The sequence below is a fragment of the Chenopodium album genome, chromosome 25 (genome assembly GCF_948465745.1).
Source record: "Chenopodium album chromosome 25, dcCheAlbu1.1, whole genome shotgun sequence".
Classification (NCBI taxonomy): Eukaryota; Viridiplantae; Streptophyta; class Magnoliopsida; order Caryophyllales; family Amaranthaceae; genus Chenopodium; species Chenopodium album.
This window is the reverse complement of record NC_137858.1, coordinates 23,664,496-23,736,584: the sequence shown is the minus strand read 5'-3', so window position 1 is coordinate 23,736,584 and position 72,089 is coordinate 23,664,496. Positions and strand designations below refer to the sequence as shown.

The 72,089-nt window shown below is 32.9% G+C and overlaps 2 protein-coding genes across 2 annotated transcripts; both read right to left on the bottom strand.

The window, feature by feature from the left end:
* Positions 1-26,034: 26,034 nt before the first annotated feature.
* On the bottom strand, positions 26,035-50,911 carry LOC145613890 (uncharacterized). The gene is made up of 4 exons (XM_081668929.1): positions 50,784-50,911; positions 33,724-33,891; positions 27,253-27,766; positions 26,035-26,673 (listed from the first exon to the last, which is right to left on the bottom strand). The coding sequence occupies exons 1-4, from the start codon at positions 50,909-50,911 to the stop codon at positions 26,035-26,037; spliced, it is 1,449 nt and encodes a 482-aa protein (XP_081525055.1).
* A 236-nt stretch (positions 50,912-51,147) lies between these two features.
* LOC145613889 (uncharacterized) lies at positions 51,148-61,537 on the bottom strand. The gene is made up of 6 exons (XM_081668928.1): positions 61,221-61,537; positions 55,061-55,408; positions 54,358-54,484; positions 53,634-54,249; positions 53,196-53,282; positions 51,148-52,889 (listed from the first exon to the last, which is right to left on the bottom strand). Exons 1-6 carry the CDS (start codon positions 61,535-61,537, stop codon positions 51,148-51,150), a joined length of 3,237 nt encoding a protein of 1,078 aa, XP_081525054.1.
* Positions 61,538-72,089: the final 10,552 nt, after the last annotated feature.

Sequence of the window (72,089 nt, the reverse complement as noted above, 5' to 3'; positions counted from 1 at the left end):
TCTAGAATCATGTCAAATATACATATTTATAACTACCTAAGCAAATAAATAACAAAGCAAAAGCAAGTTATAAGGTTTTAAGGTCTTGTAGAACCAAAATCAAGCAAATTCAGGTGAAATGGGAAGAAACATTCTCATTTTCTACATGCTCTTCCTAATGAACTTATAAATGCTTGGATCATGTCAAATATATGTATTTATAAATCCGTAAGAAAATAAATCACAAAAGCAAAGCAAGTTATGAGGTTTTAAGGTCTTGTAGAACCAAAATCAAGGAAATTCGGGCAAAATAGTAAGAAGCATTTTCAAATTCTACATGCTCTTTCTAATGAACTTATAATTGTTTGAATCATGTGAAATATATGTATTTATAAATTCATAAGCATAGAAATAACAAAAACAAAGAAATTTATAAGGTTTTTAGGTCTTGTAGAACTGAAATCAAGCAAATCCGGGAAAAATAGTAAGAAGCATTCCCTTTTTCTACATGCTCTTTTTAATAAACTTGAAAAGGCTTGATTCATGTCAAATATATATATATTTATAACTTCCCAACATAATAAATCACAAAAACAAAGCAAGTTATAAGGTTTTAAGGTCTTGTAGAACCAAAATCAAGCAAATTCGGGCAAAATAGTACAAAGCCTTTCCATTTTCTACATTCTCTTTCTAATAGAACTTATAAATTCTTGAATTATATCGAATATATGTATTTATAATTTTCTAACCATATAAATCACAAAAACAAAGCAAGTTATAAGGTTTTAAGGTGTTGTAGAACCAAAATCAAGCAAATTCGGGTAAAATGGGAAAAAACGTACCCATTTTCAAAATGCTCTTTCTAATGAACTTGAAAAGGCTTGATTCATGTCAAATATATGTATTTATAACTTCCTAACAAAATAAATCACAAAAACAAACCAAGTTATAAGGTTTTAAGGTCTTGTAGAACCAAAATCAAGCAAATTTGGGCAAAATAGTAAGAAGCATTTTCATTTTCTACATGCTCTTTCTAATGAACTAAAAAAAACTTGAATAATGTTAAATATATGTATTTATAATTCCTAATCATAGAAATAACAAAAACAAAGCAAGTTATAAGGTTTTAAGGAATGGTATAAATGAAATCAAGCAAATTCGAGCAAAATAGGAAGAAGCTCCCATTTTTTACATGCTCTTTCTAATGAACTTGAAAAGTCTTGATTCATGTCAAATATATGTATTTATAACTTCCTAGAAAAAGAAATCACAAAAACAAAGGATGTTATAACGTTTTAAGGTCTTGTAGAACCAAAATCAACCAAATTCGGCCCAAATGGTAAAAAGCGTTCCCATTTTCTACATGCTCTTTCTAATGAACTTATAAAGGCTTGAATCATGTCAAATATATGTATTTGTAACTGCCTAAGCAAAGAAATCACTAAGAAAAAGCAATTTATAAGGATTTAAGGTCTTGTAGAACCGAAATCAAGCAAATTCGGGAAAAATGAGAAGAAGCGTTCCCATTTTCTACATGCTCTTTCTAATGAACTTGAAAAGGCTTGTTCATTTCAAATATATGTATTTATAACTTCCTATTAAAAGAAATCACAAAAAAAGAATGTTATAAGGTTTTAAGGTCTTGTAGAACCAAAATCAAGCATATTCGGGCAAAATGGTAAGAAGCATTCCCATTTTCTACATGCTCTTTCTAATGAACTTATAAATGCTTGAATCATGTCAAATATATGTATTTATAACTGCCTAAGCATAGAAATCACAAAAAAAAAAGCAAGCTATAAGGTTTTAAGGTCTGGTAGAACCGAAATCAAGCAAATTCGGGCAAAATGAGCAGAAGCATTCCCATTTTCTACATGTTCTTTCTAATGAACTTGAAAAGGCTTGATTCATGTCACATATATGTATTTATCACTTCCTAATAAAATAAATCACAAAAATAAAGCATGTTATAAGGTTTTAAGGTCTTGTAGAGCCAAAATCAAGCAAATTCGGCCAAAATGGGAAGAAGCGTTCCCATTTTCTACATGCTTTTTCTAATGAACTTATAAATGCTTGAATCATGTCAAATATATGTATTTATAACTGCCTAAGCATAGAAATCACAAAAAAAATCAAGTTATAAGGTTTTAAGGTCTTGTAGAACCGAAATCAAGGAAATTGGAGCAAAATGGGAAAAAGCATTGACATTTTCAACATGCTCTTTCTAATGAACATGAAAAGGCTTGAGTCATGTCAAACATATGTATTTATAACTTCATAACAGAATATATCATAAAAGAAAAAGGATGTTATAAGGTTTTAAGGTCTTCTAGAACCAAAATCAAGCATTTTCGGGCAAAATGGTAAGAAGCGTTCCCATTTTCTACATGCTCTTTCTAATGAACTTATAAATGCTTAAGTCATGTCAAATATATTTATTTGTAACTGCCTAAACATAGAAATCACAAAAACAAAGCAAGTTATAAGGTTTTAAGGTCTGGTAGAACCGAAATCAAGCAAATTCAGGCAAAATGAGAAGAAGCGTTCCTATTTTCTACACGCTCTTTCTAATGAACTTGAAAACGCTTGATTCATGTCTAATATATGTATTTATAACTTCCTAAGAAAAGAAATCACAAAAAAAGTATGTTATAAGGTAAGGTTTTAAGGTGTTGTAGAACCAAAATCAAGCAACTTCGGCCAAAATGGGAAGAAGCGTTCCCGTTTTTTACATGCTCCTTCTAATGAAATTATAAAGGCTTCAGTCATCAAATATATGTATTTGTAACTGCCTAAGCAAATAAATAACAAAGAGAAAGCAATTTATAAGGTTTTAAGGTCCGGTAGAACCGAAATCAAGCAAATTCAGGCAAAATGAGAAGAAGCGTTCCTATTTTCTACACGCCCTTTCTAATGAACTTGAAAAGGATTGATTCATGTCAAATATATGTATTTATAACTGCCTATGAAAATAAATCACAAAAACAAAGCATGTACTAAGGTTTTAAGGTCTTGTAGATCCAATATCAAGCAAATTCAGGCGAAATAGTAAGAAGCATTCCCATTTTCTACATGTTCTTTCTAATGAAATTATAAATTCTAGAATCATGTCAAATATACATATTTATAACTACCTAAGCAAATAAATAACAAAGAAAAAGCATGTTATAAGGTTTTAAGGTCTTGTAGAACCAAAATCAAGAAAATTCAGGTGAAATGGGAAGAAACGTTCTCATTTTCTACATGCTCTTCCTAATAAACTTCTAAATGCTTGGATCATGTCAAATATATGTATTTATAAATCCATAAGAAAATAAATCACAAAAGCAAAGCAAGTTATGAGGTTTTAAGGTCTTGTAGAACCAAAATCAAGGAAATTCGGGCAAAATAGTAAGAAGCATTTTAAAATTCTACATGCTCTTTCTAATGAACTTATAATTGTTTGAATCATGTGAAATATATGTATTTATAAATTCATAAGCATAGAAATCACAAAAACAAAGAAAGTTATAAGGTTTTTAGGTCTTGTAGAACTGAAATCAAGCAAATCCGGGCAAAATAGTAAGAAGCATTCCCTTTTTCTACATGCTCTTTTTAATAAACTTGAAAAGGCTTGATTCATGCCAAATATATATATTTATAACTTCCTAACATAATAAATCACAAAAACAAAGCAAGTTATAAGGTTTTAAGGTCTTGTAGAACCAAAATCAAGCAAATTCGGGCAAAATAGTACAAAGCCTTTCCATTTTCTACATTCTCTTTCTAATAGAACTTATAAATTCTTGAATTATATTGAATATATGTATTTATAATTTTCTAAGCATATAAATCACAAAAACAAAGCAAGTTATAAGGTTTTAAGGTGTTGTAGAACCAAAATCAAGCAAATTCGGGTAAAATGGGAAAAAGCGTTCCCATTTTCTACATGCTCTTTCTAATGAACTTGAAAAGGCTTGTTCATTTCAAATATATGTATTTATAACTTCCTAACAAAAGAAATCACAAAAAAAGAATGTTATAAGGTTTTAAGGTCTTGTAGAACCAAAATCAAGCATAATCGGGCAAAATGGTAAGAAGCATTCCCATTTTCTACATGCTCTTTCTAATGAACTTATAAATGCTTGAATCATGTCAAATATATGTATTTATAACTGCCTAAGCATAGAAATAAAAAAAAAAGCAAGCTATAAGGTTTTAAGGTCTGGTAGAACCGAAATCAAGCAAATTCAGGCAAAATGAGCAGAAGCGTTCCCATTTTCTACATGTTCTTTCTAATGAACTTGAAAAGAATTGATTCATGTCACATATATGTATTTATCACTTCCTAAGAAAATAAATCACAAAAATAAAGCATGTTATAAGGTTTTAAGGTCTTGTAGAGCCAAAATCAAGCAAATTCGGCCAAAATGGGAAGAAGCGTTCCCACTTTCTACATGTTCTTTCTAATGAACGTATAAAGGCTTGAATCATGTCAAATATATGTATTTGTAACTGCCTAAGCATAGATATCACTACGAAAAAGCAAGTTATAAGGATTTAAGGTCTAATAAAACTGAAATCAAGCAAATTCGGGCAAAATGGGAATAAGCGTTCCCATTTTCTACATGCTCTTTCTAATGAACTTGAAAAGGCTTGATTAATGTCAAATATATCTATTTATAACATGCTAAGAAAATAAATCACAAAAAAAAAGGATGTTATAAGGTTTTAAGGTCTTGTAGAACCAAAATAGAGCAAATTCGGCCCAAATGGGAAGAAGCGTTCCCATTTTCTACATGCTCTTTCTAATGAACTTATAAAGGCTTGAATCATGTCAAATATATGTATTTGTAACTTCCTAAGCATAGAAATAACTAAGACAAAGCAAGTTATAAGGTTTTAAGGTCTGGTAGAACCGAAATCAAGCAAATTCAGGAAAAATGAGAAGAAGCGTTCCCATTTTCTACATGCTCTTTCTAATGAACTTGAAAAGATTTTATTAATGTCAAATATATCTATTTATAACATTCTAAGAAAAGAAATCACAAAAACATAGCATGTTATAAGGTTTTAAGGTCTTGTAGAGCTAAAATCAAGCAAATTCGGCCAAAATGGGAAGGATGATTCCCATTTTCTACATGCTCTTTCTAATGAACTAAAAAAACTTGAATAATGTTAAATATATGTATTTATACTTCCTAACCGTAGAAATAACAAAAACAAAGCAAGTTATAAGGTTTTAAGGACTGGTAGAACCAAAATCAAGCAAATTCGAGCAAAATAGGAAGAAGCACCCATTTTTTACATGCTCTTTCTAATGAACTTGAAAAGGCTTGATTCATGTCAAATATATGTATTTATAACTTCCTAACAAATGAAATCACAAAAACAAAGGATGTTATAAGGTTTTAAGGTCTTTTAGAACCAAAATCAACCAAATTCGGCCCAAATGGTAAAAAGCGTTCCCATTTTCTACATGCTCTTTCTAATGAACTTGAAAAGGCTTGATTCATGTCAAATATATCTATTTATAACATGGTAAGAAAAGAAATCACAAAAACAAAGCATGTTATAAAGTTTTAAGGTCTTCTAGAACCAAAATCAAGCAAATGCGGCCCAAATGGGAAGAAGCGTTCCCATTTTCTACATGCTCTTTCTAATGAACTTATAAAGGCTTGAATCATGTCAAATATATGTATTAGTAACTACCTAAGCATAGAAATCACTAAGACAAAGCAAGTTATAAGGTTTTAAGGTCTAATAGAACCGAAATCAAGCAAATTCGGGCAAAATGGGAAGAAGCGTTCCCATTTTCTACATGCTCTTTCTAATGAACTTGAAAAGGCTTGATTCATGTCAAATATATGTATTTATAACTTTATAAGAAAATAAATCACAAAAATAAAGCATGTTATAAAGGTTTTAAGGTTTTGTAGAGCCAAAATCAAGCAAATTCGGCCAAAATGGGAACAAGCATTCCCATTTTCTACATGCTCTTTCTAATGAACTTGAAAAGGCTTGAGTCATGTCAAATATATGTATTCATAACTGCCTCACAAAAGAAATCACAAAAACAAAGCAATTGGTTTTAAGGTCTTGTAGAACCAAAATCAAGCAAATTCGGGCAAAATAGTAAGAAGCATTCCCATTTTCTACATGCTCTTTTTAATGAACTTATAAAATAATATATATTTATTTATCGCCTTCGTTTTATTGTAAAAGTGATTGAACGATTATTAATTCCTTCTAATATTTCTTTTGTATAGAACAAGATAACTTGTTTTCGTTTTATTTATTACAACATATTATGTAAATTACTTCAATGACTCTTAATAAATTAGCAACAATTTATAACACAACTTGTTTCTAATGGCAACAAATTAAAATTTGATGTCATTTAAGCAACAAATAGTAAAACAAGTGTCTCCAATAGCAACAACTAGAAATTTTGTTGCCAAACGTTTTGTAAAATGGCATTGCTAAATGACAACAAATAAAAAATCTGTTGTCATCTAGCAATAATAATGAGACGGCTAATTTCTAATAGGAGCAATTCAAAAATTTGTTGCCTCAATTTGTTTCTAAATCGCTACAAATAAAAAATTGGTTGTCAGAATTTGTTGATATATGGAAACAAGACAAAATTTGATGAAATCTAGTAACAACTAGTAAGACAACTTGTTTTCAATAGCAACAAAAAAGAGATATATTGATTCAAATGAAAGTCAAATGCATTCAATAAAGGTTATTGGGTCAAATGAAAGTCAAACACATTCATACAAAGCTTTTTGAATCAAATAAAACTCAAATGCATTCAACAAAGCTAATTGAGTCAAATGAAAGTCAAACACATTCAACAACTCTTTTTGAATCAAATGAAAGTCAAATACATTCAACAAAGCTTTTTGACTCAAATGAAAGTCAAACACATTCGAACAAAGCTTTTTGAGTCAAATGAAAGTCAAATGCATTCAACAAAAGATAATTGAGTCAAATGAAAGTCAAACACATTCAAAAATTGCTTTTTGAATCAAATGAAAGTCAAATGCATCCAACACAGCTTTTTGACTCAAATGAAAGTCAAACACATTCAAACAAAGCTTTTTAAATCAAATGAAAGTCAAATGCATTCAACAAAGCTTTTTGACTCAAATGAAAGTCAAACACATTCGAACAAAGCTTTTTGAGTCAAATGAAAGTCAAATGCATTCAACAAAGCTAATTGAGTCTAAGAAAGTCAAACACATTCAAACAAAACTTTTTGAGAAAATTAAATGTAAAATGCAACAACTAGTAAGACAACTAATTTCTAATAGGAACAATTCAAAAATTTGTTGGCTCAATTTCTTTCCAAATCGCTACAAATAAAAAATTATTTGTCAGAATTTGTTGATATATGGAAACAAGACAAAATTTGATGAAATCTTGTAACAACTAGTAAGACAACTTGTTTTCAATAGCAACAAAAAAGAGATATATTGAATCAAATGAAAGTCAAATGCATTCAATGAAGGTAATTGGGTTAAATGAAAGTCAAACACATTCATACAAAGCTTTTTTAATCAAATAAAACTCAAATGCATTCAACACAGCTAATTGAGTCAAATGAAAGTCAAACACATTCAACAACGATTTTTGAATCAAATGAAAGTCAAATACATTCAATAAAGATTATTGAGTCAAATGAAAATCAAACACATTCAAAAAAACTTTATGAATCAAGTGAAAGTTAAATGCATGCAACAATGCTAATTGAGTCAAAAAAAAGTCAAACTCATTCAAACAAAGCTTTTTGAATCAAATGAAAGTGAAATGCAATTAACAAAGCTAATTGAGTCAAATGAAAGTTAAACACATTCATACAAAGCTAATTGAGTCAAATGAAAGTCAAATGCATTCTACAAAGCTAATTGAGTCAAATAAAGTCAAACACATTCAAAAAAAGCTTTTTAAATCAAATGAAAGTTAAAAGCATTCAACAAAGATAATTGAGTCAAATGAAAGTCAAACATATTCAAATAATGCTTTTTGAATCAAATGAAAGTCAAATGCATTCAACAAAAATAACTGAGTTAAATGAAAGTCAAACACATTCATACAAAGCTTTTTGATTCAAATGAATGTCAAACACATTCAAATAAAGCTTTTTGAATCAAATGAAAGTCAAACGCATTCAACAAAGCTAATTGAGTCAAATGAAAGTTAAACACATTCACTATTTGAGTCAAATGAAATTCAAATGCATTCAACAACGCTTTTTGAATCAAATGAAAGTCAAATACAATCAACAAAAACAATTGAGTCAAATGAAAATCAAACACATTCAAACAAAGCTTTTTGAATCAAATGAAAGTCAAATGCATTCAACAAAGATAATTGAGTCAAATGAAAGTCAAACACATTCAAACAATGATTTTTGAATCAAATAAAGTCAAAAGCATTCAACAAAGCTAATTGAGTCAAATTAAAGTCAAACACATTCAAACAAAGCTTTTTAAATCAAATGAAAATCAAATGCATTCATCAAAGCTAATTGAATCAAATGAAAGCCAAACATTCAAAAAAAGCTTTTTGAATCAAATGAAAGTCAAATGCATTCAACAAAGATAATTGAGTCAAATGAAAGTCAAACACATTCAAAAATTGCTTTTTGAATCAAATGAAAGTCAAATGCATCCAACACAGCTTTTTGACTCAAATGAAAGTCAAACACATTCAAACAAAGCTTTTTAAATCAAATGAAAGTCAAATGCATTCAACAAAGCTTTTTGACTCAAATGAAAGTCAAACACATTCGAACAAAGCTTTTTGAGTCAAATGAAAGTCAAATGCATTCAACAAAGCTAATTGAGTCTAAGAAAGTCAAACACATTCAAACAAAACTTTTTGAGAAAATTAAATGTAAAATGCAACAACTAGTAAGACAACTAATTTCTAATAGGAACAATTCAAAAATTTGTTGGCTCAATTTCTTTCCAAATCGCTACAAATAAAAAATTATTTGTCAGAATTTGTTGATATATGGAAACAAGACAAAATTTGATGAAATCTTGTAACAACTAGTAAGACAACTTGTTTTCAATAGCAACAAAAAAGAGATATATTGAATCAAATGAAAGTCAAATGCATTCAATGAAGGTAATTGGGTTAAATGAAAGTCAAACACATTCATACAAAGCTTTTTTAATCAAATAAAACTCAAATGCATTCAACACAGCTAATTGAGTCAAATGAAAGTCAAACACATTCAACAACGATTTTTGAATCAAATGAAAGTCAAATACATTCAATAAAGATTATTGAGTCAAATGAAAATCAAACACATTCAAAAAAACTTTATGAATCAAGTGAAAGTTAAATGCATGCAACAATGCTAATTGAGTCAAAAAAAAGTCAAACTCATTCAAACAAAGCTTTTTGAATCAAATGAAAGTGAAATGCAATTAACAAAGCTAATTGAGTCAAATGAAAGTTAAACACATTCATACAAAGCTAATTGAGTCAAATGAAAGTCAAATGCATTCTACAAAGCTAATTGAGTCGAATAAAGTCAAACACATTCAAAAAAAGCTTTTTAAATCAAATGAAAGTTAAAAGCATTCAACAAAGATAATTGAGTCAAATGAAAGTCAAACATATTCAAATAATGCTTTTTGAATTAAATGAAAGTCAAATGCATTCAACAAAAATAACTGAGTTAAAAGAAAGTCAAACACATTCATACAAAGCTTTTTGATTCAAATGAATGTCAAACACATTCAAATAAAGCTTTTTGAATCAAATGAAAGTCAAACGCATTCAACAAAGCTAATTGAGTCAAATGAAAGTTAAACACATTCAACAAAGCAAATTGAGTCAAATGAAAGTCAAACACTTTCAAACAAAGCTTTTTGAATCAAATGAAAGTCAAATGCATTCAACAAAGATAATTGAGTCAAATGAAAGTCAAACACATTCAAACAATGATTTTTGAATCAAATAAAGTCAAAAGCATTCAACAAAGCTAATTGAGTCAAATTAAAGTCAAACACATTCAAACAAAGCTTTTTAAATCAAATGAAAATCAAATGCATTCATCAAAGCTAATTGAATCAAATGAAAGCCAAACATTCAAAAAAAGCTTTTTGAATCAAATGAAAGTCAAATGCATTCAACAAAGTTAATTGAGTCAAATGAAAGTCAAACACATTCAAACAATGCTATTTTAATCAAACGAAAGTCAAATGCATTCAACAAAGCTAATTGAGTAAAATGAAAGTCAAACTCATTTAACAAAGCTTTTTGAACCAAATGAAAGTCAAACACATTCAAACAAAGCTTTTAAAATCAAATGAAAGTCAAATGCATTCAGCAAAGCTAATTGAGTAAAATGAAAGTTAAACTCATTCAACAAAGCTTTTTGAACAAAATGAAAGTCAAACACATTCAAACAAAGCTTTTAAAATCAAATGAAAGTCAAATGCATTCAACGAAGCTAACTGAGTCAAATGAAAGTCAAACACATTCATACAAAGTTTTTAAAATAAAATGAAAGTCAAATTCATTCAACAAAGCTAATTGAGTCAAATGAAAGTCAAACACATTCAAATAAAGCTTTTTGAATCAAATGAAAGTAAAATGCATTCAACAAAGCTAATTCAGTCAAATGAAAAATAAACACATTCAAACAACGCTTTATGAATCAAATGAAAGTCAAAAACATTCATACATAGCTTTTTGAATCAAATGAATGTCAAACACAATCAAACAAAGCTTTTTGAACCAAATGAAAGTCAAATGCATTCAACAAAGATAATTGAGTTAAATGAAAGTCAAACACATTCATACAAAGCTTTTTGAATCAAATAAAGTCAAATGCATTCAACAAAGCTAATTGAATCAAATATAAGTCAAACACATTCAAACTAAGCTTTTTGAATCAAATGAAAGTCAAATGCATTCATCATAGGTAATTGAGTCAAATGAAAGTCAAACACATTCAAACAAAGCTTTTTTAATCAAATGAAAGTAAAATACATTCAACAAAGATAATTGAGTCAAATGAAAGTCAAACACATTCTAAAAAAGCTTTTTAAATCAAATGAAAGTCAAATGCATTCAAGAAAGCTAATTGAGTCAAATGAAAGACTAACACATTCAAATTATACTTTTTGAATCAAATGAAAGTCAAATGCATTCATCAAAGATAATTGAGTCAAGTGAAAGTCAAACACATTCATGCAAAGCTTTTTGAATCAAATGAATGTCAAACACATTCAAACAAAGCTTTTTAAAACAAATGAAAATCAAATTTATTCAACAAAGATAATTGAGTCAAATGAAAGTCAAACACATTTAAACAAAGCTTTTAGAATCAAATGAAAGTCAAATGCATTCAACAAAGCTAATTGAGTCAAATGAAAGTCAACCACATTCAAACAAAGCTTTTTGAATTAAATGAAAGTGAAATGCAATTAACAAAGCTAATTGAGTCAAATGAAAGTCAAACACATTCATACAAAGCTAATTGAGTCAAATGAAAGTCAAATGCACTATACAAAGCTAATTGAGTCAAATGAAAGTCAAATTCATTATACAAAGCTAATTCAGTCTAATGAAAGTCAAACATATTCAAAAAAAAGCTTTTAGAATCAAATGAAAGTCAAATGCATTCAACACAGCTAATTGAGTCAAATGAAAGTCAAACACATTCAAACAATGCTTTTTGAATCAAATGAAAGTCAAATGCATACAACAAAGATAATTGAATTAAATGAATGTCAAACACATTCATACAAAGCTTTTTGAATCAAATGAATGTTAAACACATTCAAACAAAGCTTTTTGAACCAAATAAAAGTCAAATGCATTCGAAAAAGATAATTGAGTCAAATGAAAGTCAAATGCATTTAAGAAAGATAATTGAGTCAAATGAAATTTAAACACATTCGTACAAAGCTTTTTGAATCAAATGAAAGTGAAACACATTCAAACAAAGCATTTTGAACCAAATAAAAGTCAAATGCATTCAACAAAGATTATTGAGTCAAATGAAAGTCAAACTCATTCAAACAAAGCTTTTTGACCCAAAAAAAGTCAAATGCATTCAACAAAGCTTTTTGACTCAAATAAAAGTCAATGACATTCAAACAAAGCTTTTTAAATCTAATGAAAGTCAAATGCATTCAACAAGGATAATTAAGTCAAATGAAAGTCAAACACATTCATACAAAGCTTTTTTAATCAAATGAAGTCACATGCATTTAACAATTTTAATAGAGTCAAATGAAATTCAAACACATTCAAATAAAGCTTTTTGAATCAAATGAAAGTCAAATGCATTCATCATAGTTAATTGAGGCAAATGAAAGTCAAACACATTCAAACAATGCTTTTTTAATCAAATGAAAGTCAAATGCATTCAACAAAGCTAATTGAGTCAAATGAAAGTCAAACTCATACAACAAAGCTTTTTGTACCAAATGAAAGTCAAACACTTTCAAACAAAGCTTTTAAAATCAAGTGAAAGTCAAATGCATTCAACGAAGTTAATCGAGTCAAATGAAGGTCAAACACATTCATACAAAGCTTTTTGAATCAGTTGAATGTCCAATGCATTCAACAAAGCTAATTAAGTCAAATGAAATTCAAACTCATTCAACAAAGCTTTTTTAATCAAACAAAAATCAAACCCATTAAAACAAAGATTTTTTAATCAAATGAGAATTAAATGCATTCCACAAAGTTAATTGTGTCAAATCAAAGTCAAACACATTCAAACAATGTTTTTTGAATTAAATGAAAGTCTAATGCATTCAACAAAGATAATAGAGTCAAATGATAGTCAAACACATTCATACTAAGCTTTTTGAATCCAATGAATGTCAAACACATTCAAACAAAGCTTTTTGAACCAAATGAAAGTCAAATGCGTTCAATAAAGATAATTGAGTCAAATGAAAGTTAAACACATTCAAACAAAGCTTTTTGAATCAAGTGAAAGTTAAATGCATGCAACAATGCTAATTGAGTCAATTGAAAGTCAAACACATTCAAACAAAGCTTTTTGAATCAAATGAAAGTCAAATGCATTCAACAAAGATAATTGAGTCAAATGAAAGTCAAACACATTCAAACAAAGCTTTTTGAATCAAGTGAAAGTAAAATGCATTTAACAAAGCTAATTGAGTCAAATGAAAGTCAAACACATTTGATAGGTCGTCGTCAAAACCTACCAAAGAATAAGTCCTATCTTGGTCTCACTAGCTATAGCAAGGGTAAGAAAGGGTTGAACCCAAGAGAGGTGTTGAATCACCCACCGAAATATTACCGCATAAATAAGCTAAATGAAATCGAAATTGGGTTGGTTTTATGTAACAAGTAGTAGTTCAAAATCAACTAAAGCTAGGGGAGATTAACAATATTTAGAGGATTCTAGGGCTCGGGTTATTCCACTCAACTTCATCACAAATTACGATTAGCATGGACAAACAAGGTAAAATAAGGGATATAATAGTGGAAATCATCTAAAGCACCCAACTACTCTCTCAAGCTAGAGGGATTACTTGAATCATGAATACAACCTACTCTCGTGGTTACAAAGCATAAAACAAGTGTTAAAGCATAATAACGATGACATGAACATTCCCTTGACTAGAAATTCCTATTCTCATGGCATTTCAAGTCAATCAAGCACAAGGGAGCTAACTCAAGTTCATCTCTCGATCCTTCGTTGAGAAAGCTTGGATAATAGTTCTAGCAATGGCCATATACAAGAACTAAGCAATTAAACCAATTAAGCTCAACTAATTAACACCCAACAAGTACCGAATTAGCACATGCAACAAGTAATTAGTGACTACATTGAGGGTTTTACCCAAACCCTAGAAAATTATATTACTCACAATCCATGGAAATTAAAGCAATTAAGGATTTCAAACAACTCATGAGGATAATTAAACTAAGAATTAAGCTAATTAACAATCTAAACATACAAGAATCAAGCAAATAATTAACAACAAAGCAAGAAGAAATAGGGGAAAAGAGTGAGAAAAATATTACTAGAAGCTTGAACTTGAATAACAATGGAGGAACTTGTCTTCTACAATGATTGAGATTGAAAATTCCAAACTAATAATTAAAATCTAACTAATGATTTGAGTGTATTTGTGTTTCTACAATTACAAACTAAGAGAAAGCACTAAAAACTTAGATGCCGTACAATAGAGCCAAAAGGGGTATTTATATGACCCTCATCAAATAAAAAGGACGGAGAAAACAAGAGTCTGGTACGGCTACAGGTGCGCACGGACGTGCCAGGGGTGGCACGAACGTGCAACCCAAGTGCCACGAACGTGCCACCCTAGGCACGGCCGTGCAGATTTGGTCAGTAGCATCAAAATGAGCCAAGTGAGATGCACGGCCGTGCAGCTTTTGGCACGGACGTGCTGTCTGACTTGCACGGACGTGCTGAAGCCTTGCATGTCCGTGCCAAATCAGGCAATAGCATCTGCTTCCTGGGACAATCCTGCACGGTCGTGCAGGACATGGCACGGCCGTGCAGGGTCTTCTAAGGCCCTACTCTTCACATTTTCTTCAGTTTTGCTCCATTGTGACGGCTTCTAACCTCGGTCTATCATCCATATGCCTCAAATGATCGTCTTTGGACCTAAAATTTCAACAAAAACACTAACAACCAGTGAAGCAAGGGATAAACAAAAATCGAATGAAAATAGGATAGAAGTGAACCAAAATGCTAATATATCAAGTAAAAAAGGTTCAAAAATCACCCTAAAATCATATAAAATAACAAGTTATCAACATTCAAAGCAGCTTTTTGAATTAAATGAAAGTGAAATGCAATTAACAAAGCAAATTGAGTCAAATGAAAGTTAAACACATTCAAACAAAGCTTTTTGAATCAAATGAAAGTCAAATGCATGCAACAAATCTAATTGAGTCAAATGAAAGTTAAACACATTCAAACAAAGCTTTTTGAATCAAATAAAAGTCAAATGCATTCAACAAAGATAATTGAGTAAAATGAAAGTCAAACACATTCATACAAAGCTTTTTGAATCTAATGAATGTCAAACACATTCAAACAAAGCTTTTTGAAACAAATGAAAGTCAAATGCATTCAACAAAGATAATTGAATCAAATAAAAGTCAAACACATTCAAACAAAGCTTTTTGAATCAAATGAAAGTCAAATGCATTCAACAAAGAAAATTGAGTCAAATGAAAGTCAAACACTTTCATACGAAGCTTTTTGAATCAAATGAATGTCAAACACATTCAAACAAAACTTGTTGAACCAAATGAAAGTCAAATTCATTCAACAACGATAATTGAGTCAAATGAAAGTCAAACATATTCAAACAAAGCTTTTTGAGTCAAATGAAAGTCAAATGCATTCAACAAAGATAATTGAGTTAAATGAAAGTCAAACCCATTTAAACAAAGGTTTTTGAATCAATTGTAAGTCAAATGCATTCAGCAAAGCTTTTTGACTCAATTGAAAGTCAAACACATTCAGACAAAGCTTTTTGAATCAAATGAAAGTCAAATGCATTCAACAAAGTTAATTGAGTCAAATGAAAGTCAAACACATTGATACAAAGCTTTTTGAATCAAATGAATGCATTCAATAAAGATAATTGAGTCAAATGAAAGTGAAACACATTCATACAAAGCTTTTTGAATCATATGAAAGTCAAACGCATTCAACAAAGATAATTAAGTCAAATGAATTTCAAACACATTCAAACAAAGCTTTTTGAATCAAATGAAAGTCAAATGCATTCAACAAAGCTAATTGAATCAAATGAAACTCAAACACATTCTAACAAAGATTTTTGAATCCAATGAAAGAATCATGCATTCAAAAAGGCAAATTGAGTCAAGTGAAAGTCAAACACATTCAAACAAAGCTTTTTGAATTAAATAAAAGTGAAATGCAATTAGCAAAACTAATTAAGTCGAATGAAAGTTAAACACATTCATACAAATCTTTTTAAATCAAAATGAATGTCAAACACATTCAAACAAAGCTTTTTGAACCAAATGAAAGTCAAATGCATTCAACAAAGATAATTGAGTCAAATGAAAGTTAAAAACATTAAAACAAAGCTTTTTGAATCAAATAAAAGTCAAACATTCAAACAAAGCTTTTTGAATCAAATGTAAGTCAAACGTTCAAACAAAGCTTTTTTAAATCAAATGAAAATCAAATGCATTCATCAAAGCTAATTGAGTCAAATGAAAGTCAAACATTCAAACAAAGCTTTTTGAATCAAATGAAAGTCAAATGCATTCAACAAAGCTAATTGAGTCAAATGATAGTCAAACACATTCAAACAAAACTTTTGGAATTAAATGAAAGTGAAATGCATTTAAAAAAGCTAATTAAGTCAAATCAAAGTCAAACACATTCATACAAAGCTAATTAAGTCAAATGAAAGTCAAATGCATTCTGCAAAGCTAATTCAAATGAAATTCAAACACAATCAAACAAAGCTTTTTAACTCAAAGGAAAGTCAAATGCATTCAACAAAGCTAATTGAGTCAAATGAAAATCAAACACATTCATACAATGCTTTTTGAATCAAATGAAAGTCAAATGCATTCAACAAAGATAATTTATTCAAATGTTAGTCAAACACATTCAAACAAAGCGTTTTGAATCAAATGAAACTCAAATGCATTCAACAAAGCTTTTTGACTCAAATGAAAGTCAAACACATTCAACAAAGCTTTTAGAATTAAATGAAAGTAAACACATTCATACAAAGCTGATTGAGTCAAATAAAAGTCAAATGCATTCTAAAAAGCTAATTGATTCAAATGAAAGTCAAACACATTCAAACAATGCTTTTTGAATAAAATGAAAGTCAAATGCATTCAAAAAAACTAATTGAGTCAAATGAAAGTCAAACACGTTCAAACGAAGCTTTTTAAATCAAATGAAAGTCAAATGCATTCAACAAAGCTAATTAAGTCAAATTAAAGTTAAACACATTCAAACGAAGCTTTTTGAATAAAATGAAAGTAAAATGCATTTAACAAAGCTAATTGAGTCAAATGAAAGTCAAACACATTCATACAAAGCTAATTTAGTAAAATGAAAGTCAAACACATTCATATAAAGCTTTTTGAATCAAATGAAAGTCAAATGCATTCGACAAAGATAATTGAGTCAAATTAAAGTCAAACACATTCAAACAAAGCTTTTTGAATTAAATGAAAGTGAAATGCAATTAACATAGCTAATTAAGTCTAATGAAAGTCAAACACATTCATACAAAGTTAATTGATTCAAATGAAAGTCAAACGCTTTCTACAAAGGTAATTGAGCCAAATGAAAGTCAAACATATTCAAACAAAGATTTTTGAATCAAATGAAAGTCAAATGCATTCAACAAAGTTAATTGAGTCAAATGAAAGTCAAACACATTCAAAGAATGCTTTTTTAATCAAATAAAAGTCAAATGCATTAAACAAAGCTAATTGAATCAAATGAAAGTAAAACTCATTCAACAAAGCTTTTTGAATCTAATGAAAGTCAAACACATTCAAGCTAAGCTTTCAACATAAAATGAAAGTGAAATGCATTCAACGAAGCTAATTGAGTCAAATAAAAGTCAAACACATTCATACAAAGCTTTTTGAATCAATTGAAAGTCCAATGCAATCAATAAAGCTTATTGAGTCAAATGAAATTCAAACTCATTCAACAAAGCTTTTTTTTATCAAATGAAAGTCAAACACATTAAAGCAAAGCTTTTTGAACCAAATGAAAGTTAAATTCATTCCATAAAGTTAATTGAATAAAATGAAAGTCAAACACATTCAAATAAAGCTTTTTGAATCAAATAAAAGTCAAATGCATTCAACAAAGCTAATTGAGTCAAATGAAAGTCAAACACATTCAAACAAAGCTTTTTGAATCAAATTAAAGTCAAATGCATTCAACAAAGCTAATTGAGTCAAATGAAAGTCAAACACATTGAAACAATACTTTTTGAATCAAATGAAAGTCAAATGCATTCAACAAAGCTAATTGAGTCAAATGAAAGTCAAACACATTCAAACAAAGCTTTTTAAATCAAGTGATAGTCAAACACAATTAAACAAAGCTTTTTGAATTCAATGAAAGTGAAATGCAATTAACAAAGCTAATTGAGTCAAATGAAAGTCAAACATATTCATACAAAGCTAATGGAGTAAAATGAAAATCAAATGCATTCTACAAAGCTAATTGAGTCAAATGAAAGTCAAACACATTCAAACAAAGCTTTTTGAATCAAATGAAAGTCAAATGCATTCAACAAAGCTAATTGAGTCTAATGGAAGTCAAACACATTCAAACAAAGCATTTTATATCAAATGAAAGTAAAATGCATTCAGCAAAGCTAATTGAGTCAAATGAAAGTCAAACACATTCAAACAATTGTTTTTGAATCAAATGAAAGTCAAATGCATTTTACAAAGATAATCGAATCAAATGAAAGTCAAACACATTCAAACAAAGCTTTTTGAATCAAATGAAAGTCAAATGCATTCAACAAAGCTAATTGAGCCAAATAAAAGTCAAACACATTCAAACAAACCTTGATAAATTGAATGAAAGTGAAATGCAATTAACAAAGCTAATTGAGTCAAATGAAAGTCAAACACATTATACGAAGCTAATAGAGTCAAATGAAAGTCAAATGCATTTTGCAAAGCTAATTGAGTCAAATGAAAGTCAAACACATTCAAATAAAGCTTTTTGAGTCAAATGAAAGTCAAATGCATTTAACAAAACTAATTGAGTCAAATGAAAGCCAAACACATTCAAACAAAGCATTTTGAATCAATTGAAAATCAAATGTATTCAACAAAGATAATTGAGTCAAATGAAAGTCAAACACATTCAAACAAAGCTTTTTGAATCAAATGAAAGTCAAATGTATTAAACAAAGCTAATTGAGTCAAATGAAAGTCAAACACATTCAAACAAAGCTTTTTTAATCAAATGAAAGTAAAATGCATTCAACAAAGCTAATTGAGTCAAATGATAGTCAAACACATTCAAACAAAGCTTTTGGAATTAAATGAAAGTGAAATGCAATTAACAAAGCTAATTGAGTCAAATCAAAGTCAAACACATTCATACAAAGCTAATTAAGTCAAATAAAAGTCAAATGCATTCTGCAAAGCTAATTCAAATGAAATTCAAACACAATCATACAAAGCTTTTTAACTCAAGGGAAAGTCAAATGCATTCAACAAAGCTAATTGAGTCAAATGAAAGTCAAACACATTCAAACGAAGCTTTTTAAATCAAATGAAAGTCAAATGCATTCAACAAAGCTAATTAAGTCAAATTAAAGTTAAACACATTCAAACGAAGCTTTTTGAATCAAATGAAAGTAAAATGCATTTAACAAAGCTAATTGAGTCAAATTAAAGTCAAACACATTCATATAAAGCTAATTTAGTAAAATGTAAGTCAAACATATTTATACAAAGCTTTTTGAATCAAATGAAAGTCAAATGCATTCGACAAAGATAATTGAGTCAAATTAAAGTCAAACACATTCAAACAAAGCTTTTTGAATTAAATGAAAGTGAAATGCAATTAACATAGCTAATTAAGTCTAATGAAAGTCAAACACATTCATACAAAGTTAATTGATTCAAATGAAAGTCAAATGCTTTCTACAAAGCTAATTGAGTCAAATGAAAGTCAAACACATTATACAAAGCTAATAGAGTCAAATGAAAGTCAAATGCATTTTGCAAAGCTAATTGAGTCAAATGAAAGTCAAACACATTCAAAGAAAGCTTTTTGAGTCAAATGAAAGTCAAATGCATTCAACAAAGCTAATTGAGTCAAATGAAAGTCAAACACATTCAAACAAAGCATTTTGAATCAATTGAAAATCAAATGTATTCAACAAAGATAATTGAGTCAAATGAAAGTCAAACACATTCAAACAAAGCTTTTTGAATCAAATGAAAGTCAAATGTATTAAACAAAGCTAATTGGGTCAAATGAAAGTCAAACACATTCAAACAAACCTTTTTTAATCAAATGAAAGTAAAATGCATTCAACAAAGCTAATTGAGTCAAATGATAGTCAAACACATTCAAACAAAGCTTTTGGAATTAAATGAAAGTGAAATGCAATTAACAAAGCTAATTGAGTCAAATCAAAGTCAAACACATTCATACAAAGCTAAAAGTCAAATAAAAGTCAAATGCATTCTGCAAAGCTAATTCAAATGAAATTCAAACACAATCATACAAAGCTTTTTAACTCAAGGGAAAGTCAAATGCATTCAACAAAGCTAATTGAGTCAAATGAAAGTCAAACACATTCAAACGAAGCTTTTTAAATCAAATGAAAGTCAAATGCATTCAACAAAGCTAATTAAGTCAAATTAAAGTTAAACACATTCAAACGAAGCTTTTTGAATCAAATGAAAGTAAAATGCATTTAACAAAGCTAATTGAGTCAAATGAAAGTCAAACACATTCATACAAAGCTAATTTAGTAAAATGAAAGTCAAACACATTTATACAAAGCTTTTTGAATCAAATGAAAGTCAAATGCATTCGACAAAGATAATTGAGTCAAATTAAAGTCAAACACATTCAAACAAAGCTTTTTGAATTAAATGAAAGTGAAATGCAATTAACATAGCTAATTAAGTCTAATGAAAGTCAAACACATTCATACAAAGTTAATTGATTCAAATGAAAGTCAAACGCTTTCTACAAAGCAAATTGAGTCAAATGAAAGTCAAACATATTCAAACAAAGATTTTTGAATCAAATGAAAGTCAAATGCATTCTACAAAGTTAATTGAGTCAAATGAAAGTCAAACACATTCAAACAATGCATTTTTAATCAAATAAAAGTCAAATGCATTCAACAAAGCTAATTTAGTCAAATGAAAGTCAAATCCATTCAACAAAGCTATTTAAATCTAATGAAAGTCAAACACATTCAAACAAAGCATTTAAAATAAAATGAAAGTCAAATGCATTCAACGAAGCTAATTGAGTCAAATGAAAGTCAAACACATTCATACAAAGATTTTTGAATCAATTGAAAGTCCAATGCATTCAATAAACCTTATTGAGTCAAATGAAATTTAAACTCATTCAACAAAGCTTTTTTTATCAAATGAAAGTCAAACACATTAAAACAAAGCTAGTTAAGTCAAATGAAAGTTAAATTCATTTAACAAAGTTAATTGAGTTAAATGGAAGTCAAACACATTCAAATAAATCTTTTTGAATCAAATGAAAATCAAATGCATTCAACAAATTTAATTGAGTCAAATGATAGTCAAACACATTCAAACAAAACTTTTTGTATCAAATATAAGTAGGGAAATTCTCAATGGTAATCATTAACTATTTTTTTTTCTCAATGGTAAAGGGCTCAATTTTTAATTATCTTTGGTAATCAAAAATTAATGTAGTTAATCAAATGGTAACTTATGTTTAAGTGTTGGTTAATTATTTAACCACGGTTAATGACATAAGATGCGGAAAGACGATTTTGCCCCCATTTATATGACTCCAACCAACTGTGTCAAATCACTTAAAGTGAAGGGGTTTGATCGTTCATCTTCATCAATTGGAAAAATCAAACTCTGAGAATTGGAGAGGAATTTTGCGAAGAACTTCAATCAAAAAAACTACTCCTTCATCTCAGCCTATAAGAAGGTCACCAAGAACAATGAAGGGTGTCTCTGCCTCCCAGCCTGCTTAGTTAGCTTGGTTACAAGTCAATTTGTTTTTTGGACAAATCTGGTTATTTTTCTGATGTTTTATGGACATATTTGATAGTTATGATGCAATTTGTCTAGGTAATTTATGTTAGCAAACATGGCAGTAAGTTATGTGAACCAAATCAGACATGTTTATTGGTAGTATTTGAATGCTATGATGTTTTTTTGGATATAATTGCTTATATTGATAAGGTTTTGGTTGCAATTCACTTATGTCTTGTTCAAATTGTTTATCAACCCAATTTACTCATATCCTGTTCTGTTATTGGATGCAAACAAATTCAGAAATTGTAGCAACAATTTTATTGATAATGGTATAAAAGCCTTTCACAGTACATTGATGAACCATAGCATACCAAAACAAAGGAATGCATACATTACTACTTAGAAACAACAAACAATAACACAAAATACAAAATCAGAGCCATTTTGACAACATTTTTCATGAAATTGGCCAAATCCTCGACTTTTGTCTTCAAAGAAGCAGATGAAGCACCTTCGACCTCGAATTCATCACCTGCCCTGACTACATCTTCTTCCTTAACCCACGCAAAATAATTGCAGCCCCTACACTTGAAAAATAGCCTCCGTGGGTTTTTCATGGTTTCAGATACTTTCACCGCCGCGATTTTTGGGGAAGAACAATTGCAAGTAACGACCTTCACCCACTCAAGCATGTCGTCCATGGTGATAGCCTTCATTGATACAGAGGATGAACCCGATTTTGCCATAAGCCTTAGTTTCCAAAACGAAGAACCCTAGAATCTGGAAACATAAGAAATCGAGAGATATTTGGGGATTTTAATAAATTAAGGGTAAATGGGTTAGGGAAATCAGAACAAAAAAATTGGAGGGAAAAAATTAAGGGTAAATAAGTCAAATAAGTGTAATTTAACCATGGTTAACGATTTCATTAACCAACACTTAAACATAAGTTACCATTTGATTAACCACATTAATGTTTGATTACCAAAGATAATTAAAAATTGAGCCCTTTACCATTGAGAAAAAAAAATAGTTAATGATTACCATTGAGAATTTCCCAATTATTTATAACCTAAACTACCCTAATACGAGTATAGGGGTAAGTAAAGGGTCGAACTCAAAAGGACTAAGTGTATCAATCTACGCTAATTAGACTACTAGGAAAGCTTGTGAGATAGAAAGGTTCAACTAAACACTACTAAGAGCAAATAACTAAAACTAGGGAAAGTGGAATCCAATTACATCAATACATTCAATAACATCAAACAATTAGATGAAAATGACCTCGATTAGGAACAATCAACACATTTAACTCACTCTCGCACAATTAAACATGTTAATTATCCTACTAAACTAATTCACTCTCGTGCAACTAGCCTAGCAAAGGTATGGAAGATTTTAGAGCTCTCAACCAACTCACTCTCGCGCAATCGATTAAAAACACAATTAAGAACATAGAATCAATTAGCTAGAAAGATTCTAATCCATAAAAACATCATCCATACATAATAATCAAGAAATAATTTCATACTAATCACCATCAATCATTCAATTCAATTTATTAACATAACCTTCATCCAATTCCCTAGAATAAGACCTAAGCTAACATGATAAACAAAAACATGGAAAACAAGGTAAAATAATAATAAAAGCAAGAATCAAACAACTAAACTAATTAATCTACTCAAATAAACAAATAAATAAGCAAAAACAATAATAAATGAAAGCAATAAAGGTGAGAGAAAGTTAGGAAAACTCATTGAATAATTGAGAAGAAAAATCCACAAATTTGCTTCTTCAAAATCCCAAAAACTCCATGAAAAATCCAAGCTTTCTCTCTCTAAAATACTCCTAAAATAGAGAGAGAAACTCCTAATCTAACCCTAAGAGAGAGAAAAATAAAAGAACTAAACTACTCTAGTCTAATCTAGGGTAGAAAAATGTTAAGTGTTGAAAGTTATGAGGAAATAACCCCAAAAGGGTATTTATAATACAAGCTAAGAAAAATTAAAAGAAAAGAGAAAATAAAATTAAACTAAAACAAATAAAATAACTCGATGAAGTAGACATGTACGTACCTCGTGTAAACAATCCTTTGCGCCACTTTTAATCACTTAAAAGTCTCCTAAGGAATAATCACCTCCTAGAAAAAAACCCATAATCACAAATTAATACATACAAAAATTTTCAGCAATATAATCTACATTAAAAGTCCTTAAAACTTCCTTTAAAACATGTTTTTATGCTTAATTAATCATTAGAAATTGACTAGGAACAAAAGCCCCAAATTAATTAGTCATTAGAACCCTAAAATCCCAATTTCAATAAATTAAAACCCTAGGTTTTATAATTGTAAAATCTGAAAATTATAATAACAATTATAAATCTAAAATTAATAATTTAAACTATCAAAAACATGATTTTGATACTAAAAATATAATCTTTATACTACAAAAATAAAACCCAAAACAAAAGTAATAATTTTGAAGCAAAATATAAGAAAACAAAGGAGGAAGAAGGGGGAAAAGGTGGCTGCTGTGGTAGGCGCCAGCTAGGTGGTCGCCGGCGACCAGGTGGCGGCGGCAGGGAGGCCCGCCGGTGGTGGCAGCAGCCATAAACAGGAGCATCAGCAATGGTAGTTGGGGGAAGCAGTGAGCATGGCTCACGTAGGAAGGAGGAGGAAAAGAAAAGAAAGAAAAAAAAAGAAAAGGAAAAGAAAGGAAGAAAAAAAAAAGAAAAAGGAAAAAGAAAATAAAGGAAAAATAAAATAAATAAAATAAAGAGGAGGAAAATTAAGACTAACCTTTTGTGTGGGGAAAAAATTTGGGGATGTATGGGTATTTATAGGGGAGAGAGTGGTGTAGGGTTAGTTTTAAGATTGGGCCTCCTAAATTTAATGGGCCAATTAGATAAATGAAATTGACTAGCTTTTATTAATATGTATGGCATAAATGTAGAATGGACAATTAAAAATCCTTTTAGAACAAAATCAATTATCAACCCAAAAATAATTTGGAACTTTAAAACTTAAATCCCGAAAAAACACACATAAATATTATAAATGAAATAAAAATTCATTTATAATATATTTATAAATACGGGGGATTACACTTGTTTTTTCCATGAGAAAGAGTATGAAAATGATAGCCATTGATGTGATAGTTATTAAATTTTCGAACTCTTGTTAGTGGTCCAAATGCTAATGAGCGAACAATGTCATTTTTGATGCTCTTTTCCAATACCTATATTAATCAAAGGTTCAAAATGTCATTACGGTCATATACTAACATGCTAAAAACACTAGTTAATCATATATATAATTAGTATTTTATATTAGTTAAGTGACTTACATAATCTTAGAACCAATCAGGATATATGTCTTCATATTTGATCTAAACTTCATCTGAACTTTGGCATCTATGTTCTCTGATCATTTGTTCTTCAAACAAACTGTTAATTATATTAGTATGTAAACATATAGATATGTTACGAGCGACATGTTATGGTACTTTTATAGAAATTTACCTTTCATATTGCTGTAGAGTTTCACAATTACTTAGAACATATCGGTGAGCAACTTTGTAATCTTTTTCAACAAGGTAACAAAATTGACCTTCTGACGAATTATGTCCAAAAGTTGAACAGAACAACTCAGGTAAGTCAGGATTATTGTTCAATTCACTTTTAGCATGTGCACCCAATCCTAAATCCTTCACCTTAAAGTCAACTTCTTCTTCAAAATAAAGGGAGCAAAAATTTGTTACCTCCTCGAGTAGGTAGGCATTACAAATTGAGGCTTCTACTCGCGCTTTATTACCCACTTTCCTCTTTAAATGGTATAAAAACCTATAATAAAAAATGCTAAGTATCTTCAAATTAATTTTTAAAAAAAGAAAGTAAAAGATGAATTTTATATAATTACCTCTCAAAAGGGTACATCCACCTATATTGAACCGGCCCACCAATTTTTGCCTCATATGGCAAATGAATAGGAAGATGCTCCAAACTATTAAAAAAACCAAGCGGAAATATTCTCTCTAATTTGCAAATAATTTCAGGAATATTTTCTTCTAATCGCACCATGTCAGTAATTGTTAAGGTGGTGGCGCAAAGATCTCTAAAAAATTGGCTCAACTCAGTAATAACATTCCACACATTTAAGGGTAACAAGTCTTTAAATACCGCTGGTAGCAATCATTGCATAAAAACATGACAATCATGACTTTTCATACCGAATAGCTTACACTCCTTTAAATCAATGCATCTACCTAAATTAGAAGCATATCCATCAGGAAACTTTAATTTCTTCACCCATTCTCAAATAAGTTTCCTTTTCTCTTTAGGCAACACAAAAGGAGCATTCGGTTTTAAAGTCCGTTTTTCCCCTTTACTATTAACAACATCTTGCGCCTCCAATTTTCGTCGTTTACAATACTTCCCCAAGTCTCTTCTTGCTTTCACATTGTCTTTAGTTTTACCCTTAACATCCATTACAGTGTGAAACACATTATCAAATACATTTTTTTCAATGTGCATGACATCAAGATTGTGGCGTATCAAGAGCTTGCTCCAATATGGAAGCTCCCAAAAGACGCTTTGCTTTGTCCAATGGTAGAACTTTCCATATCCTTCTGCCTCGTTATCATCACCCCTTATTTGCTCAAAAGTTTTTGGAAAAAAAGATACTCGATTCCAAATGTCCTCACCACTCATTCGTGGTGGTGGGGAATCATTCTCAACTCTGTCTTTAAAAAAAGCACTCTTATTTTTTCGAAAATTATGATCAAGGGGTAAAAACTGACAGTGACAATCAAACCAACTTTGTTTTCCACCATTTTTAAGAGTGAAAGCCTTAGTGTTTTCCATACAATATGGGCAAGCTAATCTACCCGACGTGGTCCATCCTGAAAGCATACCATAAGCCGGAAAATCACTAATAGTCCAAAGCAATGCAGCCTTCAATTGAAAATTTTGTTTTTGCGAGATGTCGTAAGTCAGTAACCCAACCTCCCGTAATTGCTTTAACTCTTCAATAAGAGGTTGCAAGTACACATCGAGATTCCCTTTAGGATTCTTCGGACCTGGAATTATCAAACTTAGAAACATAAAAGGTTTCTTCATGCACAATTCAGGTGAAAGATTATAAGGAGTTAAAATGACGGGCCAACAAGAATATTGCCAACCAATAAGAGGTTGCAAAAATCCGTCGGTACAAAGACCTAGTCGGACATTTCTAGGCTCCGCAGCATAAGAAGGGTACTCTTTATCTAGGTGTTTCCACGCCTCTCCATCACTTGGATGAGACATAAGGCCATGAACTCGAGGATTATCTTTATGCCACCTCATCTGCTCCGCAGTAGATCTTGTTGCATATAATCTTTGTAATCTCGGGCCTATAGGAAAGTAAATAAGAGCACTATGAGGAGAATTGTTGCCACTTTCTCTAAGTGTCTTATAACGACTTCCTTTGCAATATAGACATTCTTTGAGATCTTTGTGTTCCTTCCAAAATAACATACATCCATTTGGACTTACATGAATCTTTTGGTGCAAAAGTTCTAGCCCTTCAAACAATTTCTTAGTCTTGTAAAAACTATTTGTCATCTTGTTTTCATCTGGGCACATGTCTTTCATTAAGGAAGCAACACCATCTATAGCTTTATGTGGAATATTATACTCGCACTTGATGTTTGCCATCCTTGCAGCAGCAGACAATACAGACAACTTGCAGCCATCATACAATTGCTCTTCCGCTGCCTTCAACATGTCAAAGAACTTCTTGTAACTAGCATGTGGCTCTTCTTCAATATTTTCTAAACCACCTTCTAGTCCAAAGGCATCTAATACCATGTTTCTATATGGGTTCAATGCATCCTCGGTGGATATGGAGCTGCTACTTTGGGATTCTCTTTGGAAGTGCAGTTCACCATGAAAAACCCATTGGAAATAGTTAGGCAAAAAACCATGCCTATAGAGATGCTCCTTAATGGTATCAAGATCTTGATAAGGATATTTCGACACTGTGCACATGGACATTTCATCACACCATCTATCACGACATTGTCTTGTGTGGTAGCAAATGTAATAAATTCATTGACCTTTTCCGCAAAGGTTGGACTAAGGAATTTTCCTTCTAACCGTTTAAACATCCATGCTTGATCCTCCCTCATTATATAGCAGTTTCACTAAAAAATAAATGATACATAAAGCATAGACAAAGTAAGTAAAGCACTTAGAAGAATGACATTCTTTTAGGTCATTTAACTATTTAAGGTCATCAAAATGAAACTTATTGTTACCAATTAACATCATATGAGAAGAAGCGTTCCCATTTTCTACACGCTCTTTCAAATGAACTTGAAAAGGCTTAATTCATGTCTAATATATGTATTTATAAATTACTAAGAAAAGAAATCACAAAAAAAAAGCATGTTATAAGGTTTTAAGGTCTTGTAAAACCAAAATCAAGCAAATTAGGCCACAATGGGAAGAAGCGTTCCCATATTCTACATGCTCCTTCTAATGAACTTATAAAGGCTTGAATCATGTCAAATATATGAATTTGTAACTGCCTAAACAAATAAATAACAAAGAGAAAGAATTTTATAAGGTTTTAAGGTCCGGTAGAACCGAAATCAAGCAAATTCAAGCAAAATAAGAAGAAGCGTTCTCATTTTCTACATGCACTTTCTAATGAACTTTAAAAGGCTTGAGTCATGTCAAATATATGTATTTATAACTTCTTAACAAAAGAAGTCACAAAAAAAAAGGATGTTATAAGGTTTTAAGGTCTTGTGGAACCAAAATCAACCAAATTCGGCCGAAATAGGAAGAAGCGTTCCCGTTTTCTACATGCTCTTTCTAATGAACTTATAAAGGCTTGAATCATGTCACATATATATATTATTAACTTCCTAAGCATAGAAATCACAAAGACAAAGCAAGTTATAAAGTTTTAAGGTCTGGTAGAACCGAAATCAAGCAAATTCGGGCAAAATGAGAAGAACCGTTCCCATTTTCTACATGCTCTTTCTAATGAACTTGAAAAGGCTTGATTCATGTCAAATATATGTATTTATAACTTCCTAACTAAATAAATCACAAAAAAGGATGTTATAATGTTTTGAGGTCTTGTAGAACCAAAATCAAGCATATTCGGGCAAAATAGTAAGAAGCATTCCCATTTTCTACATGCTCTTTCTAATGAACTTATAAATGCTTGAATCATGTCAAATATATGTATTTATAACTGCCTAAGAATAGAAATCACAAAAAAAAAAGCAAGTTATAAGGTTTAAAGGTCTTGTAGAACCGAAATCAAGGAAATTCGAGTAAAATGGGAAAAAGCATTCCCATTTTCAACATGCTATTTCTAATGAACATGAAAAGGCTTGAGTCATGTCAAACATATGTATTTATAACTTCATAACAGAATAAATCACAAAAAAAGGATGTTATAAGGTTTTAAGGTCTTCTAGAACCAAAATCAAACATTTTCGGGCAAAATGGTAAGAAGCGTTCCCATTTACTACATGCTCTTTCTAATGAACTTATAAATTCTTGAGTCATGTCAAATATATTTATTTGTAACTGCCTAAGCATAGAAATAACAAAAACAAAGCAAGTTATAAGGTTTTAAGGTCTGGTAGAATCGAAATCAAGCAAATTCAGGCAAAATGAGAAGAAGCGTTCCTATTTTCTACACGCTCTTTCTAATGAACTTGAAAAGGCTTGATTCTTGTCTAATATATGTATTTATAACTTCCTAAGAAAAGAAATCACAAAAAAAGCATGTTATAAGGTAAGGTTTTAAGGTGTTTTAGAACCAAAATCAAGCAAATTCGGCCAAAATGGGAAGAAACGTTCCCGTTTTCTACATGCTCCTTCTAATGAAATTATAAAGGGTTCAATAATATCAAATATATGTATTTGTAACTGCCTAAGCAAATAAATAACAAAGAGAAAGCAATTTATAAGGTTTTAAGGTCTGGTAGAACCGAAATCAAGCAAGTTCGGGAAAAATGAGAAGAAGCGTTCCCATTTTCTACATGCTCTTTCTAATGAACTTGAAAAGATTTGATTAATGTCAAATACATCTATTTATAACATGCTAAGAAAAGAAATCACAAAAACAAAGCATGTTATAAGGTTTTAAGGTCTTGTAGAGCCAAAATCAAGCAAATTCGGCCAAAATGGGAAGAAGCATTCCCATTTTCTACATGCTCTTTCTAATGAACTTGAAAAGGCTTGAGTCATGTCAAATATATGTATTCATAACTTCCTCACAAAAGAATTCACAAAAACAAAGAAATTCATAAGGTTTTAAGGTCTTGTAGAACCAAATTCAAGCAAATTCGGGCAAAATGGGAAGAAACGTTCCCATTTCTACATGCTCTTTCTAATGAACATATAAATGCTTCGATCATGTCAAATATATGTATTTATAACTCCATAAGAAAGTAAATCACAAAAACAATGCAAAATTCGGGCAAAATAGTAAGAAACATTCCCAAATTCTACATGCTCTATCTAATGAACTTATAATTGTTTGAATCATGTGAAATATATGTATTTATAAATGCATTAGCATAGAAATCACAAAAAAAAAAACAAGTTATAAGGTTTTAAGGTCTTGTAGAACTGAAATCAAGCAAATTCGGGCAAAATAGTAAGAAGCATTCCCTTTTTCTACATGCTCTTTTTAATAATCTTGAAAAGGCTTAATTCATGTCAAATATATGTATTTATAACTGCCTAAAAAAATAAATCACAAAAACAAAGCAAGTTATATGGTTTTAAGGTCTTGTAGAACCAAAATCAAGCAAATTCGTGCAAAATAGTAAGAAGCATTCCCATTTTCTACATGCTCTTTCTAATGAACTAAAAAAAACTTGATTAATTTTAAATATATGTATTTATGATCCCTAACCATATAAATAACAAAAACAAAGCAAGTTATAAGGTTTTAAGAACTGGTAGAACCAAAATCAAGCAAATTCGAGCAAAATAGGAAGAAGCACCCATTTTTTACATGCTCTTTCTAATGAACTTGAAAAGGCATGATTCATGTCAAATATATGTATTTATAACTTCCTAACAAAAGAAATCACAAAAACAAAGGATGTTATAAGGTTTTAAGGTCTTTTAGAACCAAAATCAACCAAATTCGGCCCAAATGGTAAAAAGCGTTCCCATTTTCTACATGCTCTTTCTAATGAACTTATAAAGGCTTGAATTATGTCAAATATATGTATTAGTAACTACCTAAGCGTAGAAATCACTAAGACAAAGCAAGTTATAAGGTTTTAAGGTCTAGCAGAACCGAAATCAAGCAAATTCGGGCAAAATGGGAAGAAGCGTTCCCATTTTCAACATGCTCTTTCTAATGAACTTGAAAAGGCTTGATTCATGTCAAATATATGTATTTATAACTTCCTAAGAAAAGAAATCACAAAAAAAAGCATGTTATAAGGTTTTAAGGTCTTGTAGAACCAAAATCAAGCAAATTCGGCCCAAATGGGAAGAAGTGTTCCCATTTTCTACATGCTCTTTCTAATGAACTTATAAAGGCTTGAATTATGTCAAATATACGTATTTGTAACTGCATAAGCATAGAAATCACTAAGAAAAAGCAAGTTATAAAGTTTTAAGGTCTGGTAGAACCGAAATCAAGCAAATTCGGGCAAAATGAGAAGAAGCGTTCCCATTTTCTACATGCTCTTTCTAATGAACTTGAAAAGGCTTGATTCATTTCAAATATATGTATTTATAACTTCCTAAGAAAATAAATCACAAAAATAAAGCATGTTATAAAGGTTTTAAGGTCTTGTATAGCCAAAATAAAGCAAATTCGGCCAAAATGGGAACAAGCATTCCCATTTTCTACATGCTCTTTCTAATGAACTTGAAAAGGTTTGAGTCATGTCAAATATATGTATTCATAACTTCCTCACAAAAGAAATCACAAAAACAAAGCAATTCATAAGGTTTTAAGGTCTTGTAGAACCAAAATCAAGCATATTCGGGCAAAATAGTAAGAAGCATTCCCATTTTCTACATGCTCTTTCTAATGAACTTATAAAATAATATATATTTATTTATCGCCTTCGTTTTATTCTAAAAGTGATTGAACGATTATTAATTCCTTATAATATTTCTTTTGTATAGAACAAGATGACTTGTTTTCGTTTTATTAATTACAACATATTATGTAAATTACTTCAATGACTCTTAATAAATTAGCAACAATTTATAACACAACTTGTTTCTAATGGCAACAAATTAAAATTTGATGTCATTTAAGCAACAAATAGTAAAACAAGTGTCTCCAATAGCAACAACTAGAAATTTTGTTGCCAAACGTTTTGTAAAATGGCATTGCTAAATGACAACAAATAAAAAATCTGTTGTCATCTAGCAATAATAATGAGACGGCTAATTTCTAATAGGAGCAATTCAAAAATTTGTTGCCTCAATTTGTTTCTAAATCGCTACAAATAAAAAATTGGTTGTCAGAATTTGTTGATATATGGAAACAAGACAAAATTTGATGAAATCTAGTAACAACTAGTAAGACAACTTGTTTTCAATAGCAACAAAAAAGAGATATATTGAATCAAATGAAAGTCAAATGCATTCAATAAAGGTTATTGGGTCAAATGAAAGTCAAACACATTCATACAAAGCTTTTTGAATCAAATAAAACTCAAATGCATTCAACAAAGCTAATTGAGTCAAATGAAAGTCAAACACATTCAACAACGATTTTTGAATCAAATGAAAGTCAAATACATTCAATAAAGATAATTGAGTCAAATGAAAATCAAACACATTCAAACAAAGCTTTTTGAATCAAATGAAAGTCAAATGCAATCAACAACGATAATGAGTCAAATGAAAGTCAAACACATTCAAACAAAGCTTTTAGAATCAAAAGAAAGTAAAATGCATTCAACAAAGCTAATTGAGTCAAATGAAAGTCAAACACATTCAAAGAAAGCTTTTTGAATTAACTGAAAGTGAAATGCAATTAACAAAGCTAATTGAGTCAAATGAAAATCAAACACATTCAAACAAAGGTTTTTGAATCAAATGAATGTAAAATGCAACAACTAGTAAGACGGCTAATTTTAATAGGAGCAATTCAAAAATTTGTTGCCTCAATTTGTTTTTAAATTGCTACAAATAAAAATTTAGTTGTCAGAATTTGTTGATATATGGAAACAAGACAAAATTTGATGAAATCTAGCAACAACTAGTAAGACAACTTGTTTTCAATAGCAACAAAAAAGAGATATATTGAATCAAATGAAAGTCAAATGCATTCAACAAAGGTAATTGGGTCAAATGAAAGTCAAAAACATTCATACAAAGCTTTTTGAATCAAATAAAACTCAAATGCATTCAACAAAGCTAATTTAGTCAAATGAAAGTCAAACACATTCAACAACGCTTTTTGAACCAAATGAAAGTCAAATGCATTCAACAAAGATTATTGAGTCAAATGAAAGTCAAACTACTTCAAACAAAGCTTTTTGAATCAAATAAAGTCAAATGCATTCAACAAAGATAATTGAGTAAAATGAAAGTCACACTAGGTGAAAAAAGAAGATTGGCACCGCCCTAAGGCCACCGGTTTAAAAAACCGGTGGAGAAAATATAGGGAAAAATAGGCGGGATTTTTAGGGGAGGTTATTGCCACCGGTGGGGAAAACCATTATCCCACCGGTTTGAAGTTTGAACCAAACCGGTGGCTTTTCATCTAAAAAAAAACAAGCCCCCCCTATATAAACCCTAACCCTACCCAAATTTCACTCACAGCCTCCTCCCCCTCTCTCTCTCCTCTTCGTGCTCTCCTTCTCCCACCTCTCTCTCTCTCGTCTACGTTCTCCCACCTCTCTCTCTCTCCTCGTCGTGCTCTCATTCTCTCACCACCACCACCACCACCACCACCACCACCACAACCATCCTCTTATCTCTCCTCTCTCTCGTCTCTCCTTCTCTCACCTCTCCCTCTTTCTCGTCTCTCCTTCTCTCACCTCGACTACCGCAACTAACCACCACCTATATCCACCAACACTGCTACCACCCCAACTAAAACCACCAACACCGGTACTAACCACCCTCGACAAACCCTCAAAGCCCTCCGACAACACCACAGTCTCCCTCTTCGTACTGAAAATATAGGTTTTCAGGTCAAAATTGACCATGAAAAGTCTAGATCTAGAGTTTTCATGGTCGAAATTGGCCTTTTAAACCTGATTTCAATGTTTTTGTGTTTCGAATGAAGGTATTTTTTCTGATTTTTTTTTGTTTTTGTTAATTTTTGGGATGTTATTTGCCTCGGCTGTGGTTTTAGGTGGGTGGTGGGGTGGTTGGGTCATTTTAGGTGGCTGGTGGGGGAGGTTGGTTGGTAGATCTAGGTTGTTAGACTTCGGTCGTGGTTATTGATGGGTGGTGGTTGGTTGGTAGATCTAGGTTGTTGGACTTCGGGTTTTTTACCAACAAAGGTGCGTATGAGTTCGGTGATTATCCAATTGGTTGAACAAAAGGGTTGATAACTCTAAGAATTGGACTTCTTTGTTTCTTTTTTTTTTTGGATATTTTGATTTTAGTTTGTGAAATTTTGTTGAGTTTTGATCTGTTTAGTTTCGGGTTTCTTTGGATTTTGCTTTTTCTTCATAGATTTTCTGGGTTTGTGTAATTGTTGTGTTTCTGTTTGAGTAATTTTCTGGGTTCTTGATTTGAATTATTAATTTCTGGGTTTTAATTGATGTAGAGGTTACTTGATGCAATGCAACAAGGATTCAAGATTTTGATTTTGGAATATTGTTTTTGATGTTGTAATATTTTTTTTATTGTACATAACAATATAGCGTTTTTTTTCATTGTCTGAATTAATTCATTGTAAATTTTTTTATTTTTTTTTGTATTGTACAACAAATTAATGTTGAATATAATCACTGTTTTAATTAATTCATTGTAATTTTTTTATTTTTTTTTGTATTGTACAACAAATTAATGTTGAATATAACGTGATTATATTTCATTGTCTTTTGGGTTTTTCTTTTTTATTACATTATTATTATTATTGCTGAAAAAAACAAATAAAAAAAAATGTATATGTTATTGCCACCGGTTAACCGGTGGCATTTATGTTTAAAATAATTAAAAAAACAAAAGCGGGTAGCATTATTACTTGTTTTTGCCACCGGTTTTGAAAGGGTGGCTTTTTAAAGGATAATTGCCACCCCCCAAATGACCACCGGTTCAAAACCGATGGCATAGGGGGGTTTTGAACCGGTGGCCAATTGGTTTTTTCTACTAGTGTCAAACACATTCAACCAAAGGTTTTTAAATCAAATGAAAGTCAAATGCATTCAACAAGGATAATTGAGTCAAATGAAAGTCAAACATATTCATACAAAGCTTTTTGAATCAAATGAAAGTCAAATGCATTCAATAAAGCTAATTGAGTCAAATGAAAGTCAAACACATTCAAACAAAGCTTTTTGAATCAAATCAAAGTCAAATGCATTCATCATAGTTAATTGAGTCAAATGAAAGTCAAACACATTCAAACAATGCTTTTTTAATCAAATGAAAGTCTGACGTGGGAAAATTAGGTCGTTGAACTAATCCTCCTAAGCCAAACAAAATTTATAAACACTCAACAAACCTAAATACAAGTATAGAGGTAAGTCAAGGGTCGAACCCAAAGGAACGGTAATGTCTAAGTGTTTCTAATTATGTGCCTAAGCTAGGTCGAAGGCGAAGGGTAAAAGAGGACACTAACAACTACTAAGACAAAGAAACCAAACAAGTAAAATGCTAGGGATTAGGATTCACTTATAATAGCAATGAACAATGCAAATTGGTTTAGGAAGTTGACTAAGTCAAGCAATGTGAGGGAAGATCAATTATGCAACCAAAGGAGCATATCAAGCTATTCTCCTAGAGGTCTAACTAGCGTCAACTACGATAAACTCTAGCTAGGAAACATCACAAGACACCTCAATCGTGTAAATGCAAGCCACAAATCAATGGTCCGTATCAATGTGATCTTACAATGCAATCTAGTGTGAATAACTAGGGTGATCAAGCCTAAATCAAACACACACATGCACATAATCAATTAACCAATTTAATCACATCATCAACTCCATCAAAATCCCCAATCTACATCAATCCATTACATAATACAAGCTTCACCAAATCCCTAACCAAACAACTACTCTAGCAACATCATCAATTCAACAAACAACTAAGAAATCAACAATCTACAATCAAAGAATCAACAATCAAAGAAGAACAATAACTCTAATCAAACATCAACCATCAAATCATCAAAATCTAATCAAAATCAAACAATCTAAACATGAATACTAAACAAAACAATAAATGAGATAGAGTTTAGAAATGCTCATTGATAATAAAGTAGATCTCCAATACAATTGTCACCATTGGATCTTCAATCTCTCAATCACCATTGAAATTCTTCACTTTCTCTCTCTAAAATCTACTCCTAAAGCTAACCCCTAGATCTAGAGAGAGAAGCTCTCAACTAAGCTAAGAATATGATCTAATTCTAATATGAAACTTCTTGCTACAAAAAAGGAAGGAAATCACTATATATACAAAGGAGAAGGTCGGTTTTGACGCCCAAGAATAGACCCACGCAGGTGCGGGCGCTCGGAGGAGAGAGATAAGTGCGCACGGGACACACCCAGAAAGGTGCGCCCGCACACACCCCATGTGCGGCCGCACACGACATATGTGCGGCCGCACTCTCCCCGAGTGCGCCCGCACATATCTGGCAACCTCCTCTTCTTCTCTTCGTCCTAGCTCATGGGGTGCACACATCCTAGATGATGATGATGGAGGACAAAGTAGGCAGAAACTTCCTTGGAAATCTTGAAGAAAATGAGCCATGAGAAAGGCATATACAAGGCCTTGAAGCATGCCCCTTGGATCCCCCCTTTGACTTGAAACTTCTTGCACAAGCTTTAGGCATGAAAACAATGAAAGATCATGGAGAGGAAGCTCGGGAATTCTTGGACAATCAATCACAACCTACAAACAAAGGATAAAAATCAAGTAAAATAGAAAAATATCAAGTAAACTAGAAAAGACATAAAATAGAGAAACTAACTACAAAAAGCATAAAATGAAGAAAACAAGAATAAAACTAAGGAAAACTAAAGAAAGGAGTAATAAAATGGAATGAAATTCATCCAAAAAGGGACCAAATGAGTGCCATAAATGTCACTCATCAAATTCCCCCAAGCTAAACTTTTGCTCGTCCTCGAGCAAAACAAAGCAAGAAAGATCAAGGATGAAAGATTTATTGAAAATGAAAAAGAAAGACTCAAGATAAGAATATACACTAAGACTCACTGTCGTAGGAATCACGGTTGTTTTTAGCTACAACAAGCCCTTTAAACCCCAAAGTCGCCTATGAGGACGAGTGAGGTCTCGTAAGGGTATCCTAAGAGTTTGAGCCATAACTCTCATAATAATACAAACAAGGCAAAGCATGAAAAAGAAAACAAAATACAAGAAAAGCAAACAAATGTTCATGAAAGGACTTTTGCAAATGTACAAGCACAAGTGGATGCAAATCTTTCTAAACAAGTAAGGGAGTGCACGTTCCAAGATACCCATGGTTGATTGAAACATAAATATGCTAAGCATAGGAACTAGCTTTCACAATCCACTTTCATCCCAAACGATCTTACCGCGTTCTTCCTAATAGCTTCAAATCGACCTCAAATGAGCATCCCAATGATTCCACGAAGGAACCGGAAAAAGAGAATTTTAAGGCTACTCGACATCTTGACTTTTGCATCCCCTCTCCCTATTCCTAAAACTCACATTCCTCTCCACCGATGAATGACTCAACCATTTAGGTCAAAAGGTCTTTCCCCAAGGTTGTAACGTTAAGGCAAAAGGGTGAAGGTAGGCTAAAATTTAAAATTTGGTGGTTTTCCTAATAGTGAAGCAGAGAATGGCCAATTCTTAGAATCACAATCAAGTAGTCACCAAACAAAAACAAACTAACACCCCCAAGATTATTCAAAGCTATAAATCACAAACATATACACAAAAAGCGTGAGAACGCTTCCCCCCAAGCTTAAATGGAGCATTGTCCTCAATGCTCAAAAAGGGAGAAAGCTCACATCAAAATATTTTTGAATTTTTTCATTTTTCACTTTTTTTTTTTCTTTTTTTATTTTGATAGTGCTTTGTCCTCGCCTCTTGTAACTTTGGACGGCTTTTTCAACTTTGCACTTATTTGTCCATGTCTTTTATAATATAGGACGACTTTTACTCATACTCATTTGCCATTATTCACAAGGAAAATATAACACAATCTTGCTTTCATAAGAACCAAACATTCCAACTTCTCCACCACAAACTCCATCAAGAATGATCAATTGCTTCACAAAAACCAAGAAAAGTAGAAAAATGAAACAAAAGGCCAAAGATCTAAAGATGTGGCTTGAAAAGAAGGTAAAAGGTTCAAATGGTTGCAAGAAGGCAAATGTAAACCCAAAAATAAAGAAAGAAACGAACTATCCTAAAAATGAAAAATACCACCCCGAAAAAGGTGCCTTTGTCCTCCCTAAATGGTTCGGTCTCGGATTCAAGATCTATGAGTCAAGTTTCAAGATTAGGTTTGCAAAAAGTCAAGGATCCATGCCGCTCATACAAGTAAGGTAGAAGGCTTGAAAAACATAGAACTCACATGGTTGTAGCAAAAACTCACTATTGGTGTCAAATCGACTATAGGAAGCAACTACCAAACGGGCCACAAACAAGTAGAATCCGGCTTCATGTTCCCACTAGTTCTAACCAACTACCTTAGCATGCTTTATCCTAGAATCAACCAAGCGTACTCTCAAACCGTGCACACCGTTACCATTTAAGAAGAAAAGCATTCAATTATACAAGTCCAAATGTTATTATGTCCAAAGCAAGAACAAACAAAACACATTGCAAATTTGCCTTGATAGAAACAAAAATCTTTTTGGAGTTTTTCAAAATATAAGAAACATGGAAAAGCATATACAAAGGTGCATAACACATAAAGATCAACATCCCACCAAACATGATAGAATACCCTCCCCCAAGCTTGAATGAGACATTACACTCAAATCATAAATCATATAATCCATGGGAGGGGAAAACAAGGAGATCAATCCAACAACCTACATATGTCCAACAAGTCATCATTCCACTAGAGAAAGAGCAAGGAAGGATATTACCGGATATTAGGTGGGTGTAAATACCCGCAAATGACCCAATTAAACCTTTCATAGCTAATTTCCCAAGAATTGAACCTTGTTTCCATGTGCTAGCAAAAATAGGAGTCGACCTTCCTTGATTCTTGATCCAAATCGAAGCACCAAAGTATATCAAGTCATGTACCTAGCAAAAGGCACACAAAAATTTCCATGAGAGAAAAATCTATTCTAAAAAGAAAAGGAAAATCTAATCTAAAACACGGGTTACTTCCCGAGAAAGGCTTGCTTAAGGTCCAAGCTTGACCGCTCTAGTAAAATAATATTGCAACGATCGCAAGAACTTGTCAAATGCACTACTACACATTTCATATGAGAGCAGGTATGCACATGACAAAAATAAGGCATGCAACAAGCATAGTGCACACCTATGGAGTTGAGAAGAAGTATGCCAAGAAGAAGAAGGAGAGAAGGGAAAAACAAGAATATAAGAAAAAGGAAGAGAAATTAAAGAAAAAGAAGAAGGCATACTCTTCCCAACAAAATATTTTTGGTTGAAAATCCCACCATCATCCTCAAAAGTCATCAAATGAGGCACTTGAGGGACTAAAGGCTTTTCAAGAGGAGGGGATATGAGAAAAGAAGGTAATGACATGGAATAAGAGGGAACAAGATCAAGCTTTCTTGAAAATGAGGTGTAAGGTGAAGGAATAGGAATTGGTTGCTCACTTACACCACTATCCATTGAAACACAAGCTCTCTCATCCAATGATCTTACATCCAAAGGGCTCTCCTCCAACTCATCATCATTCAAATCAAGCTCATTCTCAATCACATCCTCCTCACAAACTTCACACCCTAAGAGAGCTCTCAAAAGCTTTAAATCATGATCAAGGTTCAAAGGAAGCTCATCAAAGGATTGAGGGTCAAACTTGGGAGGTAGCTCAAAATAATCATGAGAAGTACAATCTCCCTATAAAAAGGCCTCATCCATCTCAATGGTGGAAAATGTAGAAGAGAAAGGGTTATCAAAGGTGAAAGAGGAGGGCAATGGTTGAAAATTTGAGATAGGAGTTGGAGATTTAACCTCACCAAACACTTCACTCTCATCTTCATAATCATCTAAAGTAGGTTCTACCTTTTCAACCTTATCACATGGGACCTCTTCTTCATCAAAATCATCTAAGCTCAAGGCCTCACCCTCAAAGAAACCATGGTCATCATACAAAGGAGATGGAGTTGAAGAAGGTTGGTCTTCAAAATTGAGGAATGGGGGAATGAAATTGCAATCAAGGGAGGTGGGTGGGGAAATGGACTCTTCAATTGGTTTTTCAACACTCAAAACCTCTTGGTTCTCATCACCCTCAAACATCCAATCTCCCATAGAGACTACTTCATCCTTCTCACCCTCATTCTCTCTCCTCACAACTTCTCCACGCTTCAAAAATTACAATGTCCCATCCTTCTTAACTTGAATTAATGTTTCCTCAAAATTAAGAGAAGTCAACCATTTTAGTTTCTCTTCAACTCCATGTAAAGGGTCAGTGGAACAAAATTCAACTTGGGAAGGAGGTTCAAAATGCAAACTCTCTTTTGGAACATCCATCTCTACACCCTTTTCCTCACTCATAGGCTCTCTAATGTCCTCCTCACACACCTTAGGCCTCTTAAAACAATCATCATCATCTTCTTCCACATCTACCAAAGTAGTAGAAACTTCATTTACATTCAATAATGATGACATTGATTCTCCATCTCCTCATTCTTTCTAAAAACAACCTCATTGCTCTCTTCAAACTTTTTCAACAATTCCATTTGGCTTCATACAATCTCCAAATGTCTCATCTCATTTGGTTCCAAATTATAATTCATCTCCAATTTTCTCAAAGAACCACCAATTTGATTATAAGAAGACTCAATGTTAGGCTCCAAGGTTTTCAAAGGTGAAGAGAGTTGAGGAGCATAATGAGGGAAAGAATTATGAGCAAGCATGTGATGAGGATCAACACTAGAGATATGAGTGGCATCATTAATATGGGGAATGGGGGCACAAGTAGGCATGCAAGATTCATTATTCATGGAACATGGACCATAACAATCATCAATATATAGAAGCATTAGAACAACCATGACCACGATTATAACTATCTCTAGCAAACCATACATAAAAATCCCAAGCATCATCAATTGACAATGCCCGAAATTTACCATTAAACATGCTTTCAACAATGTCTCTAGTTTGCTTAGTCAAATTATGATAACAAATCTCACAAGCCTCCCAAAGATCATAACCATGGTAACTAATGAATTCCTCTAATCTATTAAAGTACATCCAAAATGGCTCATTCTCAAATTGAGGAAACGAGGTATTTTCCATTTTTATACAAAACAAGCAAAAATCAAATAAAAGAAAAGTATACACAAAGACCTAGACTCAAGCAATCAAAAACACTCAAACATAGACACCGTTCCCCGGCAACGGCGCCATTTAGACGTGGGAAAATTAGGTCGTTGAACTATTCCTCCTAAGCCAAACAAAATTTATAAACACTCAACAAACCTAAATACAAGTATAGAGGTAAGTCAAGGGTCGAACCCAAAGGAACGGTAATGTCTAAGTGTTTCCAATTATGTGCCTAAGCTAGGTCGAAGGCGAAGGGTAAAAGAGGACACTAACAACTACTAAGACAAAGAAACCAAACAAGTAAAATGCTAGGGATTAGGATTCACTTATAATAGCAATGAACAATGCAAATTGGTTTAGGAAGTTGACTAAGTCAAGCAATGTGAGGGAAGATCAATTATGCAACCAAAAGAGCATATCAAGCTATTCTCCTAGAGGTCTAACTAGCGTCAACTACGATAAACTCTAGCTAGGAAACATCACAAGACACCTCAATCGTGTAAATGCAAGCCACAAATCAATGGTCCGTATCAATGTGATCTTACAATGCAATCTAGTGTGAATAACTAGGGTGATCAAGCCTAAATCAAACACACACATGCACATAATCAATTAACCAATTTAATCACATCATCAACTCCATCAAAATCCCCAATCTACATCAATCCATTACATAATACAAGCTTCACCAAATCCCTAACCAAACAACTACTCTAGCAACATCATCAATTCAACAAACAACTAAGAAATCAACAATCTACAATCAAAGAATCAACAATCAAAGAAGAACAATAACTCTAATCAAACATCAACCATCAAATCATCAAAATCTAATCAAAATCAAACAATCTAAACATGAATACTAAACAAAACAATAAATGAGATAGAGTTTAGAAATGCTCATTGATAATAAAGTAGATCTCCAATACAATTGTCACCATTGGATCTTCAATCTCTCAATCACCATTGAAATTCTTCACTTTCTCTCTCTAAAATCTACTCCTAAAGCTAACCCCTAGATCTAGAGAGAGAAGCTCTCAACTAAGCTAAGAATATGATCTAATTCTAATATGAAACTTCTTGCTACAAAAAAGGAAGGAAATCACTATATATACAAAGGAGAAGGTCGGTTTTGACGCCCAAGAATAGACCCACGCAGGTGCGGGCGCTCGGAGGAGAGAGATAAGTGCGCACGGGACACACCCAGAAAGGTGCGCCCGCACACACCCCATGTGCGGCCGCACACGACATATGTGCGGCCGCACTCTCCCCGAGTGCGCCCGCACATATCTGGCAACCTCCTCTTCTTCTCTTCGTCCTAGCTCATGGGGTGCACACATCCTAGATGATGATGATGGAGGACAAAGTAGGCAGAAACTTCCTTGGAAATCTTGAAGAAAATGAGCCATGAGAAAGGCATATACAAGGCCTTGAAGCATGCCCCTTGGATCCCCCCTTTGACTTGAAACTTCTTGCACAAGCTTTAGGCATGAAAACAATGAAAGATCATGGAGAGGAAGCTCGGGAATTCTTGGACAATCAATCACAACCTACAAACAAAGGATAAAAATCAAGTAAAATAGAAAAATAACAAGGAAACTAGAAAAGGCATAAAATAGAGAAACTAACTACAAAAAGCATAAAATGAAGAAAACAAGAATAAAACTAAGGAAAACTAAAGAAAGGAGTAATAAAATGGAATGAAATTCATCCAAAAAGGGACCAAATGAGTGCCACAAATGTCACTCATCAAACTCAAATGCATTCAACAAAGCTAATTGAGTAAAATGAAAGTCAAACTCATTCAACAAAGCTTTTTGAACCAAATGAAAGTCAAACACATTCAAACAAACCTTTTAAAATCAAGTGAAAGTCAAATGCATTCAACGAAGATAATTGAGTCAAATGAAAGTCAAACACATTCATACAAAGTTTTTCGAATCAAATGAAAGTAAAATGCATTCAACAAAGCTAATTGAGTCAAATGAAAATAAAACACATTCAAACAAAGCTTTTTGAATCAAATGAAAGTGAAATGCAATTAACAAAGCTAATTGAGTCAAATGAAAGTCAAACACATTCATACAAAGCTAATTGAGTCAAATGAAAGTCAAATGCATTCTACAAAGCTAATTGAGTCAAATGAAAGTCAAACACATTCAAAAAAAGCTTTTTGAATCAAATGAAAGTCAAATGCATTCAACAAAGCTACTTGAGTCAAACGAAAGTTAAACACATTCAAATAATGATTTTTGAATCAAATGAAAGTCAAATGCATTCAACAAAGATAACTGAGTCAAATGAAAGTCAAACACATTCATACAAAGATTTTTGATTCAAATGAATGTCAAACACATTCAAACAAAGCTTTTTGGATCAAATGAAAGTCAAACGCATTCAACAAAGCTAATTGAGTCAAATGAAAGTCAAACACATTCATACAAATCTAATTGAGTCAAATGAAAGTCAAATGCATTCTACAAAGCTAATTGAGTCAAATGAAAGTCAAACACATTCAAACAAAGCTTTTTGAATCAAATAAAGTCAAATGTATTCAACAAAAATAATTGAGTCAAATTATAGTCAAACACATTCAAACTAAGCTTTTTGAATCAAATGAAAGTCAAATGCATTCATCATAGGTAATTGAGTCAAATGAAAGTCAAACACATTCAAACAAAGATTTTTTAATCAAATGAAAGTAAAATACATTTTACAAAGATAATTGAGTCAAATGAAAATCAAACACATTCAAACAAAGCTTTTTGAATCAAATGAAAGTCCAATGCATTCAACAAAGATAAATGAGTCAAATGAATGTCAAACACATTCAAACAAAGCTTTTTAAACCAAATTAAAGACAATTGCATTCAAAAAAGCTTTTTGACTCAAATGAAAGTCAAACACATTCAAATAAAACTTTTTGAATCAAATGAATGTCAAATGCATTCAATAAAGATAATTGAGTCAAATGAAAGTCAATTACATTCATGCAAAGCTTTTTGAATCAAATGAAAGTCAATTGCAATAAAAAAAGATAATTGAGTCAAATGAAAGCCAACACATTCAAACAAAGCTTTTTGATTCAAATGAAAGTTAAATGCATTCAACAAAGTTAACTGAGTCAAATGAAAGTTAAACACATTCAAACAATGCTTTTTTATTCAAATGAAAGTCAAATGCATTCAACAAAGATAATTGTGTCAAATTAAAGTCGAACACATTCATACGAAAATTTTTGAATCAAATGAATGTCAAACACAATTCAAACAAAGCGTTTTGAACCAAATGAAAGTCAAATGCATTCAACAAAGCTAATTGAGTCAAATGAAAGTCAAACACATTCAATTAAAGCTTTTTGAATCAAATGAAAGTCAAATGCATTCAACAAAGATAATTGAATCAAATGAAAGTCAAATACATTCAAACAGAGCTTTTTGAGTCAAATGAAAGTGAATTGCAATTAACAAAGATATTTGAGTCAAATGAAAGTCAAACACATTCAAACAAAGCTTTTTGAATCAAATGAAAGTCAAATGCATTCAACAAAGCTTTTTGACTCAAATGAAAGTCAATCTTGTTCAAACAAAGCTTTTAGAATGAAATGAAAGTCAAATGCATTCAATAAAGATAATTTAGTTAAATGAAAGTAAACACATTCATACAAAGCATCTTGAATCAAATGAAAGTAAATGCATTCAAAAAAGATAATTGAGTATAATGAAAGTCAAGCACATTCAAACAAAGCTTTTTGAATCAAATGAAAGTCAAAAGCATTCAACAAAGCTAATAGAGTCAAATGAAAGTCAAACACAATCAAACAACGCTTTTTGAATCAAATGAAAGTAAAATGCATTCAACAAAACTAATTGAGTCAATTTAAAGTCAAACACATTCAACCAAAGCTTTTTGAATTAAATGAAAGTGAAATGCAATTAACAAAGCTAATTGAGTCAAATAAATGTCAAACACATTCAAACAAAGCTTTTTGAACCAAATGACACTCAAATGCATTCTACAAAGCTAATTGAGTTAAATAAAAGTCAAACACATTCAAACAAAGCTTTTAGAATCAAATGAAAGTCGAATGCATTCAACAAAGCTAATTGAGTCAAATGAAAGTCAAACATATTCAAACAAATCTTTTTGAATTAAATGAATGTGAAATGCAATTAACAAAGCTAATTGAGTCAAATGAAAGTCAAACACATTCATACAAAACTAATTGAGTCAAATGAAAGTCAAATGCATTCTACAAAGCTAATTGAGTCAAATGAACATCAAACACATTCTAAAAAAGCTTTTTGAATAAAATGAAAGTCAAATGCATTCAAGAAAGCTAATTGAGTCAGTTGAAAGTCAAACACATTCATACAAAGCTTTTTGAATCAAATGAATGTCAAACACATTCAAACAAAGATTTTTGAAACAAATGAAAGTCAAATTCATTCAACAAAGATAATTGAGTCAAATGAAAGTCAAACACATTTAAACAAAGCTTTTAGAATCAAATGAAAGTCAAATGCATTCAACAAAGCTAATTGAGTCAAATGAAAGTCAACCACATTCAAACAAAGATTTTTGAATTAAATGAAAGTGAAATGCAATTAACAAAGCTAATTGAGTCAAATGAAAGTCAAACACATTCATACAAAGGTAATTGAGTCAAATGAAAGTCAAATGCATTATACAAAGCTAATTGAGTCAAATGAAAGTCAAATGCATTATACAAAGCTAATTCAGTCAAATGAAAGTCAAACATATTAAAAAAAAGCTTTTAGAAGCGAATGAAAGTCAAATACATTCAACATAGCTAATTGAGTCAAATGAAAGTCAAACACATTCAAACAATGCTTTTTGAATCAAATGAAAGTCAAATGCATACAATAAAGATAATTGAATTAAATGAAAGTCAAACATATTCATACAAAGTTTTTTAAATCAAATGAATGTTAAACACATTCAAACAAAGCTTTTTGAACCAAATAAAAGTCAAATGCATTGAAAAAAGATAATTGAGTCAAATGAAAGTCAAACGCATTTAAGAAAGATAATTGAGTCAAATGAAAGTCAAACACATTCATACAAAGCTTTTTAAATCAAATGAAAGTCAAACACATTCAAACAAAGCTTTTTGAACCAAATGAAAGTCAAATGCATTCAACAAAGATTATTGAGTCAAATGAAAGTCAAACTCATTCAAATAAAGCTTTTTGACCCAAATAAAGTCAAATACATTCAACAAAGCTTTTTGACACAAATAAAAGTCAAAGACATTCAAACAAAGCTTTTTAAATCAAATGAAAGTCAAATGCATTCAACAAGGATTATTCAGTCAAATGAAAGTCAAACACATTCATACAAAGCTTTTTTATTCAAATGAAAGTCACATGCATTTAACAATGCTAATAGAGTTGTAACACCCCAATAATTCTCTCTTAAAAACCTGTGAGAAACCTGTATATAACCTGAACAAATTCAAGAGAATTACTGGTGTGCTACCTCCACGTGTTCAAACGTTAAGGCAATCTCAGAAATTACCAGCGGAAAACCAAAACAGTTTTAAATAAACCTCAAAACAAAGTATTTAAATCAAAATAAGTATTACAAGTTGGAACCATTAAGGCCCTTATTCAAAACCCCAAAGAAATACTAAGTGATTAAATTCAGTGTTTAAACAAACTTAAACCAAGAGAAATAGTGTCAAATAAAATCGTGTTAAAATAAAGTCAAACTTGCAAGGCAAATGAAATGAAAGCAACCAACTCTCTACTCAAGATCCCACAACCCTGATGCATGCTGCATGTGAGAGAACCTGCGGTTAATCTGCTCCGCAATATTACAAGTGTAAAAATTGGATCGTCACAGGGTCATTTAAAGGCGAAGCCCATGACCAAAGAAGGACACACACACACAAAAGCACGTAATCAGCAAAGCTGAGTACATACAAGCTGCAAAGTAAAATAAGGAAATACCTATGATGCTACTAGTAATCATTCATACGCATCATTAAATAACAAACTCGACACATGACTCGATTATCCAATTTATTAAGACTCCACTAGTTAATAGTAGCTAACTCATTTCAATTTATTCATTGGATTTAGCAATAGACAAGGTTGTCCAACCCATGTCCCATTTGGAACATCAATAAAGAAAAACCCCATGCCTCCTTTCGGAAACATCAATAAACATCCAACGACCACGGGCGCGACTCCGTGACCGTAGTTAGTATGAGATCTCACCTAACTCCTAGTTTTGAAAAATATTTGAAATAAGAGACTCGTAGATCAGACGGCCTCGAGAAAAGTACACGGCTAATACCCCATGTACCCAACCCCTGATTGTCATTACTCCAGAAGTGCACCAATCCAGAGTTTTATTGCTCATCCATCTTGCACTTTACGTGATTTACAGGTTTAGACTTGGTGATGACTCATATGCATAACAATTCAATCAATCCAATATCAATTCAATCAAATAAAACAACTTTTCAATTTCAATTCTTGATTTATTAGTGGCAAGCAACATTTATTATTTATTCCTTTACTACCTCGGTGTATAAACACCTTGAGTGCATAAGGCACCCCAAACTCTTAACCTTGTCTTATAAGACATGAACCATTCCTTTACTCATCCTATTTCATTAAATCATGAATGAGTAATAATTAAATCATTTCACCAATCACATACCTTTGCCTCTAAGCGCACCTTGCATAATTAGTACATAACCAATAATCGCAATAAGGAATAGTGCACATCAAATGAAATTCACAATGTATAACCAAACAATTTAACCCAGTCATCCCTAGACATGATACTAAGTTCTCGATCCATCCTTAAACATGCACCTAAAAGCAAGGTTTTGTAACTTGTACGTACCTTGAGTAAACAATTCGATTGGCCACTTTAGAGACTAGAAATCACCTTCTTCAAAGTCCTCTCCTAAACCAAATAATAAGGAATAAATCAATACAAAAGCAATTAAAATTACAGCAATACTAAAGTATTTAAAAACCTCTCAAACCATTAAAATAAAGCCCTTAAATTAATCCCACTAGCCAAAACTAGTAGTACAACATCCCAACTACAAGTTTATGTGTTAAAATCATGAAAATATAGTGTTTTATATCAAATTACAGCAACTTTAAAGTGGTTAAATAAATCTGAAAATTTGGTTTAAGCATATAAAATAATCCCATAAGCATAATTATTTGAAATAGTCATTATATAGCAATTTAGTGTGATAAAAACCCAAAAATACATCAATTCAATGTAATTAGAGGCTTCAAAATAAAAGATATAAAATCTGAAAATTATTTTTAAGATTAGAATATAAAGTTCAAAGCTTTTTCAATCACAAAATACCCACAATAAATATTTTATAGGTTTAGAAGCATAAAAATATGAAATCAACACTACTAAACCATAAAAATTGAAACTTTATTAAATCTGAAAATTTATATACAACCAAAATAATCATATTTTGACATACTTTGAACATAGAATAATTAAGTAACTAGTTTAGTACATAATTAAGCCTTTAAACATGAAAAATCAACACTTTAATGCCCTAAATTCATACATAATCAAATCTGAAAATTAATATACTAATTTAAACATACAAAACCCATAAATTTATAATCTTTTGTAATTTATACATAATATCAAAGCCTAGTAATAATTTCACTATTGAATTCAAATAAAAATTGAAACTTTAATTAAAAATAACAAGAATAAGAGAAGGAAAAATAAGGGGAAAGAGAAGGGAGGAGGAGGCGAACTGCTGCTGGTGGTTCGGCTGGCGGCGCGGCGACAGGGGGCGGTGGTCCGGCAGCAGGGACGGTGGCTGCTGGCGGCAGCAGCAGTTAGCAGTTTCAGGTTTGTGTTTTTTTTTTTTTTTTTGATCGGGAAACAGTAGGAGGGAGAAGGAGTATAAGGGTTTTTTTTTTTTTTTTTCTGTTTCACGTGAAAGAGAGAAGGAGAATGGGTGAATGAAATTTTATTTTATTTTTACGTAAGAGGAGAAGGGTTTGAGGGTTTTGGGGTTTTTTTTATTTGGGCTTTAGTTTCCTAATTAGATTAGGAGTAGTATTTCTAATTAGATTAGAATTATTTGTAAATCAATAAAAATACACTAGTTTATTTTAAATCCTTCCATAAAATAATTTATTTAATGAAATTACCTTAAATATAATTACAAGAATAATATATAAATAAATTATAATTAAATTAAAATATGGGGGATTACAATCTACCCCTCTTAAAAGAAGTTTCGCCCTCGAAACTTAACCCAAAAACCATAATTTTTCCAAAATCATTCAAACTTTATGTGTTTTGTATTGCTGTAAATTGCTTGTTTCTAAACAAACATACTTAACAAATCGGACTTTGTACTCAATGAACTCATATTTGGCTTAAGTTTACATACTTTTATTGTATGTAAACGCAATAATAATGCATAATGATAACCAAAAACATGCAAAAACGTGCAAACTCAAGCAATAAATGGTATAGTTGTGGTAAAAGCGCGAAATTACATCGCATTCTTCCCCCCTCAAAAGAAAAGAGTTACGCCCTCGTAACTCACCTCGTCAAATAACTCGGGATACTTGTTCCTCATCTCTTCCTCGGCCTCCCAAGTAGCTTCTTCATATTCCTGATTAGACCAAAGGACCTTCACTATCTTCACATCCTTGTTTCTAGTACTACGCACTTTGTGATCTAGTATATTTACTGGTCTTTCTTCATAAGTTTGAGACTCATCTAATTGAATAGTCTCCGGTTGTAAAACATTGGTTTCACTAGGCACATACTTCTTTAGCTGGGAAATGTGGAACACATCATGCATTTTCTCAAACTCCATTGGCAAAGCCAATCTGTAAGCCACCTTTCCCACACGTTGGAGGATTTCATATGGCCCCACATACTTAGCACTAAGTTTCCCTTTCTTGCCAAATCGCATCACACCTTTTGTTGGAGAAACTTTTAGAAAGACCTTGTCCCCAACATTAAACTCGTCATCTCTCCTCTTCAAGTCAGCATAACTTTTCTGTCTATCTTGTGCTGCCTTGATACGCGACTGGATTAGTTTCACCTTGCCCACCATATCCTCAATGAAATCTGTACCCAAAGTAACCCGTTCACTGTAGTCATTCCAGCAAACTGGACTTCTGCACTTCCTTCCATACAATGCTTCAAAAGGTGCCATCTTGATGCTTGCATGGTAACTGTTATTGTAGGAGAATTCGATCAAAGGTAGGTGATCCTCCCAATTTCCTTGGAAATCTAAAGCACAAGCTCGCAACATATCCTCCATGGTTTGGTTTGTTCTCTCAGTCTGACCATCTGTTGCAGGGTGAAAAGCAGTACTCATCTTCAATGTTGTCCCAAGGTTCTCTTGCACTTTTTGCCAAAACTTGGATAGAAATCTCGAGTCTCTATCTGACACTATGTCCTTGGGAACCCCATGCAACCGAACTACATTCTTTACATAGACACTTGCTAGTTGCTTCTTTTTCCAGGTCTCTTTGATAGGAATGAACATCGCTGACTTAGTAAGTCTGTCCACAATCACCCAAATCGTGTCATTCCCAGAACGAGTCTTGGGTAGGCCTGTCACAAAGTCCATGGATATAGAATCCTACTTCCATTCCGGTATCTCCAAGGGTTGTACTTTTCCCATGGGTCTCTTGTGATCTATCTTCACCTTCTGGCACGTCAGACACTTGGATACAAACTCAGCTACCTCTCTCTTCATATTCGGCCACCAATAGAACTCTTTCAAGTCCTTATACAATTTATCTCCCCAGAGTGAACTGAATAAGGTGTATTATGGCACTCCTCCATGATTTTTCTTTTAATATCCTCACACTTTTGTGGAATACACCATCTCTCCTTATATCTCAAGCTCCCATCCTCATGAATCTTGAATTCAGTCTCTGCACCACTAGTCACCCGATCCCTAATCTTCTGAAACGACTCATCCTCCAGTTGCCTTTCTCTAATCTCCTCAAATATTGTAGGTTGGATGGTTAAAGCACTCAGTAATCCCTCTAACTCTCCTTGATTGATAACCTCAAAGTTCAATCTCCTCATATCTTCACACAACTCATTAGCCACAATTAAAGCATTGACATTATGACTCGACATTCTGCTAAGGGCATCAGCAACTACATTTGCCTTTCCCTCATGATACTGAATGTGGACATGGTAGTCTGTGAGGTACTCTAGCCATCTACGTTGCCGCATATTCAAGTGATCTTGGGTGAAGATGTACTTTAGGTTCTTATGGTCTGTGAAGATCTTACAAGAAACACCATAAAGGTAGTGCCTCCAAATCTTCAAGGCAAACACAACAGCTGCGAGCTCCAGGTCATGGGTAGGGTAATTTACTTCATGTTTCTTCAGTTGTCTCGATGCATATGCGATCACTTTTCCATTTTGCTGTAAGACACATCCCAAACCATGCTTCGAAGCATCACTATACACTTCGAATCCTTCTCTCCCATCAGGTAATATCAGCACTGGTGCAGTGGTCAATCGCTCTTTGAGGGTTTGAAAAGCTGACTCACAACTCTCATTCCACTCAAACTTACTCTGCTTCTTCATAAGGGTGGTCATGGGTCTAGCTATCTTCGAAAAATCCTTAACAAACCTTCTATAATACCCAGCTAATCCCAAGAAACTACGAACATCAGTCACATTCTTAGGTGTGGGCCACTCACTTACTTCCTTAATCTTCGCAGGATCCACAGATACACCCTCTTTCGAGATGTAATGCCCCAAAAATGCAACTTTCTCCAACCAAAAATCACACTTAGAAAACTTAGCATACAACTTGTTCTTTCTAAGAGTTTCAAGGGTAGTTCTCAAGTGCTCAGCATGCTCTTCCTCATTCTTCGAATACACCAAAATGTCATCAATGAACACAACTACAAACTTATCCAAAGACTCGTGAAACACTCGGTTCATCAAGTCCATAAATATGGCTGGTGCATTGGTTAACCCAAAAGGCATGACAGTAAACTCATAATGCCCATATCGAGTTCTAAAGGCTGTTTTTGGAATGTCTTTGTCTGCAACCTTCAACTGGTGATACCCCGACCTCAAATCAATCTTCGAAAACACACTTGCCCCCTTTAGCTGGTCAAACAAGTCATCTATCCTAGGTAAAGGGTACTTATTCTTCACAGTCACATTATTCAGCTCTCTATAATCAATACATAGGCTCAAACATCCATCCTTCTTTTTCACAAATAACACAGGTGCTCCCCAAGGTGATGCACCAGGCCTAATGAACCCCTTGTCTAACAACTCCTGTAATTGAGCCTTTAGCTCACTCATCTCAGCTGGTGCCATTCTATAAGGTGCTTTTGAGATAGGTGTAGCTCCTGGGACTAAGTTAATGGTAAACTCAAGTTCCCTCTTAGGTGGCATTCCCGAAATTTCTTCTGGAAAAACATCTAAAAACTCATTCACAATGGGTACATCCTCCATCCGCCTACTCTCACTCATACTCAAGTCTTGGACACAGCAAAAGTACAATGGACATCCCTTACTCACTAGCTTCTTGACCTTCAAAGCAGAAATAATCCCAAAACCCTAAGGCTTCCCTAAACGTCTATATGACACCATCTTACCCAAAGGATCTCTCAACTGCAACCTCTGCATCTTACAGTCTATCTTGGCCTTGTATGAACTCAGCCAATCCATCCCCAGAATTACATCCAAATCCCCTAGATTAAACTCAATAAGATTCGAAGGAAAGATAGCTTCTCCTATTTTTAAAGGCAAGCCTTTGAATATTCTATTACAATGGAAAAGTTTGCCTGTAGGCAGACTGACCGACACATCAACATGACTAGACTCAGTTAAGTTTAATTTGCGCACAACAGAAGTAGAAATGAAAGAGTAAGCTGCTCCAGAGTCAAACAAAGTGTTGACAGAGACAGAATGAATAGAAAAAGTACCAGTAACTACATCTGAGGACCTCTCAGCTTCTCCCATGCTCATCACAGTCAAGCGTCCGGGAGTGTTGTTTCTTGCCTGGTAACCATTGTTGTTGTTGTTGCCTGAGTTGTTGTTGCTGTTGCCAGATCTGTTGTTGTTGTTGCTACCATTCCCAAACTTCCCATTCTGACCATTTCCCCTGTTCCCCTGGTTGTTGAAATTGTTAGGCCTCTGTTGGGTGTTCCCACCATTCCCACCATTTCCCTGTTGTTTCTGTTTGGTGTAACACTCATATTCCCTGTGCCCCTTCTTGTTACAGAACCGACAAGTTACTAAATTCCCATCACAGTCTCTCCCAGGGTGGTGTCTCCTACACCTCTTACAATGGTAGGTTCTCTCTCCATTGTTAACATTAGAAGAGTTGCTAGCAGTTTGGTCACCTCTATCAAATGAGTTCCCATTTCTAGGCCTCTTATAGCTACTTTGGTGCTCTGGTCTCCCAAAGTCCTTTCTCTTCTCCCCGGCCTTGGCAGTCTCTCCTACACTCTTAGAATTTAGATGGTACATGTGGGCAGCTCTTTCATATACCTTGTCTAGAGTTTTAAATACCTTCCCCGCTAGGTCTTTTTGCAGTTGGTTAGTTAATCCTTGCTCAAATCTCTGAGCCTTCAGTTCTTCAGTGGGTACTACTTCAGGGGCAAACCTAGCAAGTGCCATAAACTTATTATAATACTCGGAGATTGTCATCTGCCCCATTTCCAGGTTTATGAACCCCTGGGCTTTTTGTTTCTTTAGGAAGGGAGGGTAAAATTTGTCTCTTAAAGCGGTTTTGAATACCTCCCAACCAAAGTTAGGCTTGGCTTTCACTAGCTCACAGTTATCTCTCCACCAAATGTTAGCTTCGTCCTTAAGATACATGGCTGCCTGATCCACCTTCAGATTATCAGGGCAGTTCAGTGCCATGAACAATTTGTCAAACTCGCGTATCCAATTCTATAAGAAGGTGGGGTCCGCACCTCCCTTGAACACTGGGGGTCTTACTTGTGCTAGCTTCTTGAACATTTCTGCCTGGGGGTCAAGCTGATCCCCTCGGTTTTGGTTCAGATTCTCTGCCAACATTCGGATGGCCTCAGCAAGGGCGGCGTTATTGGCCATGGTAGTTTTACGCCTGAAAATATAGGGACATCATACTCTAGTTCAAATACCATACGCATATACTCACAGAATCATCATAATAAATATCACATATATTGGTTCAAAAGGGCACCTTGCTTTGCACCCCTTTGTCCCAAGTAGAATCATGCAAATATAAACACAATTCACACCCAAATTCAAGTAGAGTTAAGAAAAATAATCCCCATACCACGTCACTCTTACTAGTTTAATCATAACCAAAGGAAATATCTTAAAATCTTTATTTTAACTTTCTTTGGCTCACAAATATTAGTAAAATGAAACTTTAATATAAAATAATGACTTTATTATAACTTAAATAAAAGTATGAATCCCAAAGAATAATAACTCTATAGCTCTAGCTACTTATTTAAATCAATCATCTAAAGCATACTATAATAAAGTTCTAATAACTATTATTAATGGCAAGTTGCCTTATTCATGCTAACTCTACCCTAAAAAAAATAAATCTCAAGGTATCACATTGCTGTTCCTATCTTTCTTTTCATCATAGTTATTAACATCAAAATCGGGATCCTTTTCATCATCTGAGTCTTCAATAGTTATATACTTGTGAAGCGGATTAGGATTCCTAGTAGCTCTCTTTCCCGCATTTGGATCTTCCAGTGGTGGTTGTAGCCATTCAAGGTTATCCTTATCTGGAAAGTCAATAAGGGTATAGTCATGGAACATTCTTGTATAAGTTTTAATCTTATGCTTCTTATTCTTCGCAGTCTTAAATTCATGTATATACTGGTAGTCTTCTTCATCAGGATTATCTGGCGTCATAGTCTTTTCGAACCTCTCTAAGGTATCTTCACTTCGCGCATCATTCTCATCCTCAGACACAACAACGGGGTTGTTCCTAATAGCATTATTCGTGCTTCCAGACGTGCTTACTGAGTCACTCATCTCCTTTCTACGTCATCCCAACGCAACGAACATACAAAAGCATAACACAAGCACATCACAAAACACATCAATTAAGACATTAATTACTACATGTTAGATAAATAAGAAAATGACACTTCAAGTGACAATAAAATGTAAAGATATGTATGAAATATGCATGCATTCCCTTCTTAAGTCTACCCAAATCTCACCAAGTAGACTAAATAAACTTCAAAATCATTTTAGATAAAACATTTGAAACATATTAAGCTTCGAAAAATCACTTTAGCCTTTGAACTTAAATCCTCAATGTTAGTTAGTTAGTTAGGCGCCTAAGACATATTAAGCTAATTGGCTTTAGTGGTAATTAAATCTAAACCTAAGCTCCCAGATACCACTTTGTAACACCCCAATAATTCTCTCTTAAAAACCTGTGAGAAACCTGTATATAACCTGAACAAATTCAAGAGAATTACTGGTGTGCTACCTCCACGTGTTCAAACGTTAAGGCTATCTCAGAAATTACCAGCGGAAAACCAAAACAGTTTTAAATAAACCTCAAAACAAAGTATTTAAATCAAAATAAGTATTACAAGTTGGAACCATTAAGGCCCTTATTCAAAACCCCAAAGAAATACTAAGTGATTAAATTCAATGTTTAAACAAACTTAAACCAAGAGAAATAGTGTCAAATAAAATCGTGTTAAAATAAAGTCAAACTTGCAAGGCAAATGAAATGAAAGCAACCAACTCTCTACTCAAGATCCCACAACCCTGATGCATGCTGCATGTGAGAGAACCTGCGGTTAATCTGCTCCGCAATATTACAAGTGTAAAAATTGGATCGTCACAGGGTCATTTAAAGGCGAAGCCCATGACCAAAGAAGGACACACACACAAAAGCACGCAATCAGCAAAGCTGAGTACATACAAGCTGCAAAGTAAAATAAGGAAATACCTATCATGCTACTAGTAATCATTCATACGCATCATTAAATAACAAACTCGACACATGACTCGATTATCCAATTTATTAAGACTCCACTAGTTAATAGTAGCTAACTCATTTCAATTTATTCATTGGATTTAGCAATAGACAAGGTTGTCAAACCCATGTCCCATTTGGAACATCAATAAAGAAAAACCCCATGCCTCCTTTCGGAAACATCAATAAACATCCAACGACCACGGGCGCGACTCCGTGACCGTAGTTAGTATGAGATCTCACCTAACTCCTAGTTTTGAAAAATATTTGAAATAAGAGACTCGTAGATCAGACGACATCGAGAAAAGTACACGGCTAATACCCCATGTACCCCAACCCCTGATTGTCATTACTCCAGAAGTGCACCAATCCAGAGTTTTATTGCTCATCCATCTTGCACTTTACGTGATTTACAGGTTTAGACTTGGTGATGACTCATATGCATAACAATTCAATCAATCCAATATCAATTCAATCAAATAAAACAACTTTTCAATTTCAATTCTTGATTTATTAGTGGCAAGCAACATTTATTATTTATTCCTTTATACATCGGTGTATAAACACCTTGAGTGCATAAGGCACCCCAAACTCTTAACCTTGTCTTATAAGACATGAACCATTCCTTTACTCATCCTATTTCATTAAATCATGAATGAGTAATAATTAAATCATTTCACCAATCACATACCTTTGCCTCAAAGCGCACCTTGCATAATTAGTACATAACCAATAATCGCAATAAGGAATAGTGCACATCAAATGAAATTCACAATGTATAACCAAACAATTTAACCCAGTCATCCCTACACATGATACTAAGTTCTCGATCCATCCTTAAACATGCACCTAAAAGCAAGGTTTTGTAACTTGTACGTACCTTGAGTAAACAATTCGATTGGCCACTTTAGAGACTAGAAATCACCTTCTACAAAGTCCTCTCCTAAACCAAATAATAAGGAATAAATCAATACCAAAGCAATTAAAATTACAGCAATACTAAAGTATTTAAAAACCTCTTAAACCATTAAAATAAAGCCCTTAAATTAATCCCACTAGCCAAAACTAGTAGTACAACATCCCAACTACAAGTTTATGTGTTAAAATCATGAAAATATAGTGTTTTATATCAAATTACAGCAACTTTAAAGTGGTTAAATAAATCTGAAAATTTGGTTTAAGCATATAAAATAATCCCATAAGCATAATTATTTGAAATAGTCATTATATAGCAATTTAGTGTGATAAAAACCCAAAAATACATCAATTCAATGTAATTAGAGGCTTCAAAATAAAAGATATAAAATCTGAAAATTATTTTTAAGATTAGAATATAAAGTTCAAAGCTTTTTCAATCACAAAATACCCACAATAAATATTTTATAGGTTAAAAGCATAAAAATATGAAATCAACACTACTAAACCATAAAAATTGAAACTTTATTAAATCTGAAAATTTATATACAACCAAAATAATCATATTTTGACATACTTTGAACATAGAATAATTAAGTAACTAATTTAGTACATAATTAAGCCTTTAAACATGAAAAATCAACACTTTAATGCCCTAAATTCATACATAATCAAATCTGAAAATTAATATACTAATTTAAACATACAAAACCCATAAATTTATAATCTTTTGTAATTTATACATAATATCAAAGCCTAGTAATAATTTCATAATTGAATTCAAATAAAAATTGAAACTTTAATTAAAAATAACAAGAATAAGAGAAGGAGAAATAAGGGGAAAGAGAAGGGAGGAGGAGGCGAACTGGTGCTGGTGGATTGGCTGGCGGTGCGGCGGCAGGGGGCGGTGGTCCAGCGGCAGGGACGGTGGCTGCTGGCGGCAGCAGCAGTTAGCAGTTTCAGGTTTGTGTTTTTTTTTTTTTGATCGTGAAACAGTAGGAGGGAGAAGAAGGAGTATAAGGGTTTTTTTTTTCTGTTTCACGTGAAAGAGAGAAGGAGAATGGATGAATGAAATTTTTTTTTTTTTTACGTAAGAGGAGAAGGGTTTGAGGGTTTTGGGGTTTTTTTATTTGGGCTTTAGTTTCCTAATTAGATTAGGAGTAGTATTTCTAATTAGATTAGAATTATTTGTAAATCAATAAAAATACACTAGTTTATTTTAAATCCTTCCATAAAAAAATTTATTTAATGAAATTACCATAAATATAATTACAAGAATAATATATAAATAAATTATAATTAAATTAAAATATGGGGGATTACAATAGTCAAATGAAAGTCAAACACATTCAAACAAAGCTTTTTGAATCAAATGAAAGTCAAATGCATTCATCATAGTTAATTGAGTCAAATGAAAGTCAAAACAATGCTTTTTTAATCAAATGAAATTCAAATGCATTCAACAAAGCTAATTGAGTCAAATGAAAGTCAAACTCATTCAACAAAGCTTTTTGTACCAAATGAAAGTCAAACACTTTCAAACAAAGCTTTTAAAATCAAGTGAAAGTCAAATGCATTCAACGAAGTTAATCGAGTCAAACGAAGGTCAAACACATTCATACAAAGCTTTTGAATCAATTAAATGTCTAATGCATTCAACAAAGCTAATTAAGTCAAATGAATTTCAAACTCATTCAACAAAGCTTTTTTAATCAAATGAAAATCAAACACATTAAAACAAAGCTTTTTTAATCAAATGAAAATTAAATGCATTCCACAAAGTTAATTGAGTCAAATCAAAGTCAAACACATTCAAACAATGTTTTTTGAATTAAATGAAAGTCTAATGCATTCAACAAAGATAATTGAGTCAAATGAAAGTCAAAAACATTCATACAAAGCTTTTTGAATCCAATGTATGTCAAACACATTCAAACAAAGCTTTTTGAACCAAATGAAAGTCAAATTCATTCAACAAAGATAATTGACTCAAATGAAAGTCAAACACAATTAAATAAAGCTTTTTGATTCAAATGAAAGTCAAATGCATTCAACAAAGTTTTTTGACTCAAATGAAAGTCAAACACATCAAACAAAGCTTTTTGAATCAAATGAAAGTCAAATGCGTTCAATAAAGATAATTGAGTCAAATGAAAGTTAAACACATTCAAACAAAGATTTTTGAATCAAGTGAAAGTTAAATGCATGCAACAATGCTAATTGAGTCAAATGAAAGTCAAACACATTCAAACAAAGCTTTTTGAATCAAATGAAAGTCAAATGCATTCAACAAAGATAATTGAGTCAAATGAAAGTCAAACACATTCAAACAAAGCTTTTTTAATCAAGTGAAAGTAAAATGCATTCAACAAAGCCAATTGAGTCAAATGAAAGTCAAACACATTTGATAGGCCGTCGTCGAACCTACCAAAGAATAAGTCCTATCTTGGTCTCCCTAGCTAATAGCAAGGGTAAGAAAGGGTTGAACCCAAGAGAGGGGTTGAATCACCCACCTAGATATTACCGCATAAATAAGCTAAATGATGTCGAAATTGGGTTGGTTTTATGTAACAAGTAGTAGTTCAAAATTAACTAAAGCTAGGGGAGATTAACAATATTTAGAGGATTCTAGGGCTCGGGTTATACCACTCAACTTCATCACAAATCACGATTAGCATGGACAAACAAGGTAAAATAAGGGATAGAATAGTGGAAATCATCTAAAGCACCCAACTACTCTCTTAAGCTAGAGGGATTACTTGAATCATAAATACAACCTACTATCGTGGTTACAAAGCATAAAACAAGTGTTAAAGCATAATCACGATGACATAAACATTCCCTTGACTAGAAATTCCTATTCTCATGGCATTTCAAGTCAATCAAGCACAAGGGAGCTAACTCAAGTTCATCTCTCGATCCTTCGTTGAGAAAGCTTGGATAATAGTTCTAGCAATGGCCATATACAAGAACTAAGCAATTAAACCACTTAAGCTCAACTAATTAACACCCAACAAGTACTGAATTAGCACATGCAACAAGTAATTAGTGACTACATTGAGGGTTGGTCGTGGGTTTAAGTAGTGTCGTTGGTCTACTAGCCCTAATCAAATTAATTATTTAGGGAAATTCTCAATGTTAATCATTAACTATTTTTTTCTCAATGGTAAAGGGCTCAATTTTTAATTATCTTTGGTAATCAAACATTAATGTGGTTAATCAAATGGTAACTTATGTTTAAGTGTTGGTTAATTATTTAACCACGGTTAATGACATAAGATGCGGAAAGACGATTTTGCCCCCATTTATTTGACTCCAACCAACTGTGTCAAATCACTTAAAGTGAAGGGGTTTGATCGTTCATCTTCATCAATTGGAAAAATCAAACTCTGAGAATTGGAGAGGAATTTTGCGAAGAACTTCAATAAAAAAAACTGCTCCTTCATCTCAGCCTATAAGAAGGTCACCAAGAACAAAGAAGGGTGTCTCTGCCTCCCAGCCTGCTTAGTTAGCTTGGTTACAAGTCAATTTGTTTTTTGGACAAATATGGTTATTTTTCTGATGTTTTATGGACATATTTGATAGTTATGATGCAATTTGTCTAGGTAATTTATGTTAGCAGACATGGCAGTAAGTTATGTGAACCAAATCAGACATGTTTATTGGTAGTATTTGAATGCTATGATGTTTTTTTGGATATAATTGCTTATATTGATAAGGTTTGGTTGCAATTCACTGATGTCTTGTTCACATTGTTTATCAATCCAATTTACTTATATCCTGTTCTGTTATTGGATGCAAACAAATTCAGAAATTGTAGCAACAATTTTATTGATAATAGCATAAAAGCCTTTCACAGTACATTGATGAACCATAGCATACCAAAACAAAGGAATGCATACATTACTACTTAGAAACAACAAACAATAACACAAAATACAAAATCAGAGCCATTTTGACAACATTTTTCATGAAATTGGCCAAATCCTCGACTTTTGTCTTCAAAGAAGCAGATGAAGCACCTTCGACCTCGAATTCATCACCTGCCTTGACTACATCTTCTTCCTTAACCCACGCAAAATAATTGCAGCCCCTACACTTGAAAAATAGCCTCCGTGGGTTTTTCATGGTTTCAGATACTTTCACCGCCGCGATTTTTGGGGAAGAACAATTGCAAGTAACAACCTTCACCCACTCAAGATTGTCGTCCATGGTGATAGCCTTCATTGATACAGAGGATGAACCCGATTTTGCCATAAGCCTTAGTTTCCAAAACGAAGAACCCTAGAATCTGGAAACATAAGAAATCGAGAGATATTTGGGGATTTTAATAAATTAAGGGTAAATGGGTTAGGGAAATCAGAACAAAAAAATTGGAGGGAAAAAATTAAGGGTAAATAAGTCAAATAAGTGTAATTTAACCATGGTTAACAATTTCATTAACCAACACTTAAACATAAGTTACCATTTGATTAACCACATTAATGTTTGATTACCAAAGATAATTAAAAATTGAGCCCTTTACCATTGAGAAAAAAAAAATAGTTAATGATTACCATTGAGAATTTCCCAATTATTTATAACCTAAACTACCCTAATACGAGTATAGGGGTAAGTAAAGGGTCGAACTCAAAAGGACTAAGTGTATCAATCTATGCTAATTAGACTACTAGGAAAGCTTGTGAGATAGAAAAGTTCAACTAAACACTACTAAGAGCAAATAACTAAAACTAGGGAAAGTGGAATCCAATTACATCAATACATTCAATAACATCAAACAATTAGATGAAAATGACCTCGATTAGGAACAATCAACACATTTAACTCACTCTCGCACAATTAAACATGTTAATTATCCTACTAAACTAATTCACTCTCGTGCAACTAGCCTAGCAAAGGTATGGAAGATTTTAGAGCTCTCAACCAACTCACTCTCGCGCAATCGATTAAAAACACAATTAAGAACATAGAATCAATTAGCTAGAAAGATTCTAATCCATAAAAACATCATCCATACATAATAATCAAGAAATAATTTCATACTAATCACCATCAATCATTCAATTCAATTTATTAACATAACCTTCATCCAATTCCCTAGAATAAGACCTAAGCTAACATGATAAACAAAAACATGGAAAACAAGGTAAAATAATAATAAAAGCAAGAATCAAACAACCAAACTAATTAATCTACTCAAATAAACAAATAAATAAGCAAAAACAATAATAAATGAAAGCAATAAAGGTGAGAGAAAGTTAGGAAAACTCATTGAATAATTGAGAAGAAAAATCCACAAATTTTCTTCTTCAAAATCCCAAAAACTCCATGAAAAATCTAAGCTTTCTCTCTCTAAACTACTCCTAAACTAGAGAGAGAAACTCCTAATCTAACCCTAAGAGAGAGAAAAATAAAAGAACTAAACTACTCTAGTCTAATCTAGGGTAGAAAAATGTTAAGTGTTGAAAGTTATGAGGAAATAACCCCAAAAGGGTATTTATAATACAAGCTAAGAAAAATTAAAAGAAAAGAGAAAATAAAATTAAACTAAAACAAATAAAATAACTAAACTAAAAACCAAAAAAAAAACAAAACTAAAAATAAAATAAAATAAAAGGAAAATAAAAAAGAAAAATGCAAAACCCAAAATCCCCAAAATGATAACAGACCCCGATTCCACTTCCTCCTCCAAACTTAGCTGCTCTCGTCTCCATTGAAGCGCATCCATCATCACCGTTCATACTTCATCGTCATCAATCAAGCATCAATCAAGGCCGTTCAATTTTCATTAAACTCACGTGAGAAGCTCGTGATTGAACCCACAATTGCGCGCCCGCACAGACATCGCACAGAAGTCGCGCAAACCTTCTGCCTCGACTCTGATTTTGGAGTCCAATTGGTGTGCCTTCTGACAGACCTGCGCGGCCGCGGAGGTCTAGGTAGTTGCAATTGGAGTTGCGATGTTGGTGTTGTTGATGTTGTGTTGTCGCTGCTGTTGGTGTTGTTGATGGCTGACGAGTTGCGAATTGGATGGGATTGGTGGCGAAATGGGTGGCGCAGCAGGTGAGGTGGTGTGAGGGCAGGGGAAGTGAAGTGAGGGAAGCAGGGGAGGTGTGTGGTGGTAAGTGGTGGTGCTGCGTGACTGCTGTTGCTGTTGTTGCAGTTGCTGTGGTGGAGTGAGTGAGTGAGAAGCGTGGTTAAGTGGTGATTTTGGTGGCGAAATAGGAGGTGAGGCTGGGTTGCGTGAGGTAGCAGGGGATTGGTGTTGGTGGTGTTGTGGGGGGTAAGGGAGTTGCGTGGGCTGGTGCTGGTTGTGTAAGAGTGGCTGCGGTGGAGGTTGGTGGTGTTGGGCTGAGTTGTATTGCTGTGAGATGCTGGTGTTGTTGAGGGGAGCAGGGGAAGAGCAGGGGATTGGGTGGCTGATTGTGGTGGGCTGCTGTGTGCGTGAGGGAGCAGGGGATTTGGTGTGGTGGAGGATAAGGGAGGTGCGGTGAAGGTTAACGCTGGCAGCAACAGGTTGTTAGGGGCAGCAGGTAGTGCCTCGATGTTTGGCTCAAATCATGTGCCTCGAATCTCGGACTTTGAACTCGAACACAATCCTACACAAACCAAGAAAACCGAGGAGAGGATCGGGACATAAAATAAAATAAATAAAATAGAAATAAATAAAAATGAAAATAAATAAAGGACGAAATAAAATAAAACCAAGACAAATAAAATAAAATAAATAAAATAGAAATAAAATAGAAAATAAGGGACATAAAACTAAACTAAAAAAAATAAAATTAAAACTACGCAAGTAAATAAAATAAAATAAAATACGAAAATAGACTAAAACTAATAAAATAAAGAAAATAAACTAAAACGCTCCAAAAATACTCAAAATAAATATAAAAGACGAGAATAATAAAATAATAGAAATAAAGGATAAAAAAGGTAAAATTATTGGAAAATAAGCCGGAATACGACTCAATAAACACCCTAAAAAAGACATAAAAGTCACTTTTCAAACTCCCCCAAGCTTACCTTTTGCTCGTTCTCGAGCAAATTAACATGAAACACGGGAGAAGGAGAATGATTTATTCAAGCAAAGCTAGAACACTAAAGGAGACAAGAATGTACACTAACTCACTTTCGTAGGAATCACGGTCACTTTTAGCAACTAATGACAAGCCCTTTAAACCCCTAGATCGCCCTAGAGGACGAGTGTGCTCTCGTGAGGGTGTCCTAAGAGTTTAACCCACAACTCTAAATAAAAACCAAGGCACGGCAATAAAAAAGAAAAGAAAAAGAAACGTAAAAAGAAAATGCAAAACACAAATTCATATATGGACAAGAGATAGGAACAAGCACCAATGAATGCAAACCTTTCTAAATGGACAAATGTATGCACGTTCCAAGATGTCAATGGTTGATTGAAACATAACATATGCTAAGCATAGAGAACTAATTAGGACTCAATCCACCCTAGCCCCAACCAATCGGGCCGCGTTCTCTCCACTAGCTTCAAATCAACCCTTAAGCTAGCTTCTCATGATTCCACGAAGGAACCGGAAAAAGATAAAGAAATGAAAAACTTTGAGAAGGTGATCCCGACATCTCAACTATGCATACTCTCTCCATAGGTTTGAAATCTATCTCCCTCCACTGTTCTTTGACCTAACCCCACTAATGTCTAAGGGTCTTTTATTGGGTTGTAACGTAAGGCTTAGGGTTAAGACAGGGTAAAAATTTGAAAATTTTTGGTGATATTTCCTAAGTGAAGCAAAAGAGTGGCCTACTCTAAAAAAACAAACTCAAGAATTCACAAAATATCAAACAAAAATACCAATAATGCCATCTCCCCCAAGCTTACTCAACACTAACACACAATATATACAAAAAATGAAGGAACACTCCCCCCCCCCCAGCTTGAACGAAGCATTGTCCTCAATGCTTAAACTAGGGAAGAGAAACAAAACCAACTAAAATATATTTCTGTTTTTTTATTATTTTATTTATTTATGTATTATTCTTTTTTTTTTTTATGATCTCCTTGCCTTTTTTTAACTATGGACGGCTTTTTCTTGAAACTTCATTTGACTTTCTTGAATTGCATTTTCACTTTTCTTGCATATTCTTTTCAAGCTCAATTTTCAAAACCTTACTTAAACCAATTCACAAAGTTTTCTTGCTCATGATCAACACTCTCAAAACTCAAACCTCACATGCCAATGCTTCACTAACTAAAAGGGTTGGTAAACATAGGCCATTGGGTTTGTAATGTGGTTAAGACAAGAAAGGGAAAATTAGGCTCAAATTGGTTAGCAAGTATGTTGATGCAAAATAGAAAACCAAATTTGTAACAAAATAAAAAGAAGATAAAGAAAAATGAGAAAATGTGCCCTTTTCCTCCCCTAGAGTGGCTCGGTCACGATCTTGGGAGCTAGAGGTCAAAACAAGGATTAAGACATGCATAGTTAAGGATCCTAAATTGCCGCTCAACAAGGTGAAGAAGGCTAGAACAAATGAAGCTCACAAGGGATTATAACCAAACAAATACCAACCAAGGGTTTCAAATCCACTATAGAGAGCAACTCCATCTTACCACATTCCCGTGAACTAAGGCTTCATGGACCCCTAAAAGTTCTTAACCCGACTACCTTAGCATATAGTATCCTAGAGTCAACCAATGACACTCTCAAACCGTGCATACATTTACCACTTAGGAAGAAAAACATTCAAGAATACAAGTCCAAATCAATATGTCCCAAATAAGAACAAACAAAACACATTTTGCCAAAATTACCTTGAAAGTAAACAAAAATCTATTTGGACTTTTCAAAATATAAGAGAAGACATGGAAATGCATATACAATGGTGCATGGCATAAATGAATCAACATCCCACCAAAGCATGATAGAATACCCTCCCCCAAGCTTGAATGAGACTATATACTCAAACATAAACCAAATAAACCATGGGAGGGGAAAAGAAAGATTTCAACCCAATAAACCAACACATGTCCAACGAGTCACCAACCATTAGAGAAAGAGCTAGGAAAGATATTACCGGATATTGGCGGGTGTAAATACCCGCAAACGAACCAAATTAACCTTTCAAAGCCGATTTTCTTTTGAATTGAATCTCGATTTCCATATGCTAGCAAAAATAGGCATTAAACTTCCTTGTTTCTTGATCCAAACCAATGCATAAGTGTATATCAAGTCATGTACCTAGCAAAAGGCACACAAACATTTCCATGAGAGAAAATCTAATCTAAAAAGAAAGGAAAATGAAAGCAATAAAAACCTCGGGTTACTTCCCGAGAAAGGCTTGTTTAATGTCCAAGCGAGACCGCTCTAGTAAATAATATTGCAATGAACGCAAGAGCTTATCAAATGCACTACTACACATTTCATATGATAACAAGTAGGCAATTGAAGGGAGGAGAACGTGCAACAAGATTATTGCACGTAAGTGAGGAGGAAGATGCCAAAAGAAAGAAGAAAAATCAAAAGAAAAAGCAAGAAAATAAGAAGAAAAAGAAGAAGAAGAATAAGAAAAAGAATAAAAGGGCAAAACCTCCTCAAAATCTTTTTGGGTGGCATAATCACCCATTTCCTCAAAAATGGGAGGATGAGAAGGAAGAGTCTCATCAAAGAAGAGAGGGTCCTCAATAGGCTTTAAGACAAAGGAGGGGAGGAACATAGGATAGTAGGGGATGTGGTCAAATTTCCTTGAGAAAGGGACATGAGGAAGGGGAGGAGAAACAATGGTCTCACAAAGCCTCACATCACCAATGAGGGCATGAAAATCAATCATAGAATCCTCAAAAGAACACTCATGACTCACATCTCCCTCAAACAAAAACTCTCCAATAGAAACAACCTCATCCTCCTCTCTATCACAACGATGCACAACCACTCCCTCGACAAACTCAAAGCCTAGAGTCTCAAAACCATGCATGAAAGGATAAAGGTTTCTCTCAAACTCATCCCTTTCCCATGAAGCATTGCCAATGAACTCTCTCAAATGGCTATAATGCTTGGTTACCCTTCAATGAATATACTAGACATAGCCTCAAAAGAATCCAAAGATTCATGGATAGAAGGGTCACAAACAAGCAAAGTAAACTCATCAAGATGGGGAAGGGGGTTGGAATCCTCAAAATCGACATTTTCCTCACTCTCCACTCTTCCACCATCACTCAAGTGACTCTCAATTTCTCTTGGTAGCTCAAACTCACCATCATCATCCTCATGAACTCCCTCATTCAAAATTAAAGATGGCTCAGTCACATCCTCACCAAGGGAAGCTCTCAAAGGGGGTGAATAAGGGGAAGGATGGCGCTCAAGCTCAAAAGGAGAAAGAAAAGGATCAAAAGCCTCAAAAATCCTCTCATCACAAGAAACTCTCTCCTCACCTTCACACCCTTGGCCCACATCATCCTCAAAAACACTCTCACACTCCAAATGAGGTGCCTCACATCCATTCACATTAACCATAGCACTCATCACTTGGGCAAGCCTCACTTCTCTCAATTTTTGTTCCTCTTGAAGCTCTTGGAGTTGTTGGGTGAGATATTGCATTTGAGAAAGAATTTAGGGAGTAATATTATCGGGTTGAGGTTCATGATCAATATCAAATCGCACATCATCAAAATTAGCACAAACCTCATCACAATGAACATAAGAGGGGAGGGGGTCAACATGCATATTTGGTTCATCACAAGGTACATTAGAAGTATCAAGAGAATTCATGCAAAAATTAAAAGAATCTTGATATTGAGAATCAAAATAAGAAACATTACATTCTCTATCATAAGAATCTCTAGCAAGCCAAGTGAAGAAATTCCAAGCATCATGCATAGACAAATGACGGAATATACCATTGTGCATTATCTCAACCATACCCCTAGTATACTCATTCATGCCCCAATAAGCTATACCACAAGCATCACTAAGAGAACATCCATGGAAACTAAGAAAACCATCTAATCTATCAAAGTAAGCATAAAAGGGTTCATCATCAAATTGAGGAAAGGATAAACATGCCATTTTTGTACAAAGAACAAAGAAAAGCAAACAAAAATAAAATAATATACAAGAACCTAGATAATCTAATCAACACAAACTAATGAACGCCTTAGTCCCCGGCAACGGCGCCAAAATTTGGTCGCGGGTTTAAGTAGTGTCGTTGGTCTACTAGCCCTAATCAAATTAATTATTTATAACCTAAACTACCCTAATACGAGTATAGGGGTAAGTAAAGGGTCGAACCCAAAAGGACTAAGTGTATCAATCTTTGCTAATTAGACTACTAGGAAAGCTTGTGAGATAGAAAGGTTCAACTAAACACTACTAAGAGCAAATAGCTAAAACTAGGGAAAGTGGAATCCAATTACATCAATACATTCAATAACATCAAACAATTAGATGAAAATGACCTCGATTAGGAACAATCAACACATTTAACTCACTCTCGCACAATTAAACATGTTAATTATCCTACTAAACTAATTCACTCTCGTGCAACTAGCCTAGCAAAGGTATGGAAGATTTTAGAGCTCTCAACCAACTCACTTTCACGCAATCGATTAAAAACACAATTAAGAGCATAGAATCAATTAGCTAGAAAGATTCTAATCCATAAAAACATCATCCATACACAATAATCAAGAAACAATTTCATACTAATCACCATCAATCATTCAATTCAATTTATTAACATAACCTTCATCCAATTCCCTAGAATAAGACCTAAGCTAACATGATAAACAAAAACATGGAAAACGAGGTAAAATAATAATAAATGCAAGAATCAAACAACTAAACTAATTAATCTACTCAAATAAACAAATAAATAAGCAAAAACAATAATAAATGAAAGCAATAAAGGTGAGAGAAAGTTAGGAAAACTCATTGAATAATTGAGAAGAAAAATCCACAAATTTGCTTCTTCAAAATCCCAAAAACTCCATGAAAAATCCAAGCTTTCTCTCTCTAAACTACTCCTAAACTAGAGAGAGAAAAACAAAAGAACTAAACTACTCTAGTCTAATCCAGGGTATAAAAATGTTAAGTGTTGAAAGTTATGAGGAAATAACCCCAAAAGGGTATTTATAATACAAGCTAAGAAAAATTAAAAGAAAAGAGAAAATAAAATTAAACTAAAACAAATAAAATAACTAAACTAAAAACCAAAAAAAACAAAACTTAAAATAAAATAAAATAAAAGGAAAATAAAAAAGAAAAATGCAAAACCCAAAATCCCCAAAATGATAACAGACCCCGATTCCACTTCCTCCTCCAAACTTAGCTGCTCTCGTCTCCATTGAAGCGCATCCATCATCACCGTTCATACTTCATCGTCATCAATTGATCCGTGCCATTTATGGCACCTTTAGGCTATGTTTTCTTTATATTTCTATGCTTGTTTTTAGTCGTTTGTGTCGTGTTTATAGAGAACAATGCTCGATTTGTGTTATTTTGTGTTAGTTTAGAGAAATGCATGCTTTTAAAGGTTTTATTATCATTTTATTCATTTCTCGGTTATTTCTCTCGCTTCTCCGTTTCTTTGTGTTGTTTTGTAGGTACGTCGCGGGCTATACGCATGGAAATTGAAAATAGCACCCACTAACATCAATATGCACTTTTCGGAATTGAATTTGAGTTTGAAACAAAGGAAAACGAAGGATTGCAAAGTATCAAATAGGACCTTTGTGCATTGTTTCAGCCATATCTCAAGTTATAGAGATCTGATTGATGTGATTTAAGTTGGGTTGGAAACTAGACTTAAAGAGCTTTCCAATGATAGGTCGCACGCCCTCATACAATTCATAGATTGAGAGTTACGGCCTTCCAAAGTTAGCCCTGAAATTCTGCCGCGGGCGCGGGCTACATTACCCGCGGGCGCGGGGTTGCTGCAGCTCCAAATCTGCCGTTTTTGGGCAGTAAGCACCCGCGGTTATCCCGAGGGCTCCCTGAGGGCGCGGGACATGGCCCCGCGGGCGCGGCCGATTTCTTCGCGGGCGCGGGTTTCTGGGTCTTATACGATTTTAAGCTTCTTTTCTCCTTTTGTTTATATAGTTTTTGGTTTCCTTTATTCTTCATTCATGTAATTCTTTAGTTTTAGGATTGTTTTCTCTCTCTTAGGTTGAGAGCTTCTCTCTCTAGATTAGGCTAGAATAGGAGTAGTTTTAGAGAGAGAAAGTGAGGAATTTCAATGGTGATTGAGAGATTGAAGATGCAAGTGTCACAATTGTGTTGGAGATCTTATTAACTATCAATGAGCATTTCTAAACTCTATCTCATTCAATTGCTTTGTTTAATTTGATGTTTGTTTTGTTTGATTTTGGTATTTGATGTTTGATTAGAGTATTTGTTCTTGATATTTTGTTGATTCTTGTTCTCTTTACTTGATAGTTCATTTGATCATGTTTCTTGAGTAGTTTACTTGCTAGGGTTTGGGTAAACATGTGTGATTGATGGATTGAGATTGATTTGGGAATTTGAGTAGTTCTTGTATTGTGATTAAATTGATTCATAGAGGTTTGCATGTTGCATAAGTTTGATTGGAGTAGCTAACCATGATTACTAGCATTGATTGCATGATTGAATTGATTGACATGACCACTTGATATCGATTTGATCATAATTAGTTGAGTATTTGGTTATGTTTCTTCATATTGTTTAGCACTAGAGAAATCTATGTTAGAGAGTGTGAGGATGATTAGTTGAATGCCCCTAATTGCTCCTACTATTTGTCTTTGCATTGCTTGGATTGCTTGACTCCCTAATTAGCTTGGTTATCATGAATGCATGTTGATCCCCATTCCCTAGTATTTCATTTGTTTGGTTCTTGATTTAGGAAGTAGAATAGCGTTACCTTTCACCTTGGACTTCGACCTAGCTTAGGCGTTAATTAGAAATACTTGAACATAACCGTTCCTAGTGGTTCGACCCTTGACTTACCTCTATACTTGTATTTAGGTAGTTTAGTGATTATAAATTTGTTTGACCGTAGGGAGGATTAGTTCAACGACATAGTTTTCCCCACGTCAAAATGGCGCCGTTGTCGGGGAACGGTGTCTATTTTTGAGTGTTTTTGATTGCTTGAATCTAGGTCTTTGTTATTACTTTTCTTTTATTTTATTTGATTTTTTTTTTGTTTGCTTTGTAAAAAAATGGCATGTCTCTCATTTCCTCAATTTGACAATGAGCCTTTTTGTGAATATTTTAATAGACTAGAGGGATTTCTTGATTGTAATTGTTGTAATATTTGGGAGGCTTGTGAGATTTGTTATTTTGGTTTGAATGAGCAAACTAGGGATGAAGTTGAATGCATGTATAATGGTGAATTTAGAGCATTGTCAATTGATAATGCTTGGGATTTTTATGTTTGGTTTGCTAGGGATGTCGATAATAGGGATAATCATGTTCCTAATATTGATGTGCAATGTCTTGATTCTTCTAATGTTAGCATGATTTCCCATGATTTGTCACATGATCCCATTAGTGAACCTAGAACGCATGATTTCAACTCTATTTCCCCTTTTGTTCATAATGATGAAGTACATGCTCAAGTTGATGCTAATGGTGTGTTTCAATATTCTTCATTATTTACTATGCCTTCTTGTGATGTGCTTCATTCCCTTAATGATGAATCTTATGTTCTTGATTTTGCCCCCACTCCCCAATGTTATGTATATGCTCATGATCTTAATGTTGATCCTTCCAACCTTGGTTGTATTTCTTCTCCTCTTGTTGAGCCTCAACCTTCTATATCTTTTGAATCTCTTGTTGATATATTTGAATCTCAAATTAGG

What these genes read in the sequence shown, in the direction of transcription:
- LOC145613889 (XM_081668928.1), bottom strand. Translation starts at nt 61,537, where the DNA reads ATGGCAAAATCGGGTTCATCCTCTGTATCAATGAAGGCTATCACCATG. An exon ending in AATCCTAATCCGCTTCACAA is followed by an intron (nt 54,485 to 55,060) that starts GTATATAACTAT and finishes CTATATTTTCAG; the next exon opens with GCGTAAAACTACCATGGCCA. An exon ending in TGTTCAAGAAGCTAGCACAA is followed by an intron (nt 54,250 to 54,357) that starts GTAAGACCCCCA and finishes GATAATCTGAAG; the next exon opens with GTGGATCAGGCAGCCATGTA.
- LOC145613890 (XM_081668929.1), bottom strand. Translation starts at nt 50,911, where the DNA reads ATGTTCATTCCTATCAAAGAGACCTGGAAAAAGAAGCAACTAGCAAGT. An exon ending in GACTCGAGATTTCTATCCAA is followed by an intron (nt 33,892 to 50,783) that starts GTTTTGGCAAAA and finishes CTATATTTTCAG; the next exon opens with TACGAAGAGGGAGACTGTGG. An exon ending in GAGACGAGAAAGAGGGAGAG is followed by an intron (nt 27,767 to 33,723) that starts GTGAGAGAAGGA and finishes ATGTCGTGATAG; the next exon opens with ATGGTGTGATGAAATGTCCA.